Genomic DNA, 71,628 nt, shown 5'->3' on the forward strand with positions numbered 1-71,628 from the left:
AGTGCCTTGACTTTCCACCTTGATTTCCTTCAGGTAAAGCTGATCTGACTTAAACCCGTTGCAGGCTTGGCAAAGCTCTCTGCTTTACGGACCTGCTGCCACCAGCAGTGCCTTCTAACAGCCATGGAAAACAGAGGAGGTGCAGCCTCCTATGACCTCCTATGGTCAGCAAGGTCTGACTGCTTTGCTTAGTACACTGGGAGAACTGTTTGCAAGCTCCTTTCTTCTTAGGGACTGAATATATTCATGCTGGAAAAGTGAAGAAAGACACGTGTTTATACATTTATTATATACAATATTAAGGCACAAGTTTAAACAGCAAAGAACTGGAAATCTTTGGCTGACCAACAGTATCAATATTTGCTGTGGGTGACTCGTAACGCTGCTCGTTTACCCACCTATGTACAAACGACCCTCCAGCTGTACAACACTGTACACCAACTCCTCTACACGACCAACAACAAGAAAAGGATGACAGTATTTTACAAGGAGTTACCAACATTGCCTGGAAGCAACAACACCGTTTCCCAAGACGCCATTCAGTTCCAGGAGCCGGGAAACCCAGCAGGAAGGCAGCAGTTCTCCGTGCAAACTGTTCAAGGTTGGGCTGTGGGGCAGTATTGGCTGTGAGCACACCTTTGGATGGCACGCCTAGCTGCCTGTCTCTACAGAAGTCATTAAGCATTTCCATCCGAAGCAATAATACAGACAGTAATGACACGCTTTGGGACTCTCAAACAGCCAGCTATCCTTATTTCTTGGAGCAAAGTGATGGCGTGTTTACTGTCATTTTCCTGCTATCCCTTCCCTTTGCCATCCTCCTGGCCCAGTCCCAGCTGGGCAGCGCCGGCACATGTGGAGTTGGGAGGTGCCCACCTGCAGCCAGCCACTGCCATACGCAGGCCTGGCCTTTCCTTACGACATTTAAATTAACTTTAGAGGAAAAATAGAATTATTTCACAAGGCATATATTAAGCGGCACAGCATCTTCAAAGGGCTTTTACACATTGGGTTTTGCAAAGCTGCTAATACTCGAAACACACAGCTCTCCTGACAGCACAACCTACCTAGCACTGCTGCGTTTAACAAGTGCAAAAACCAGAAGGAAGGCAACACGGACACATCTGACCACATACACACACACACACACATAAGTGCATGGACTCAGCATAGCAATTTTGTTTTACAATGAAGGTATCTCTCAGCTGTGGGGCTCCAGAACCTGTAGCCTTTGGGGTTGCAAGGACTTCAGTTTGCAGCAAAAGCAGAGGGTGCAGTGCCTGATTGTTCTCCCAATGTTTCCCTCCTGCTGATGCCCACAGGAGGGAGGGGAGAGCCTCGAGCCAGTCCTGCACACACACAGCCACAGGAGCACCCATTGCTTTTCCACTCTACACAACTTGGCATAAAATCCCACCACCCTTTTCCCAAAGCTAAATTCTTCCTGATGCCATCAGGGTACACATGGAGCTTTGGGAAGAGAAAAGCCAATAGAAAAATATCCTGGAGAGGAAAACTTCTCTACCAGCTTTTGCAATACAGGAAGCAGAAGGTATGTTATGAGTAACACTGCTGTGAGCTGGATGTCTTACAGACAGGTGCCACCTCTTACAGAAACCAAGGGCTTAGCTAAAAATGTGAAGCACTTTGTCTGGGTGGAGCAGGCTGAAAAGGGCCCACAGCTCAGCACAAAACAGGTGATGCTCATGCACTGCTTTGCAGTTAAACCTTCCAGGCTCAGTCCTGAACTTCTTAATGCAGAATCCCACATCAACCTGAATGGCAGGGCTGTTTGCTCAGGGAATGTGAGACTGAAAATAAGGAACTGTTCTGTCCTGTCTGCAGACACTGCACAGTAAGAGGTATCTTCTGACCTCATGTGCAAACTTGGCTTAGTTCACTGAAATAACTGCAGAAGGCATCAGTGGTTTCTGTTTTCTTCCCATCTCTCCAATGTAAACAACCCCAAAGAGTTCCTTGGGCTACACCCTGTTATAGTTTTGTGCTCAGATTCTCACCTGCTGAAATCTATGTGTTGCATATGGCTCTGAGATGGGGCAGTAGAAGATGCACCGATGCACCTCACCTCTTCCATCTCTGCCCTGCACAGCCCTGTGGTGGAGCTGGCTGCATCCTCCCCTGACTTTCCTTCCTGAAACATTAACAATGGTACAAGAGGGGTTGGTTCAGCAGGGTAATCTCCCTCCTTCACATTCATCCTCTGTGGAAATTTCAATGAACAACTGCTCCTATCAAAAACCAGGAGTCTCAGCAGGCTCAGAGTTCGCAAGACACAAACATCTGCACTGTAATCCAGCTCCAAGAGTAATACGTGTCCAGCCAGGCAAAGGCACCTGATCTGCATGTCAGGAAAACCACACCACACCACTTCAAATGAATGCTTACAAGAACCTGCCATGTACATCCACATACCAAGAATTCACTAAAATCCAGCAGTGAATATTTTTGAGAAAGGAATCAATACTGAGGAAGATGCAAGTTTTCCCAATTATTGCCAGAAGCTCCACTGGCCTTAGAAGAGCCTGGATTTAGCTCTTGTCAGCAGCAAAACAGAAGAGCCCCGTGCACCCAGTCTGTAACCCAGCTACCTTCCTTCTCCACCTGAAAAAGCAGTTTCCTCTTTCCTCAATGACCACCTTCTTGGGCCACCTTCGGTTTTCAAAGTCCCCTTCCACTAAGAAAGTCCCAAACATTCATCTCATCTCTCCCCTTGGGTTCTCTTTATCTCTCGCCTGGTCCCAAGTCTCTGCATAGCAGACTCAAGCTTCAATTCAGGCACAAACTTTCTCCTTCCTTCTTCAAATTCTCAGAGTCAGTTTTTAAGGTTGGCACACCGATGATGTCCTCGGACATGGATGTATGCCCACGAAAGCCCAGACACCATCCTCTGCTCAGATGAGGACTTCCATCATGTCTGTGTCTGGAAATTCAGGCTTGTGGAGCAAGCTGCTCACCCTGCCTTTGCTGTCAGGCAGCTTTCCGTGGCTGGAGTTCTCTGCAGTGGAAACAAAGCAAAGTCAGTTTTCAGCTCAAATCCAGTAACAGATTGTTTGAAGGAAATACAAAACCTTTCTTTAGTTCTTTTGCAAGGGAGAGGTACAGCTGCGTGGCCTAAAGACTGAAAGCCAACTGGAGGGCTCGAGTCCGTAAGCCTGAATTCCCTGCGCAAAGAAGGCCGCAGTAACCCAAAGTTTCAAGCAGGCAGAGGTATGCAGCCTTACCAGTGACACATAGGAAGTTTCTAGGGGGAGATTTGCTTTTGAAAGTAGTAAAAAGTATAGGAAAGTTTTACTTTTTAACTATAGATTTCTTTTAAAAACCATGTGGTGCTTTCACCAACCATGGTTTAGCCATTGGTTTTTATCCTCAGCGGCACGAATGATGACATCTGTCACCCTGGTGTATCCTGGGGAACAAGCTAACAAGTCATGGGGAACTGGCACTTCACTGCATGGCCCTGCTGCCCCGAGCTGTGCTGCCAGCACTCACCCAGCTTCTCCCCGGCTGGCCGTGCCCCCGGAGGCCGTGGTACCGGGCTGTGTGTCGGGGTGGTGCCCAGCCGACCGCGGCCGGGGAAGGAGGCGGTGGCGGGCCAGAAGAGCTCAGTGCTTTTGTCCGTCTGGGTGCTGCTGTCCTTGCTGCCTGTCTTCGCATGGGAGGCTGTTGGTGCCGGCAGGGGTGCACACGACAAGGAGGGCAAAGGCGGAGGCAGTGCAGGGCCCGGCGGGTGCTCATGATGCTCCTTCCCCAGGAGCAGCCCTGAAAACACACCAAGCTCAGCCACATCCAGCTCATGGTACTGCCCTATACTCATCCCAGAGCTACATCCTCCCTTCTGCACAGCTGTCCCTGTGGTGCCCTGGGGCAGGCACACACACCTTTACACTCCCATTCCATGTGGCACCAAATTCATGATAAGACTAGAGGTAATGGCCTATAGTTGTGTCAGGGAGGTTCAGGTGGGGTATGAGGAAACATTCTCAGAGTGGTGAGGCAGTGGCACAGGGAGGTGGTGCAGTCACCATCTATGGAGGTGTTCAAGAACTGTGGAGATGTGGCACTGAGGGACGTGGTGAGAGGGCACGGGGGGGTTGGCTGGGGTTGGACATGGTGATCTTAGAGGTTTTTTCCAACCTTAACGATTCTATGAGTCTCTAGCCAAAGCTTAACCAAAACCACAGCTCACCTATGCTTCCCTTCCAGATCTTCTCCTCTTTCTTCTCCTCATTGATCTGGTTGCTGGTGAGTGAGGTCTGGCGTGAGTGCGTGCCCGCAGCGGCGGCAATGGAGGGCACGGAGCGAGCGGGTCGTAGGCTGGCGCTGTCGGCTTTGCCGGGATCCTTCCGTGAGCGCTGCTGAAGGACCTTGATCATGGCATCCTTCTCGATTATTTTTGCGTGGAGATTCTTTATTCTGCCAAAATACAAATGTTGTGTTTACAGGGATGGAAAACAAGTTTATATGGGCAGCAATCTGCAGCCGAAGGTAGCAGGACTGGTCCCCAGGTACATACCCTGCTGCTCTGTCATCTCTGCTTTTATGTGACCCGGATAGGGAAGCTTCCTGCAGGGCTTATAAGGGATAACTATGTAGCCTGAAACAAGGAGCGTTTCTGGCTATTAACCCCAAACGGTTTATTTTGCAAGATTAGATGAACTCACCTATTGCTGCGGCTTTACCAACACAGGGGGAGCAATGAGAGCAATATCCTGACTGTGCTGTGGATTGCTACCTCCACTGAAATAACACAAAAACACAAGCAGCGTTCCCCTACTGCTGCCAAATCCGGAATCCCTCGCTTGGCAGAATGCCACACGGAGGGGTTTGCTTCGGCACTATCTGAATGAAAAACCTGAGTTAACCTCATAATTCAGGTCTGTTGGCAGCTGGAGGAAAGATTTGTTGCTGAAGTGATGGAAGGAGTTCCCTTCGGTGCCTGCAGCAGCTGGGCTGGGCTCCTGGATCCCCACTAAGCCCTGCAGAAACCATCTGTCTGTGGTGTGCAGAGCTGGGACCCCAAGGACCATAGAAAAAGTTGTCAGAGAATTCCCTCCAGGAATTATTAACAACAAATCATACTGTATCTTTGCTGATGTTCAACATACGGTCAAATCAACTACGCTCTGTGAAGCAGTGAAAGCTGAAACTTACACATACAAGGGAGACAGACAGTAAGATGCCTTCAGTTTTCAGAGTCAGATGTCTAATTTGCAATGAAAACACAAGATCCTAATCTGTCCTTCATGAAGCCATTGGCAAAGCTCCACTGCTTCACTCGAAGCAGGGTTAGTTTGCATGTGCGAGTGGAAAAGAGAAACCAAATCCAGCAGAAACGATCATCTGCACTTTCCACAAGCAACACAAACATATACTGTTTTATAGCATTGTCTGCAGACTTGTCATGTTGTGGGGAAGACAAAGACGAAGGACAGATTTCAAGTGATTTTTCATTAAAAACCCACAGACATCCCAAGCACTCCCAAGGGATCTTTACTCGTCAGCAGACCGCTTTCATCCAAAGAACAGCCTGAATGACAAGTGCAGCCCCATTTATCTGCACAGCCACATCTCCACCGGTGTGCTGAAAATGGAGAAGTACCTTTGAATGTTACCTGTGTTCAGAAAAGTGTATATTATACCGTCTACTGGTGGTAAATAGATATACTTAGGGGTGTTTCGGGGGGATGGCTAAATTTTGCAGGCTTGTTGCTAAATGCCATATGAAGGCCACCCAACACGGACGTGCACAGCTGTGTGTACCCAGAAAGAGCAACAAGCAGGCAAATAAGGAGAGCAGATGCTCTACTTGCTGATTATGTAGGAGTGGGATTACAACTTCAGCTTTTACAGCGAGATGCTCTTGTTTCCAGAGGGGGATTTTCACTGAGATTAAGCAAGCATTTAGCTTCCTTGCGTGCCAACCTACTTTTAGTATTGGTTGGCTTTTCAAGAAGGTCAGTTTGGGTGCAAAGCTTTGGTGCAAGTAGAGTTATCTAACAGCAGTGAGGAACCAAAGGGCATCCTGATCCCCCTTCCCAACACCCCACCCAAGGGGAGGAGCCCGGTGTGGTGATCCCATTCCCAGCCCCACAGCATGGCAGCCCCTTACGTGTACTCCATGTCCTGGCAGCGCCGGTTGGCCTGCACGATCTCCTCCTCCTCCTGCCAGCCCCGTGCCTCCAGCGTGCTCTCACCGTAGCTGCCATTGTGTGAGTGGCTGGGGGCTGAGGTGTCCCTGGCAAAGTGATGGGACACAGTCAGTCGGGCCCTGTGGTCCATGAGGATGGGTTTTGCAAATGAGGTTGGTGCTTGCAAAAAAACAAACCCTAAATCTCATGTTTGAGGAGTAATGATTGACTGTTACATTGGATGGCTGTTGGTTGTCTTGCTGTGGTGTACTCTCAGATGTGGGTAAGTCACTAATGGTGTTAATAACTGGGACCAATGCTGAAATCACAGTTGAACCCTGTGAGGTTAACGGCCATCCTGGAGGATGGGGTGAGACATCAAAAGGACTGACTCATCCAGCAGGGAAACACTCCCAAAGTCACCAAGGCTGCACCATGAATGAGAAGCAAAACTGCACACTTAGGAAGGTGAAAAACAGCAGAGGAAATGCTGTCCAGACTGAAACACAAAAGGAATGTATCATCCTGAGATTAGCACACAGCCATATTCAACAAGGCAAATCTTATCTTAGGATGTATACAGGGGATTTGGCTCTAAAGAAACTGGGGTGAGACATTAATTATCTTGGCCCATCATTGCTGGAGACTTTGCTGCAACACATGGTGCACTTTGGGGCACCACACTTCGACACAGACAAACTGGAGACTACCCAAACAAAAGCAGTGGGAATGGGAAGGGGCTCCTACACGACGTGTGAGGGATGGCTGGAGGAAGCAGGTTTAGTTCAGGCCAGGAAGATACACCAGGGGATGTGTGTCTTCCAACATTTATAAGGCTGTTTTAACGCTGCCAGTGACCTGTTATTCATCACGCACACCTGAGAAGGACAAGAATAAATTGAGGCAATCTGCAGCCAAGAGGTTTAGTTTAGATGTTAGGAGAACCGCTTTAATTTGAAGCTTAATGGAGCAGTGAAACAGGGGACTTAGGCCACAACGCTTCCCTTGTTATAGGTTTTAATGAGGTTATAGAAACGGCAGCAGAACGTGGGCTGGGTGCAGCTGATACCAGCAGCTCCAGCTGTGTGCTGTGCATAACCTGTGAAGAACCTTATCTGTGCTATGTAACTTGGAATCCTGAGCTTGGCTTGAGCTTGGTGCCTGAGTCTGGTAAACTTCTAGACAGGCCAAACGGGTAAGTTCTGTCTTTAACCAAATGTTGTACTTAATAGGTGACACCTCACTGAGAGATGTTTAGCTCTGTTGGAGAAACAGCATGGAAAGGCAATGCAAAATCCAGCCTTGAAGAAATACCCATTCCTTATTCCTCCCCAACACTTGCTGCTACAAATGGAGCTGCCCGCTCACAGCAACACCATCTCACCTCTCTGTTGCAGCCGTGGCTGCAGCATTCATGGCAAAGTGCCTAATGGTGCTCTCCTCCAGGTACTTCTGCTCCCACTTGGTCATGTCAGCTTCCAGGGCCAGGATCCTCTCCTCCTTCTCCCGTACCAGCTCCATCAGTGCTGGTGCATTGTGCTCAGGGAGGCTGCTCGGCTGAAAGCTGCCCTGCCTCTGCCGGAGCAAACAGCCACAGGTTATAGAACCACAGGATATCCCGAGTTGGAAGGGACCCATAAGGATCATCAAGTCCAATTCCCAGCTGCGCACAGCACCATTCCAACAGGACAGGACCACCACCTGATAAGCCCAGGAGCTACCAGCCCTTATTCTCCATATAGACAGCTCAGCCTTGCATTAGCCCCAGCACTACAGGGTCTGTGTTGAGCCACCTGCACGGGGAAGGGAAATCTTGCTCCTCATTGGGTTGCAGGAGGCTGGGCAGGCTGCCAGATCCCTCGATGCACAGGGATTTTGTGGGATGCACCAAGCCAAGAGAAAAGGTAGGGGAAAAAAAAGCAATAATGCTTTGAAAGATGTTCTTCTTGCCTGCCTTTGCTGGCACATCCCAGTGTAACAGTCCCTGGAGATGCTCTGTGAGGGCAGCAGGTGATTTTCCACCCACATGGGCAAAAGATCTCCAGAGGCTGTGAGGTGGTTCCCACAGGAGGCAGACATGCAGCCATGGATGTGAAAGAGCACAGGCTCTTTGGATTTACACTGACCTATGCAGGTTTATCTTGCTCTGTTACAGGCACTTAATTACAGCACCCAAGCTGCAAGTAAAGCTGCCCTGAGATCCTTGGTGGACATGGGGCAGAAAAGAAGGCTCTGGGGAGACATCACTGAGGCCTTCCAGTACTTGAGAGGAGCTTATAAACGGGAGTGGGACTGACTTTTTACATGGTTTTATAGTGGTAGGACAAGGGGAGATGGCTTGAAACTAAAAGAGGGGAAATATAAGCTAGATGTTAGGAAAAAAAGTCTGTATTCAGAGGGTGATGAGCCAAAGAAGCAGAGGCACTTCATCCCTGGAGATGCTCAAGGCCAGGTTGGATGGGCCCTGGGCAGCCTGAGCTGGTGGGGGGCAACCAGCCCATGGCAGGGGGTTGGAATTAGATGAGCTTTAAGGCGTGTTCCAACCCAAACCATTCTATGATTCAATGATAAGATCCAGCTCAGAGGCTGAGTGGGATGAGCCCTTACTGGGAGGACAGACACAAAGCTCTGTCAGAAGCCAGTATAAATAAATGGTGAGTTTTTTTAATAAAAAAAGCAATTTGTTACAGTTCACGGTGCACAATATTATGCTAAGGGGGAAATCATGTTCACTTCTTCCTTCTAGACATTTATCCCCTGGTTACAGGAAAGAAGAGATAGCAAGGCAGGACTGCAGCTTTTGGCTTTGGTGCAGTAATGACATGTTTGGAAGATACTTTCTGGAATAGCGCAGTAGGGAGTAACCCTTAGGAGCAACTGCAAACCAGCCGGTGCACTCAGACCTTGTCAGACCCCCGGCAGGAAGGCAATGTTTTGGAAGCACAGTTCTGGCCTGTAAAATAGAGCCCTGGGGTGCTTCACTCCCAGTCAAAACATCTGCCAGCCCTGCATGCTCAGCCTGCAAGGCTCAGTCAGAAAGAGTCTTTTTTTGGTCTTGGTTCTAACATCAGCAACAATGATGAGATGCTGTTTGGACTCGTTTGGGTCAAGGAGCAGAACAGACTCTTGCTCGCTGCCTCCTTGTGTGCCACATCTCCTCTGCTGGCTGGTGAGAAGAGGAGTGAAAAGCTCTTTTCATCTGTGACGATAAGCAATTTCAGTAGATGTAACTGCTCAGAGAGACAGCTCTGAGTGAAAACATTGGGGCACCGTGTTTTGTTGCAGTGCTTTGTCTTATAAAACAAAAAGTATAAGAACTAATAGTAAAAAATATCCCAAAGTCTCCCCATCAATACTGATGAGAGATGTGAAGCAAAATAATCTTGCTCCTTCAAATCCCTTAAAGAGGACTGCTGTGGGCATGTGGGAGCTATGGCAACCTAAAACGCAGTTGCTAATTGCAGTTCCAAATAAAAAAACCCACGAAGAAAGCAACTTACAGAGGAATTTTTCTGGCAAAATCATAAGCACAGACAGAGCTCCCACAGCAAGGACTCGGGTGGGAGTCCATTCCAGTTACCTAATCTATCCATTTACCCTTCTAACACAGCTAACGAAGCGTTTTCTAGTTCCAGTTTTACCTTCACTTAAATGTATTTTTCTCAAATGATCTTTCCACCAGCATCAGCACGTTATATCACCAAGTGATTTGTTTTTTAAGCCAGAGACGAGGAGGCTAAGAAGCAATTGAGAAGAGCTACTGGAATACAATTGGAAGATTCTGCGAAAACCCAGAGGATGTCTCTATTATCTGTTTGCAAACCCCCCAAGAAAAGGTTGTTGTAACAGATGCGTTTCTTGACAGATATAGGAGCGAGCCCTTCAGGAGTTAGAGCAGCATCAGCCTTGCTTATGTTACTGTCTTTTTCCTCAGGCAGAGGTTTGATTCATGTTGTACATCTGCTTGCTCTGCACTAAAGCCAGTACCCACCTATTGGACACTTGGTGCTGGTTGTGAACTGGAAATCCTCCCTGCAACCTCCTCGTGCTTTTTTTTCCCCCTTTTCACAGATGATAACTGTGCCTGGGGACTTGGGAATGGGGGAGAAAGTAAGATCCCAGGGTACCCACTCAGAGGAGTAACTGTGCATAAGATACAAGCCACCTCCAGCAGCCCCACAGCAGAGCTCAGCAATCACCCATTGGAAACCAGGGGCTCAAATGGAAAGCCTAGCGGGCAATCCCAGCCCTAAAGCAAGGTGACTCTCAGGAGCACCGTGAGAAGGTTCTGTGCTGAGCCCCACACAGGCTATCCTATCCCTGCCTCACCTGCTGCATGCGCAGTGAGTCCAGCTCCCGCTCCAGGCGTGTGCGCAGCCGCCGCTCCATCTGCTCCCTCTTCTCACAGGCAGCCTGAAGTTGTGTCAGTGCCTGCTGTAGCTTCTCCACCTTCTCCACATAGGCTTGCTTCCTACGCAGCTGCAGGGACAACAGAAACATACGATCATTAAGGTTGGTAAAGACCTCTAGGATCACCATGTCCAGCCATCAACCCATCCCCACCGTGCCCACTCACCACATCCCTCAGTGCCACATCTCCATGTTTCTTGAACACCTCCAGGGATGACTCCACCACCTCCCTGGGAAGAGCATTCTTTCCTGATATCCAACCTGAACCCAGACTGGAGGAACCACAGATTGGTTTGGGGTGGAAGGGACCTTCAAAGATCACCTAGCCCAAGGCCCTGCCACGGGCAGTGATAGCTCTCAATAGATCAGGCTGCTCAAAGGCTCTTCCAACTATGAACATCTCCAGGGATGGGGCATCCATGGCTTCTCTGGGCAACCTGTTCCAGCCTCTAGAAGTGTTGGTTCTCCTGTTCTCCCACAGCTTTCTGTCATGAATTTTGTCCCCAGTACTGAAAGTTTTGCAGGATTGTAGCTTCAAACTTGATTTAAACCTCTCATTGACGCCGGTGAACTACTAGATATCTAAGAGACTGGCGGTACTCAGGGTTCACACACTTATGCATGAGTGCTCCTTTGTGTATGTGAGTGAGGCCAAGCACGTTTGCTGCCTTAGCAATCAATTTTGTTAGAGATATGCAACAAGACAGTTCCCACATTCATAAACTTATAGGAAAGTTCTTGAGCCAAATCTGTCTGCAGATTTGTAAGAAATATTTTATTCATGTGCACTTAAGAATCAAAGTACAATGTGTTGTCATTGAAGTTAATGGGCTTGCTAGTTGAGTACACATCTGTGAGGGAGGAAGGTTGTAATTAGAAACCCATGATTCTAAACTCCGCTGCCTTCCAGAGTCACAGACTCACAAAAAGTGGCTGGAAGTCACCTCAGCAGGCACCAGTCCATCCACCTGCTGCCACGTAGGATCAACTCAACCTAAATCAAAGGCTGGAGAGCTAGGCGGAGAGGAACCTGATGAACCTCAACAAGAGGAAGTGTACAGTCCTACACCCAGGGAGGAATAACCACATGTATCAGTAGAGGTTAGGAGCTGACCTGATAGAGAGAAGTTCTGCAGAGAAGGTCTTGGGTGCCCTGGTGGACCATAGGCTGACCATGAGCCAGCAGCATGCCTTTGTAGCCAAGAAGGCCAATGGGATCCTGGGCTTCATCAAAAGAAGCGCAGTCAGCAGGTTGAGGGAGGTGATCCACCCCCTCTACTCTGCCCTGGTGAGGCCACGGTGGGGGTACTGTGCCCAGTTCTGGGCTCCCCAGTTCAAGAAAGAGAACTGCTAAACAGAGCCCAGTAGAAGGCCACAAAATTGAAGAGGGGTCTGGAACATCTCTCTTATGAGGACAAGAGGCTGAGAACACTGAGTCTGTTCAGCCTGGAGAAGCCTGAGAGTGAATCTTATCAATGCTTATAAATAAAGGGCAGGAATCAAATGGATAGTCCTGGGCTCTTTTCAGCGAGGCCAGGCTCTTTTCTGTGGTGCTCAGTGATAGGACAAGGAACACTGGGCACAAACGGGAACACAGGAAGTTCCATACAACTATGGGGAAGAACTTCTTTACTGTGAGTGTGACAGAGCATTGGAACAGGCTGCCCAGAGACACTGGGGAGTCTCCTGCGGAGATACTCAAGACCCACCTGGATGCCTACCTGAGCATCCTGCTGTAGCAAACCTGCTTTAGCAGGGGGCTGGACTTGATGATCTCCAGAGGTCCCTTCCAACCCCTACAACTCTGTGATTCTACGAAAACCTGGTGGACAGACTTATAATCTGTTTGCAAACCTCCCAGGAACAGAGACACTATAACCTTCCCCTGCAAACTACTTCATGACCTATTTTCTTTTGCTGCTTGAAAACTTTTACCCTAATGCCTAATCCGGCTTCCTCTTTTGCAATTTAAGCAAATTACTTCTTGTTCTGCTTCCAAAGTGTGATCTACTAGAGCAAGAAGCATTTAATGAAACAATTCACGTATTCACAAGATCAGCAAACTTGTCTGAATGCTGCCCTTGTCCCAGTGGTTAGGCAAATAAAGATGAAGAAGAGCTAAGGCCAAAAGGGGCTGATCCAAACCTTGTCTCCGTGAAGCAAAAAAGTCTGAGTAGAAACCAGTGGGTCTTATAGAAAACCATCTGCTCTGGGGACTAAACTGGTTTGAGTTACAGAATAGCGACAGGGAAAAATCTACAGATTTGAGTTAAAGACTGTAAGAGATGGAGGATTCGCTGACTCGCTACGTAGGTTGTTTCCATGTTAATGTCTCTCTTTCCTTCTGGCCTGATTTGCTCTGCTTTAGCTCCCCAATACTGCATCTTATTATTTCGTCTTATATTAAAAAGCAATGTTTAATCTGGCTGACAGCAATCTCTTCTTAATCTTCATGCGTACAGACTCAAGCTCAGCCATCTCTTAACTTTAATTGTTCACAGCAAAGAACATCTTCTGGGCTTCAAATAAATTCTACGGCTCTTTCCTGACCCCTCTCCAATTATTCAGTCGTTTCTCTGACACAATTCCAGCAGCAGTGTCTAACTGACATGTGGTGATAATACCACCTACATACTTTTGAATTAAATCCTTCTACCAGCAAGCACTCAGGATAATGTAGATTTACACAGTAGGTTATGTTAATTCGACTTAGTAGCTGCTGTTTATTTCTCAAGCCTTGATTTGAAAAGCTTTTAAACTCAATTACATTTTGCTGCTACAAGAAATCTATGTGGATTTACGAAGCAGTGCATGAGGTAGAACTCAATAATAATCATCATTTTTATGGGAGTGATTTTTTGTTTCTTTCAGCATACCTGAAATTATAATAAGAATACCTGGTCTGAGATGAAGACTCAAAACTTGAAGATTATCTGGTTTGCACGTATGTCAAACTGAGCTCCAAGAAGCAGAGATCATTAAAAAGGTGCTCTCTTTTAGTGATGGAACAAGCCAAAAGCAAAGGGAAGTGGGATGAGGAGTTTAGGTACATGCTGACAGTCACAGTTAAACCATGTAGTGCCCAAGCTGCTTGACACCACACTGCACTGAAACCAAAGCAGCTGTGAGAAAGCTCATTTAACTCCTCCTAGAATGAAAACCACTCAAGCTCTCCTAGGTTAACGTGGGTTTGCTGAGGCTGAGGGCTCTGACTTAACTCTGGGGAATGTGGTTGCATCGCATTCATTCACTGTCAGCCTAACATGCCCTGGGGCACGTAGGTTACCACCTCTGTAACACCTAATATGCTCCAGGTATGAGGCTATCACCCTCTTTAACACCTAACATGACCTGGGCAGAAGGTTACCACCTCTGCAACATCTAACCCACCTCTTGAGGAACACCTAACATGTAGGACCTTACCAGATCTCTAGATGGGAACATTTGTCCTCTCTCAATTTAACTTGTAATTCCCATCCAGCAAAGGCATATTTTTCTTGGATGACTGGGCTAGGAACTGGCAACTGCAAAGCTTTTAGACACAGAGCCTTAAGACTGCAAATGTATTTACAGGTTAAGGATGGCTTCTTGCACCACCTGCCTGAAAGTCTGCGTTTATGCTTCTGCTGCTTTCAGCAGTGTGTGATCAGCAAGTTGGTATTACTGGCCAGTATCACAATGACAGTCTGTGGAGCAGCCAGAAGCTAAACATGTTTCTTCCCATTCTCTGTGTGACGCTGTGATTGCAGGAGCAGCTGTCACTACCTAAAGCATTACTTTATTCAGCCACTTTATAAGAAAATGTAAATAGAAAACCACCTTTAAGGCAAACTGTATCAAGTGAATAATGGACAAATTAAAGCTACACTATCTCCTGCAGCTATCCCAAGGGGACTGCCCTAAATACACTGCGAAGATGAGCAGTTTAACAAAAGAGCACTTAAACTTAATGGGATCCTCTTCCTGCTGCTGAGTGTATTTGCCAGAGGCAATGGAGTTTTAAAAATGTTTTCAAACGAGAAGTCAGAACGGTCTAGTGGTCAGGAACGGCACAGCGTCACCTTTCAGTGCTTGAAAACCACCAGGTTGTGAGTAATCATGAATTAGCTTCAATGAACTGCATCGAGTTACTTGCAAGTATCTGAAAGCAAACCTTGCCCACTCCTCACAAGACATTCAACAGGCTTCCGTGCATTCACTCCCAGGGCAGCCTCTGGGAGAGTGAAGCTGGGAAATGAGGCACCAAAGGGAACAGACCTGCCCAAGATTATGCCAGCAGTCTGTGCTAGGTAAGCATCCTTCCCCTTACTGATGGTGCCTGCTCAGACAGTCAAGGCTTTTTATTTTATTCCCCATGAAACATCTTCCTTCTTTGTTGGTCCCAGGGCCTGATATTTCAGGGTCAAAAAGTCCTATTACAACAGTCCTGTCTTATCTGCCAGAGCACCCAGGCTTTCAGCTAGCTATTATTTGCAACTTCTCATCGAAGGTCCATAAGGAACACAATAAATTGAGATTTATTGATCTCCAGTAACAGAGAACTGACACCACTCTTGGTTACAGCTAAAACTAAGCATTATTTCCATTTTGAACTTGCTTAGCTTCAGATCCAGCTACTAAATGTTGTTCTGTATTTGCCAGTTTGAAGGACCCTCTGTTCTTAGGATTTTCTGTTTGAATACTGATTTTCACTATTGGGCTTACACCTCCATTCTTAAGAAGGCCCTGGGGGTTTTGCATAGATGACACTTTGGGAGCCTTGTGGTACAACAGGTTTTTTCAGCTCTCAGATAAATACCGTAGCTCCAAATCCTGGAGGTTTTGCCTGTAGCCAGATCAGCTCATTCTTTGAAGACCACAATTCACATGCAAAGATGCCAAGCCCTAGACTGCTGTGCTGCGGTGCACCCCTGGAATTCTCTGAGGAGATTTGGGATGCACCAGCATCACATGTTTATATCACAGCTCAGTGAGTCAGCTTTTTGTCTGATATTTCTATTAAGTCCTACCAATACCTCAGCCATCGACTATCCCAGTTTAGTGATGCTCCTGGTTACGTGTTGAAAGCTCTGCCCTCAAAATATCTATGGTTGTGGTCTCCTTTAATTGCTTTCCTGGCTCAGTGTTGTACAGCAATGCATCTTCTCTGCTGGATGGACAGTGCATGGGAGCAGGAAGATGTGCCAGAATAGATCCAGGACTGGGATGGAGCAAGTCTTATCTGCAAGCTACCACTAGCATCAGAGCAGAGGAATTATGCCCACGCCTCACCTCCTCTTCCAGTTTGATGACCTTGGCTTGAGCATTGTTTAGGGCCTGGTCGAGGATTTCAATGTGCCTCCGCTGATCCTCATTGGCAGAGCGCATGGCTGCCAGCTCCATCTCCAGCTTCTCCTTCTCCTTCAAGTGTTCTTTGTCTGGAAGAAAGACAAGAATGTTCTGGAGAAGATTTAAAATGACATTAAAAAATAAAGCTAAGTTCAGTCAGCTCTGCTCACAATTTTCCTTCAGCAACAAAACTCACCATCAAATTTGTTGACAACCTACACGTTGAAAAGCTCAGCTCCATCTATAGGAAGAAGTTCTTTACTTAGTGGGCAGTGAGGCCCTGGCACTGCTTCCCATACAGCTTTGGTGCTCCATCCCTGGAGATGCTTAGGGTCAGGTTGGATGAGGCACTCAGCAGCCTGAGCTGGTGGGGGTAACCAGCCCACAGCAGGGGGTTGGAACTGGGTGATCTTTAAGGTCCAGTCCAACCTAAGCTATTCTATGATTCTGTGATCTATCTCTGCTCTGACAGCACTGAGAAACCACTGCAGGGAATACAAATGTTGCAGTCTGACTGCTGGATCTCCAGTGTCAGACTACAAACAGTTAACGAGGAGAGGGAACAGGGGATGGAAGTTTCATTCAGTGAAATCTGAGATTTCAAAATCTGGCCTTCGTTCGGAATGATGGCAAAAAATAGAGCATTTGGAAAGCCTCCAAGAAGGAATATTTCCTCCAAAAATTAATTTGGCACCAATTAAACCTTGTTTTGACTTTCGACTTTTTTAAACTCAGCATTACAAAATGCATTGGTTTTTAACCGAAGCAAAAAGCTGCTCCAAAACCATCAAACTGTGGAAGATCTGCCTCTAACATCCAGTCCCACCCCAGCAGAGACACTCAAGCCATGAAGACCCTCCAGCCACCTCCCCACCTAGTCACTGCGGAGGGACAGGACACCTCACCTGACACACAGGCCTCATCATTCGACACATTTACTTCGATCCAATTCACCAGAAGAAACATTACTATCTATTGTATGAGAGTGAGGAAGCCAGAAGACAAATGCTATTTCAGTCTTGTGGCACTCAAGCATCTCATGCTAGGATCACATTTGCTGTGTGCTGAGCTCTGTTATATGCAGACAGTGTGCACAGCACCAGGACCTGAGACATACACTTGCAACTCATATCCAAAGCACTCCAAGTTTTCTATTCCCTCCCATCAAATGAGAACAGGATCATGCTGTACCCAGAATGACTGCTGAACCCGCTGGAAAGCTGGCAAGAAAAATGTACCTAGTAGCACTTTCCTATACTGTATTAATTTTTCGTTAGAAAGGACTTTACCAAGGATACCTCAAATTCTCACATACATACAGGGCATCCTTGTAAGTAAAACAATTAGTTTTACTGTACTACACTGTGCATATCCCTTCCAATTTGGCATGCAATTTTTACCCAACAGACTCCAGCTAACAACTATTTCATTTTCTAATGGGTCACCACCACATCCCATTCACAGTGGCCTTCTATGATGGTGTAACTGCATCAGTGGACAAGGGAAGAGCCACTAATGTCATCTGTCTGGACTTCAGTAAGGCCTTGGATATGAAGCTCATACAGACCTCACGCTTTAACAGAAGTTTTTGACCACATTTACTTACATCAGTTGAATGAGTGCCCTCAAAGCTACCCATACCTAAGCACTATATTATACCTAAATACCAACTTATCTGCCTAATTTAGCAACCTATCAATGTGACTCAAGCTGTTTTTCTCCCTGCTGTGATCCTGCAAAGCAGTGACACTGACAGCCTTTAAGGACACTCCTTGTTCCTGTGGAATGACTGCTGCTGGCGGAAGAAATTGTATCAAATGACAGCAGTGAGAACAGAATTTGCCCTCAAGAGATTTGCTGAAAACAGGAATCCCTCGCATACCACATTCCTTGAGGTGTTTCCAACAATCTCTCGTACACAGGTTTCTATTTCTCGATGATCACTCTTTGCTTGCAGCTGTTAATTCCAAAGGCACTCCAGCGACCATGACTTTATAAAGCAAAATGCGTGAGGTTTATTAAGCCTCCTATCAGCCCTGCAACTCCCAGCATGGCAAGTGTGAGGAGGAGCTCCGTTGCCTGACATCCACAAGTATAGGCCTATCCGACAGCAGCAGTTGCCAGTCCCCCTAGATCTGGCTGATTCACCAGGATGTGGGGCACCAGAGCTGCCTCTTCTGCTCACCCACTTCCACCAAGGCTTGGCCAGCTCTGGTGGCCCTGTGACTTCACCTGCAGTGACCAGCAGAAGGACAGGCAAAATCTGAAATGAGGACAGGACCTTCTTGGCCATTCCAAAGACATTAGTGGTTATCATGATCATCCCAAAAATATGTAGAATGAATAAATAAACAGGTCCCATTCACTACGTTCAGCTGTACAGAAGGAGGTTTTTCATAGCTTTAGTAGATTCTTCACACATTAACCAGGACCATGTTGTCAGGTCCAGACTTTGACCAGGTTTGCCAGGTCCAGAGAAGCAACACAGCCAATGTTCATCTGTCCCTCTGCAGTTTGGTAGCGATAGCCTGCTCCAAGCCAAGCATTTCTTTCTGTTCTCACTGTAAAGTCCCAGTGAGAAAACTGAAAACAATCCCACACGAAACAAAAATAAAAAGAAGATAAGAATGGCCTCCCAAGGTTTATCAGGCAACGTATTTAATGGGAGGAATAACTGAAGGCTCACTCTCAAAAGAACATTTCTGAAAAGCAGTAGCACAAATGGGTCACCATCTCATTTGAGCCCATCCAGCATCCAGGATGGGGAGGATGAAGCCTCCGTACATTCACCCCGAACACCTCTGCAAAGAGCAGACCCCTGTGGAGGACACTGAGCCCTGGCTGTTGTGTGCACACCATGAATGCAGCTGCGTTCATACAATGTGAGCTCCTGTGCTGCAGAAAATGACAGACAGCGCAGGTCCCCCACACGCTTCTCAAGGCTGCATTAACCCCTGCATGCTGGACAAACGCCAGAGGAGCTCACTACAAGATACTCCTCCTGCAGTTTTGCTCATAAATGTCACGTTCCTGGCAGCTCTTGCAACTTTTGGCCATGTAGAGATTGAGGAAAGGCTGAGAAGCTGTAGGAGTTGATGCTCTGGGGAGTTGAAGCCCCTGGATTAGTTTCCTCATATGGTGATTAACACGGATTTTTTCTTCTGGAATTAATAATCAGGATGAATTTTCATGTACTTAACAAGTGATTCAGTATGTGGTTACTTGTGGTAAGTAAACCGACCTAAGAGATACATAACAGTTTAAGCTCTGTCCTCCATTATCAGAGAAAGTCACTGCATCACCATCAGTGTACGGTGGCTTTCCTTACCCTTTCCTACCCTTGCTCTGAGGGCAGAAGGGCAGCAGCTTTCCCATCTCCCAGGTGTGCCCCTCAGGGCTGTGAAACAACAGAGCAAGGGCCTCCTTTTCTTTCACTCCCGGAACTTGCACTGATTATGCACCACCGAAGGGCTCTCAGTCTGCCTAAAACACCACTCTGAAAAACATCTACTGAGCGTTTTCTTTGGCTAGGTTCATTTGAAGGGAATATTTCTTCGTCTGGGATTTTTGGGCTGGAGATATGTGCACGGCACATCCACAGCACACTGCCGCAAAGGAAGCACAAGGCTTTACTACAACACTAAGAAAACTGCACATCCCCACTAATGGGCCCAGAGCCATGCAGAGTAAACTCAGATGGATGCAGACTCCAATCTGCCTCAGACACCTGAGAAAATAGTCCCTTGGAGGAACCCCTGCTCTGACAGAGTGGCTCTACATCCAGCAATCCCTGAAATATACACAATATTCTCAGACTCCACCAAAACAAATTCTTCCTGTGATACGCACGTCCTAAGCTTTCTCTTTGTCCTGTGCCTTTGAAACCATCCTCAGTCTCTCCCTATTTGCAGCATCTGTCTCCTTCTGCCTATAGCTCTTCTGATGCCTGTATGGTCCCAGATACCTTCATCAGTCACCGCTTCATTTCTTTCCTTACATGAACCCTTTTAACCGAAAAAACAAACATAATTACCATGAAACTAACAGGTTATGAGTTCTCTACTGTGCCCCAAACAACAGTAGCATTTTTCATTCCACACAAATGCTGAGCACTTAATTCTTTGAGGCATGCAGCCTGGCTTATGACAAAGAATAGGAGCTGTTGTCACCTTCTGTCCCCATCTCAGAGTGCATGACTGTGCTGCAGTGCTGCACTGCTAACAGAGAATGCTACAAAGAACTGAGAAATGGGGCCTGCAAGGCATCTTTCAGAATGTTTTTCCCCTTAGCAGAGTTCTCCCGCAATATTAATTCTGTGGTTAAAAAAACAAAACAAGCACAAGTCTGGCTTAAAAACGGCAACATTTAGGAAGGTGCTAATGTTGGAGTCTTTCTATGCAGCTTTCGGTTTGGGGATGTTAAGGGTCATGTTTTCAAGTTGTTTTCCATAAACCTTCTGAGCCCTCAGAGGAATGTTTGAGGCTGATACCCTGCTATCGAGCTCATCGCTGTGTGCCATAGCAGCCCAGAGAACATGACTGAAGAGGAACCTGCTTTACATGTGCCCTCTTTTCTATTCTTGGAAGCACTCTGCATCACACTGGTAACATTTAAGTCTCTGGCCTAGACAGGAGAACTCCAAGCATCCAGCCTGTCTTACGTGATGGGATCCAAAAAGCTATATTTGCTCATAAGCTTTGGATTGATGGCAGCAATACGCCGAGTGCAAAGTTTTATTGCTCGATATTTAACATAAGAAGCACAGAGAGTGTTTATGTGCTGGAAAACAGCTCAATTCAGTGCTTTCTGGGGATTTAACTCCCTTTGCTGTTTCCATCACACATAAATACTGTCAGGCTATCTCTATATGAACACAGCAGATCTCAGTCTGCAATTTGCTCTGTGCAACATACCCTGTTTGAACTCCAAAGAAGACAAGACTGACATAGCAGTGCTATTTTCTTAACAGATCAACCACTTAGATGCACTGCAGTATCTACACACTCGGGCAGCATCTGCTAACATAGCAAAGCTAACACAGTCATAAGGTAACTAGATTCTCTTCTGTTGGTGCACACACGCACCAAACTATCAGCAGTGTTGCTGTGCTAGTGTCATTGGCAAAGGTGGGAGCTAGGAGGAGGCTCACCTGCACTTGGGCAAGCAGCAAGGCACGCTGAGTACTGTTAATAACTCACAGTCAGAGAAGATGTCCGGCTCTTAGCTAACAATCTGCAGTTGCTGCTCATCTTCCAAGAAAGCTCTTGGTGCAATAAATGTAACAGAAGGATGAGCTGTACACAGGGTTTTGCTTTAATAGGATTTAAGCCCACAAGGTACTGCACAGCTTGGTTAAGCCAAGTCCTTCTGAATGCATACTAGAGGTGCTCAGGATACATAAGTGATGTGTGACAGACAGCATCCAACTGCTCATGTTTTGGTTTGCTTGGTCACATAGAGCCATCAGCACACGGTGTGCCATGCAGCAGCACTGCGCTCAGTCATTAAGGAAGCCTAAAATCTGATGAGAAGGGGCAGCAGAAACCATGAAATCTTTGTTTCAGCAGTCCATTGAGAAAATGAAGGCCCAGCTCTGCTTTTCCACCTGCTAATCAACCCACGGCACTGAGAAGTCAAAAGAGGTTGCTCTGGGCTTTTCCCAGCCAAGAGAAGAATTTGGCATCTCTAAAAATTATGTACTTTGAAAGATGATTCCTGCAAGCAACACTCAGCAATTTCAGATTAATATTTATCAAAAATAAGCTATGTTGTGATACCATTAACTCCCACTGCATGATTCCAGAGCTCAGATAGGAAAAAAGCCAACACTCTAAGCAACCTATTCTGCAGCTTAAATAAGAGTATGTGATTAATTACCTGAGTAGAACCAAGCCATTAGGACAACAACAATGAATAGCAAAGCATTCACCTTCACTTCAGTACATACATGAGTGTGTACACATATGCAGCTTGAAAACTGATTAACACAGAACTCACTCTGAGTGACATAAAGGCCCTCTGTTGACTTATCCTCATGCCCATCGAAGTCTCTGCTGGCGAGCTGCCTGTTGGCTGTCTCCAGTCGTTCTGCAAAAAACAGGAAATAATTTGAGTATAAATATATGTATATAAAATTGTAGGCCAACCAAGAAAATAAGATGCGTGCCAGCAGCACAGTATAAATAGACTCTCTGAAGGAGAGTGTTTAAATGGAGACTGACACATACATAAAAGATGAGACCTTTGACCTCTTCCATGAAGCTGTGTTGTTCAGACTTACAGAAGCTGGGGGTGGAGAGGGGGAAGGCTCCACCATCTTCAGTTAATATGTCCAAGCAGTTCCTTTCTCTCGCTATCCAAAACGTGCAATATACTTGCCATCTGACTTCACCCAGCTTTGCAGGGAGATGGTACCTTTCTGTGGTGGAATGCGGTGCTGCCAGATGCTCTGGGGGAAAGCAGTCACCTTGGTGACACCAATCCTTGGGATCCTGCTCCTTTCCCATGACAGGGATTCTGCAGCCAGGGATTGACTTCCCATTGGAAGGGCAGCTAGAAGAAGGATGTGACTTCCCTGTCCCACTGCCAGCTGCCTTTCAGCACACATCTCCACAAAACAGATCAGCCAGACTCCTTGTAGGAGTCTGACAGAAAGCATCACATTGCATGAAGAGGTATCCATGTAACCATGTAATCCATGTAACCCATCAGGTAGATGGACAGGTAACAGTTACTCCTCCATTTTCATTCTTGAAAGGATATGCTCTCAATTTCATTTGTTTTCAGTACTAAAGAGAGATACCCTTTGACATCCACTGCTTGTTTGCAAAGATGCTGAACTCTGAGATTTATGTGTTGCACAGTGTTGGTCTACACTGGAACTCGTTGTTCAGCTCAATAAGGTTGGATGAGACTTTGGCACTGACAATTGCAAGTACTAAATGCAAAGGTATCATTCAAAGCTGTCTTTCATATTTTGCCAGAAGGTTTGTCTACAACCAGCGGAGTGACAGCGGTTCTGTCTTATGCCAATAAGCAGGGCCTGATTTCCCAAGGTTATCTAAAACATGTGAAAATACTCCTCTAAAGCCCGCTACTCTGCAGCTTGTGGAAAGTGAAGCACAATGTCAGCTGTGGAGAAAAAGCAAACACACAAATGTAACATACCACGGAGATCCCTGTTGAAATCATGAAGTCTCCTAATTTCTCCTTCCAGTTTGTTTCTCATCGCTTTGTCCAGAGACTCCCTTTTAGTGGTGGTCTTGACCAGGCCCTCATAAGCTTCTGAAATCCTCTGAATCTCTATTTCAAACTGAAAGGAGAGAGAGCTCCCATGAAAGCCCAGCAGGAAAGCATCCCGTTCCAGCATTCACAGAATCATAGAATGGCTTGGGTTGGAAAGGACCTTAAAGAAAGACCATCCAGTTCCAACTGTGGGCAGGGTTGCCACCCATTAGCGCAGGTTGCCCAGGGCCCCATCCGACCTGGTTCTGGCACTGTCCTAGAGCATTTTGATGGGGCACAAGTGTGAGACTTGTGCCAAATGTCACACCAACCACTGGCTCTGAAATGAGAAATCCGACGCACCGCCAGAAATGTTGTAGGTTTGACTACGACCTTATTTCAGCTTTGAACTACTGTAGTTCAATCCTTTATTTCCTCGACTGAAGACTGCTCTGCAAAAGAAGAAACTCTCTACAATAGACCAAAACAATTGTTCTGGATTTTCAATCTTTTAAACACAATCTCCTCGACTTCTGGGAAATTTGCATCGTAAAACCTAAACCCAAAAGACTGACAGGAGAACAGCTCCAGGAAGGCTTTTGTTCCGGTCAAACGGATTCAGCTCTTTTAATCAGCTAAAATAACGTAAGGTATTATAGCTTGGCTGAACTCACTACTGAAGGCATGATTAACACGAAGGTGGGAATATGCTCCCGCATGCCTTGCTCTTGTGTTTGTGGAGAAAAGCCTGATAATGTGCATGGGCTGGAAAACCAAGAGATATATATAGCCTCCCACATACCTTTCTAAATCTGGTGCTTTTTTAGCCTCTTCAGCCATGGGTGGGACGGATTGGTGCTTTGTGAAGCCAGAGTGCAAGACCATCTCCACTTGATGTGGAGGGAGATCCCTCTCCGGGGCTCATTAAGCTTTAGCTTTAATTTGCCAGCTGCAGCACTAGCAGAATATAAACTCCAGCACCAGGAACACAGTCACCCCTCAGGAACCTAACGGCAGGCTGCAGCAGCCTGAACCCACGCCTCTAAGCACTTCTGATTCATACACAGAGCAAAGCCTGTAGAGCTTGCACCTAAGGGAGGTTGGGGATGCCCCATCCCCTTCTTTGATGTCAGCTCTCCTAGGCATAAAAACTGAAACAGATGAGAAGATACAAAGCCAAAGACACCAGCACTGACACCACTCTGTGACCCCAGCACCTTTGGATTAGCCACTGACCTTGCACACACCATATCACCTATCTCACACAGGTGGCGATTTACCAGCTTGCAGGTATTTCACACACACACACAAACTGCTTTCCTGAATGTGTGATAGCATCAGAACCATAGGCACATTAATTTCAGCTAACAATTCTCCATGAGGAGGCTGAAGTGGTTTCATCCCACACTGTGACACTCTTTCTTAAGTGAATTACAAACCATTTTTCTTACTTTCCATTTTTGTTTTTCAAAGCCTGTTACATTTCAGATGATCAAACCCAGAAGAGCAGGTCCCTCCTTTTGCCACTCTGCTGGGACAAGACCAGACAACAAGCGTGTTTCCACCATGGGGACAGCACACTCATAGGAATGCTGTGTAAAACCTACCTGTAAAGCACATGCAAAGACTCCTTTCATCCTTTCCTGCTCTCAGAACGATCGGCAGTGAACTTATTCCCCATCAACGAGAAACCAGTATTAAAAATATCATGCACTAGAAAATCTTAATTTGAAACTCAGCCTGAATCTGACTGTGGTTCAAAAACAGACAAGGAGTTCTCTTTTTCATGGAACCAGAAACTGATTTGGTTTGGAAGGGACCTTAAAGACCTTAAAGTTCCACCCTTCCTGCCATGGACAGGGACAAATCCTACTAGGCCAGGTTGCCCAATGTCCCATCCAACCTGCCCCTTTTGAGGGATGGGGTATCCACAGCTTCTCTGGGCAACCTGTTCCAGTGCCTCACCACCCTCTAAATAAAGCATTTCTTCAGAAGTCTCACTGACTCCCTTTAGCTTAAAGCCAAACTAGCCCTCACCTTATCACTACACCTCTTGATAAAGAGCCCCCTTTAGTACCTTTTCTGTGTCATTATGTGTATTTTTCCTCACACACATAACAACACAAGCTTATCCAAGCACGAACATGCATGAGAAAATCTGTTTTGTGTGAATTTTGCAGAATCAGAGCATATCAACTAGTTACTCAAATAACAGCAAAGTTGCAGCTACTTGATCCTGTTATGGCTTTTCTTTTGGATCAGTGCGACCTCTGCTAGCTTTACTCCTGTAAGTAGTTAGAGGCAATCTACATTCAAGCTACCTTGCACCATTCTCTGTGACCATTTACACAAAACAAGCTTCTCTAACTCTCCCTTGGGAGGAAGGTTTGGCTCAGCACAATCAATTTTCAAGGCATGCCCCTGCATTCATAACAACATGATCTCAGAAGGACACCGTGCTCAGCTGGGAGCCCCAACTCCTTCTGCGCCTCCCTTCTCACACTCAGCTACTACCTGAAGCAGAAGATGCCTGCTCCAGAGTGCTCCTACCACAGCAGAGCAGATTTTCCAACAGAGCAGGGATTTCCGCAGCCCAACAGCCCTGCTTCACGCTGCTGGCTAATGAGGGGGCTCTGCTCTGCTCAATCTCTGCTGAGATACCCATCTTTCCCAAAGGATGTGACCATGCAAGCCTCCTCCATCCCAGAAGCAAAGACTTGCTGCAGGAAAATTAAGAACCTCCGTCAGCAATGAACAAAATTACAGGACAGAAGAACAGTTTTAAGTTATGCTGACGTTTCTCAGCAGCCCTGGGACCTCCTTTCCTTTCTTCTGCTAAGGCAGCATCTAGAACTGACCTACCCAAACAACCTCCAGACACAGTGTGGGAAAGCACCAGCCCAGCAATTAATGTTCGGCAAGGTTTGTCCCCCAAAAAGCAGCAGAAAAAGAAATGCTCTGCTTTACTGAAAAAGCTAAAAATAATGCGTGCCCTTCCCCTCCAGCTCTTTTTGATAAGAAAACCAGACACCACGTCAAACAGCACAGGGATTAATCGCTGCCTTGTGCCTCTCTGCAGAACGTCTGTTCAGACATGACTTAGAATCTGACAGCCCTCCAGGTTGATCTGCTCATACGAACGCTCGGGGAGCTCTGCGTCAAGCTGATTTTCTCTCTCTGATTTCTTCTCCTAATTCTGTTAAGAGAACAGGGAGTGTAGGGAGGGTCGCCCTACCTAGAATAACTTTGGTCCACACAGACCAAAAAGGAATACTTCTCGTAACCTTTCCACTTTCAGCAACAGAGAAGAGCTTCCACACCTAACACACAGAATTTAACTGCCTTGGTTTTTCAGATGTGGTGTTCAGCTGTGGGAACACAGGAGGAGCTGCCCTGGCCATGTGCTCAAACAGAGAAAAAAAACCAACACAGAAAGCATAATGTGTGTGAAGGTTTGGGTTCAGGAAATTTTCCTGAAGAAAGAATGCACTTGAGCATGTGTTTTCCTTTAAGAGACTGCTTACATTCCCCCGAAGTCAATGGGATTCGAGTCCACACTCTGTTGACCAAAGTGAGACTTCAGCCTCATGCTTGAATACCTTTCTGTTGGTGTCTGATGCAATCAACTCGCAGAGCATCCAAAATAAAGAGTGAGCCGTTTCTAGGACTGTGAAAGGAAAGCTGAATATTTTTAGGGCATCATACATGGCTTCCACCGAACAACGCAGCTTTTGTGAAATTAATAACTGGAATATTTACTTTTGCCCACAAAGGCCGCAGGGAAGCCTTTACAACCAAACTCACAAGTAACGCTGCTGCAAAAATGTTGTTTTGACTAAGTTTAGGAAATTCTGTGCATACAGCACAGAGGAGGCTGCAAAGTTAGCAGCAGCTATGAAACAACATTCCTCTTTTCAAACCTTTCTAGACTTTCTAGTCAAAGATTCTCCCAAAGCTGAGTCTTGAGATGTGGTCTCTCAGTGCTGGCTCTCCTATAGAAATGTATCTCTGATATAACACAGCACAGAAAAATGGAAGTCCTAAATTCAGAGAGAGAAAACTAGAAGCCTGATGTTGTTTGTGTGTAAGTGGTGGGAAGTCATAAATGAGAGAGTTGCACAGGATCCTAAATTAGAATGGGAATTAGAATAGTTCAGTTGGAAGAGACCTACAAAGCTCATCTAGCCCAACTGCCTGACCACTCCAGGGCTAACCAGAAGCGTATTGAGAGCATTACCCAAATGCCTTTTGAACACCAACAATTATGGGGCATCAACCACCTCACTAGGAAGCAAGTCCCAGTGTTTGACCTCCCTCACGAGTGACCAGCCCCATTCACTCACACCCTTTGAGCTCTGCCCTCCAGCCAGTTCCCTTCTCAGCGTAGGGTGTACCTGTTCATCTCACAGTTGGACAATCTGAGCAGAAGGATATTCTGCTATGAGGGACAATATCAAAGGTCCAGAAAGATTACCACTGCCTTCTCTTAATTCACCAAGCTTATCTTACCATAGAAGGAGATCGAATTATTAAATAAGGACTTTGCCAACATGAACCCATGTTGACAATAGCATTGTTCTGTGCCTTTCAGTAGCATCCAGGATAACCTCCTCCATGGCTCTTCCAGGTATTGAGGTTGCACTAACAGGTCTGTAGTTTCCTGGGTCTTCTTTCATGCCTTTCTTCTAGACAGATGGCTAGCTTCCAATCAGCAGGCACCTTCCTGGACTCTCAGGACCTTTGGTACATAGTTGAGAGGGATCCAGTTATAACATATGCTTACTCTCTCTGTACTCTGGGATGAATGCCATACAACTCCAAGGATTTACAAACCATCAGCTGATACAACTGGTCCCTGAAAATTTCCATGACCATACATGAAAAGTCGCTGCTCCCCTCAGTCATGACCCTCTAACTCAGAGGACTGGGCAACTCAAGATCTACTGAGGTGAAAAAAAAGGCATGAAATGCCTCTGCTTTTTCCTCATTCTCATTTGTTAGGTGCCCATAAAGTACAAGTCCAATGTTTTTCTTAGTTTTTCCTGTGCAATTGACACACTTTTGTTGTCCGATGCCATACTGGCCAATATCAATCCAAACTGAACTTTGGTTTTTCTTGTTTTCTCCTTGCAGATGCGAACTACAGCTCTATAGTCTCCCCATGAAGCCAGATCCTGCTTCCAGAGATCATATTTTTTCTTTTTCTTAATAATTTCCAGGAGGAGTTCCCTGTTCAGCCGGGCCATTCACCTGACCCACTTGCTTGACTTGTAGCACGGTGATGACTGCCTGCACCTGGGCTTTTAAGAGGTGATTCTCCAAAACTGATCTGCTCTTATGGACCCCTATACTCTCCAGAGCAGATGCATATGAGTTCGCCAAGAAGTTTAACGTCTTAAAATCCAGAGTGACAACCCCGGGGACCGTTATTTTTCATTACACCAAAGAGTTTGTACTCAACTAACTAATTCATGATCATTGTGGCCAAGAGAACTAACCTACTATCACACCTCCCAAAGGGCTTTCCCTATTCCCAAGCAACAGATCTCAGAGGGCAGTCTTCCTAGTTGGTTTACTAGATACTTGTGACAGGAAGTTACCTTCAGTGTGCTTTAGAAATTTCCCAGACATCCCTGTCAAAGCAGCATGGTCTTTCCAGTTTACGTAAATAATTCATCTGGTCTGGGCCTTTGGGACCCAAAGCCAGCAGGCTTGGGAGAACTTCTGGATCAACTTTGGTGAGATCCCACTTTTAAGCAACATCTGCTTTGTCTAATTTTCACTTGTCTTTCCTTGTCAATCCAGGCAGCGCATGAGACATCACATTTCTTCACTGAAAATGCCCACTGTGCATACAAAAAACAGGGTATGGGAGCTATTCACAAATGGGCTTTTGAGCAAATATTTACCAGATTCATCCAGATAAAGTGACAGTTGTTTTTGAACCAAAACATTCAAACATACCTAAGACTAGCTTTTAGAAATCCAGAGCTATCACTGAAGACCTCTCTGATAATCACACTATCCAAGCCATGTCTTTTTGGTTGTCCAACCACACCAATCTTGCAACCACATCAACCCTATCACTGCCTGTTAAGCTTTCATAGAGAGCGGAGTGCCATGCTAGCTCATTGTATGAAACACTCAGGATAGCTGTGGCCATGCTCTTCAAATGCTTCTTGTATACATCTCTGCTGCCTGTGCAACTTGGCTGCCCCAGAACACCCTGCCTGCACAAGGCACGCTCCAGCAAAGCTGACACTAAAAAAACAGTTTGGGTTGCAAGGGACCTTACAGGTCAACCAGTGCCAACATTCCTGCCAAGGGCAGGGTTGTCACTCACTAGATCAGGGCCCCATTCAACCTGGCCTTCAAAACTTCCAGGGATGGGGTATTCATTGCTTCTCCAGGCAATCAGAGAAGGATGGAAGGGGAAAGTCTCCAGACAAAGGATGCCTGATGAGCTGCCTTGCTGCACCCTACAAGCAGAAAAGCCTGTGGTCACCAGGGCATGGCATTATGCTTACAGGACACTACCACATTTACCACACTTTCCACATCTCTCACTGGTAAGTTCCCATTGAAACGACAGGACTGTGAACAGCCTCTTGAGGAACCCAAATGCAAGAGCACCGAGATGATTATTCCCCATGCCCACACCTCCACATACCTTTTGCAGCTTGTCTGCCTTCTCATAGTACCCCTCCAGTTCCTGCCGCAACACGTGGTTCTCCTCGGAGAGCATCTCCACCATCTGCTGTGCCCGCTCCACAATGGCGAAGGCGTCGGGTGTCAGCTGCTGGCCCGGTGGCACAGGTGGCTGGGCAGTGGAGGGGGCTGGCAGCGGAGACAAGGAGCCTGGAAGCAGAGGTCCAGCAGTAGAGGAGGCCTGTGAGGACATGGGGCTGTGCTGCTGGGCTGTCGGTGGTGGGAAGGGCGGCTGGCATTGTCGGCTGCAGGAAAGCACAGGCAGGGATGCGTTAGAGCTGCAGCACATCATCAAGACGCACGCAGGGGCTTCCATGTAATTACTGCAGGGTTTATTAATAGGGTTATAACTGTACGGTCGTGATTTAGTCATTCCTAAATACCAACAATTGCAGCAGGCACCGGGTGAATTGTCTCCTCGCCTGTTCTTGACATTGATGTATACATCTGGTGCAAAGGGATAAAGGGAGCATTGAGTCAAAGGCAGCATTTTTACTTAGGTGCACAGCTAATATTTCAGCCCTCCACCAGCCTCTCCCTGCCCCCATCTCACCACAAACCCCACCACGGAGCAGCTTAAGCTGACGGTTGTGACTGGAACACAAGGGATGCATTACTCACCCTTCAGAAACCGCTCCCTGCCTGGAGCAAGCCAAGGGGCTGAGCAGCCAAATTTGGAGGTGAAAGGAAGTGATGTGAGCGAACCAGTGTCCCTGCACAGTTTTAGTGAGCGTCAAAAGGAAGGGCTGCTGCAGAGCTGCTGGAAGCACAGCCCTGATCAATCACCCCGTGCAATGAAAGCCAGGCGAGACCTCATTGTGTCACTCCACGACAAATGGCATCCATCACCCACCAGCCTTATACCAGGGACAAGAGCTGGTCACAGCCCTTGCAAACTGCTTATGGGCTGTGCTTCCTGGTGGTAGATTGCTCTTTAATCCTCCACAGCCAGTTGGCAGTGGCTGGAGGATAACCCAGGAGAATGTTTTGGCAGGGAGGGTAATCCTGAGGTTGGTGCTCAGGTAGGACCAGAGTCATGGAATGGATTGTGTTGGAAGGGACCCCAAAGATCATCTAGTTGGGCAGTGTTGCCACTAAATTAGACATCTGACCAGGCCACCCAGGGCCTAATCCAACCTGATTCTGAGCAACTCCAACAATATGGCAATACCTTTAAGGAGGGGGCAAGTCATTCCTTAACTTCCATCCTGCCTTTCACTCCTGCAAGATCAACAAGCAATGCAAACCTTCTTTACAGGCAGAGAGGAGCTCAAAGCTTCTCCCATCCCTCTAGTCCCACCCAGCCAGGCCAGTTCTGACCTTGGGGATCTGGCCAAGGTAGGCAGCTGCATGCAGAGCTCCTCAGCCAAGACACTAAAGTCAGAACACAGACTCCAAAATCAACATCACTTCTTGTAAAGTGGCTCGGTCTAAGCCCCATTTTCTCTTCTCTACCTCAAGACTTACAAGGCATATTTTAGCTTAACGTGAAGTCCAGCAATCAAGGACTCTGTAAGAGGTGTATTTTGGCTTAACCACAAGCTGTTGGCCTTGCATAGCCCTCACTGCCTTTTTCTCTGTACCCTAAGGAGATCTAAGAAATGGATGCATTTACCCCCACAGATCTATGAAGGGTGTTTTGCAGGCAGAGTTTTGTGCTATATAAATACATAATAAGCATGATGACTGCTGTGTACGTGGCATCTCAAAGTGGGGTTTTCAAAAACTCCCAGCGTTGACCTAATTCTACTTCCATAATAATGATAATAACCCATCACTACCTGCAACCGCAGCAAGACATGATGAAAAGTGAACGTGCCTTTAAAAGCTAACAGATTGGGAAAATGAGCTCCCTCCAGCCTCAGGATGGCTTTCACCTGCCCTGAGCAGCCATGCCCTGAGGCTGGCTGCCCCTGTGCTGAGATGCACACCATTGAGCCATGCCTGCAGGAGTGCCAGGAGGGTTTGCTGTCTTAGCACAAAGAGGGGCATGGCAGAGGCAGGGTGTCACTCCAGCACAGTGTGCCAGGAGGCCTCGCTGCCCTGCATTTGTCATCAGCCACAGTGCCAGAAAGGAAAGGAGTGTGCGCACCCCTCCCATGGTGACTTCCTGGCTGGTGGGCCTGCAGGCCGCAGCCTTCAGACAGTGCTCAGCAAAGCCTGGGCTGCAAAAGGAGCCCCAGCTCCCCCTGAAATGTCCTCAGGACGATGGGTCTGAGGCAGCTCCAGAGCTATGCACCAGGTTAAGATGCTGGTCCCTGCTCACCTGTTTTTGCAGTTTAACTTTGTAGACAATCACAAAACCATGGAATGATTGGGGTTGGAAGGGACCGCTGGAAGTCTTCGGTCCAGTTCCCCTATAGCTTCTAGGTATCTTCACGGAGAAGACCTATCAGCCTCTCTGGGCAAAGTACGTTAGTCTTCCATCACCCATACAGAAGAGAAACATGTCCTGGTGGTTAGAGGGAACCTCCTGTGTTCCTGTTTGTGTTCACTGTGTCCTGTCCTGGCACTGGGCACCACTAACAAGAGTCTAGCCTCATCCTTTTGGCACCCATCCTCTCAGGTAGCGATGGACACTGATGTCATCCCTGAGCCTCCCCTTCTCCAGGCTGAACAGACCAGATGTCATCCCTTCCTCATAGTAAAGGTACTCCACTCCCTCATCACAGTGGTGCCCTATACTGGGCTCTCTCCAGCATGCCTATGCCTCTCCTGTTCTGCGGGATGCAGAACTGGACACAGGACTCCAGGTGTGGCCTCACCAATGCTGAGCAGAGGAGAAGCATCACCTCCCTTACCCTGCTAGCAATGCTCTTCCTAAGGTAGTGCAGGATGCTGCCAACCTTCTTAGCATCGAGAGCACACTGCTGACTCATGTTCAACTCCAAGATCCTTTCCTGCCAGGCTGCTTTCAGCTGGTTGTCTCCCATCATGTTCTGGTGAAATAATAACAAAATTGCAGTGGCTGGAAGGGACCTCTAGAAACCATCGGGTCCAAACCTCTGTTAAAGCAGGTTCCTTACAGCAGGTTACAAAAGAAAATAACTAGAAAGCTCTTGAATATCTCCAGAGAAGGAGACTCCACAAGCATGTGGAGTGGCACTGAGGGATGTGGTTACTAAGCATGGTGGGGATGGGTTGACAGTTTGACTAGGTGATCTTACGGGTCTTTCCAACCCTAATGGTTCTGTGATTCAGGCACTAGACCAAATGCTGAGACCATTTTAATACACGGAAATCTCTTAAAAACTGCTTAACACACAGGAGGTGCTGAGACCACCAGGACGATTGGGTGCAACATGGAAGCTGTAAAGACTGTGTTAGTGTAGCTGCTTGACTCTGCTCCCTCTGGATTCATGGGGAAATCTGAAGCACTCATCTCCTCTTCACAAAGACGTCCTGTAAAAAGTCTGTGAGGTTAAAGCCCCAACAGCACTGTTTCTCAGAGTCCATAGGCATGCTGAAATCAGGCATGCACACTGTGAGCAGCCTGATGCATCCCACAGAGATTGAGAGAGCAAGGACAGCACAAATACAAACATCTTCAGCGGCTGAGTCCTCTCCACTTCCACTGCTTCTGCCTGCAGCTGGGTCTGGACCTCGCAGCAGCTGCTCCAGGGGTCACAGTGAGCTAAGGGTTTGTTTTATCTCCCTGAGACCAACCAACACCACGGGGCACAGCTCTCACAGCATCTTCACAGTGCCCTTTTCCTTCTGAAGTCTAAAGCCCCACAAGGGATCTTGCATTCATTACAAGACTGGAATATTGTTCGCTTGAAAAACCACAAAATAAACAATACCATAAGCAGTGGAACAAGGGATGTCACTTGAGATGCAAAAGGTGCTCCACAAGCACGTGCAAATGCAGCTGACAGCCAGTCTGCACTGAAATGTGTTACCACAATTAATGCAGCTAAGTGGGAGCTAGCTCTGTCTTTACCAAAACAAAAGACAGCTGGTTTAATACACGTAATAGCCCTGCTGTCTGGGCAGTTATAGTGCCACAAAGGACACATTTGCTACACATACAGATTGTTTCACTTCTGTACAGGAATAGCTTTGAGCAACGTAACTCACTTTTCAATTGATCTCTGAATCTAATCCAGGTGAGACATAGTGATTTTTCTTTTCTTTTTCATAATCAAGTAGTGCAATCTCCTGTTGTAGATACCCCCTCTCAACACCCAACATTATAGTTGTGGGAAATCCGATCTCCCATCAGTTTAACCTTTTCACACATGCTTCGGTCTGTTTGACTTTATTCCAGAGAGTGAGGAGAGGTGCTCAGGACCTCCATTCGCTTGAAGGGTGAATCACACACTGAACTGTTAAAGGTTAGCAAACAGCAGTAGCTGCCAGACTCCAGCATCCTTACAGCCCGGCCTGCAGGAGAGATTCTCCAAAGCATTTTCCAACTTGGGAAATAGAACCAGCACATACATGGCACCTTTCGAAGAATGGCTGTTCAACACAATGGGCATTAACCAGTTCCAGCTTCCCTTTTACTTATTTAATCTGTCCTAATTTAATTATGACTTAGTCAGTGGTAAAGTGCCTCAGCTGTATATGCCGTAAAATCAACAGAGCAAGTCAAATTAATAAATCAGTATTTGTAGGAATAGAAGCTTTGTTCACATTCAGCCTCTTTAAAACTCCAAAGAAACAAAGCAATCAGGATTATCCTGAACTCCTTTGGACTTAGTAAAGAATGACATTCTCAAAATGTTTTTGCTGTACTTTAAACGTTGATCTTGCCCTGCATTAGAGCAGGCTAAAACCTTCCAGCCAAGCACAATCCCATCAAAAACTGTCTTTCTTAAAAGCATGAAACTGGGGGGATATCACAAGGTTTGGATAGTGCTGCAACACAGCAGCAACATTGATATTGGAAACATATAATTTTGTTGGCATTATTCTAGAAACAGGGCTTCTATCAACTCCTGCAATGCAATACCAAATATGAAAAAGAAGAAAGTCAGCTTCTAGCACAGAGAGACACAAGCAGACAGACAGCAGGCTTCCTCAAGGGCTGCCATGCTAGCTAGGATCACTATGCTGCACTGTCTCACATGATATATAGCTTGCAGTATATGTAACAGCTTGCAATACAGTTTCTTCAGCAAAACTCATCACTACAGACCTCGCTGCCATAACAAATCTCACAGAACTCAGCAAGGCCATCCACAGCCTGATGTTCAGGCACAGCCTTAATAAACCTGTTGGAACCCCTTGGGAAGAGAGAGATCAACACAAGACTGCTGATGGCAATTTGTAACTGTATGAAGAAATCGAAACCAACTAACAATAAAGTCTACTTACTGACTCCCAAGCAATCACAAATACACGAGAGCTACTGTTCAATAAAGCAAAGCAGCATTCAGAAGTAATGAAACTAAAATCCCTGGAAATGCTATGGGAGGGAAAGTCTGCCTTCACACTGGTGTAGGTACAACTCCGATCACCTCTGTGCAGGGACAGAAAGCAGCCAGCTGAGTAAGGATGTGGGCTGCAACATACCACGATGCCCTGGAAGCATTCAAGGCCAGGCTGGATGGGGCTTTAAGCAACCTGGTCTAGAGGAAGGGGTCCCTGCCTATAGCAAGGGGGCTGGAACTACTTAAAGGTCCCTTCCAACCAAACCATTCTGATTCTAAGACTTACATTTATATTTAAAATGCTCTCTTCCAATCTCTGAAGCTTATCTTTCTCTGAATGCTTTGCCTTCCCCTTGCCTCCAGGGCAGACTGGCTTGTTCAGCTTTCACAGGACTTAACCTCACATCCACATCTGCTGTGGATGCTGCATCTAAATGCAGTGATACATCTACATGTGGGAAAAAGGCAGGACATCAGAGAAGTCAGTAAACCCAGTCTGCTGCTCATGGTGCAAGGAAACAGTTAGACAACCACTACTAAATGCTGATGCAGCCAGAAACAGGAGAAGACTTCCAGTAGCCAAAACACAGCCTTTATAATATCCTATTTTATGGGAAAAGCAACAATCCAAGCACGCCGGTTTATTTCAAAACCAGTTTGCACACTTGGACTCATCTCTTGAATTCACTGCTCTGTTAGGTGCGTTCCTCAGGCCCATTTTTCTGCACCTTCACAGGCAATGCAACTGGGATAACAGCAGAGGAGAAAGAGAAATGACACTGGCTTCACTGAAGCTGTTGGAACAGTTTCATTTCTCCTTTATTTTACTGAAAGACAGACTAGACCAGGAGATGATAGAAATCTCTTCTGCAGGGACTCTGTCAGCCTCCAGGACATGACGCAAGCCTTCAGCCTTCCCTATGGCTGCCAGCACCCACGCCAGCTGGCAGTGCTGCATCAAACCATGCTTACACTGATGCTGACCTCACTGAGACTCATCAGCTGAAGTCAGCGTGGGCGCCCAATGCTGGTGCTAGTCCCAGTGACATCCTTCAGCTCCACCAACCGTCACTTTCCTGGGCACCTCAGGGAATGAAAGGACCACACTGTATCTCCTCAGTGCGTGCAGACATGCGGTTGAACGAGTAACTATAAACAGGTTGTCTGAAAGCAGCAGTGATGCGTGGGGCAGGTTAAATGCACACACATCTGGAGGAGCCGCAGACTGTCCCAGCAGTTAAGTATAGGCTTCTATATCCAGGCCAGGTGGAATGTTATTGAGCATATAAAACAGGGTCATAGCTTTAAAATAGCCTAAGTCCATTTGTCAGTTTCATGCTGTCTTTTAAAATACATGGATGAAATCAGAATTAAAAGATGACCGCGTTAAAGACTTCTGCACATCACCGTGAATGAAGACCCTTCAGCAAGGAGCGCTGTTTCAGTTTAAGGCCTCATTCACATAAATTGCACGAGGAAAACACACAGGATTGGACTGGTGTCATGGGGAACAACAAAAAGGATTCACCACTCACACTGAGTGATGTGGATCACTGCTTAAGCAGAGCGTGAAGAAGCAAGATGTACTTAAGTAAGTCCAAATACAAGCTCATGGACTGAGGAATAAATACAGCAGGCTACAGCCAAAAGGTGGGGAACGCTATGCTGGGCTGCCACTTACCCTCACATGTCTGAGTGGGTAACAAGCTGGATGGTGAGCTCCTCACAGCCTGACCTCTGACATGGCAAGTGTTTATGAGATACATACACAAGGAACATTGAGCCGTACTGCAGAAGTGATATTATGTCTTATTTGCCTTGTGTCTGGTCCAGCTTTCCATGAGGAAAGGTTGTGGGTTGGGTTGTTGGATTTCTGTTTTGTTTTGTTTGTTTGTTTGAAAGCAGTAAAATAATTAAAGGGGTTCCAGGCTCCATTTGTTTAATGCATTAAAGAAAAGATAGCACAGCGCTCCTCACTGTATCTGACAAAGATATTGCAAAATCCAGACTGGTAACTAGAAAATACAGGCTGGAACTAAAACACAGATCTGTGCCAGAGGGGGCAATTAGCGAGTGGAACAAGTCTGCAAAGGCTGCGATGGATTCTCCAGCTGGAGAATGTTACAACCGTCAGGACCAAATGTTTTGAAAACTGAAATTAATTTGTGGTTTTGTGTCATCAAATTCGACTATTTCAAAGCCCTTTTACCTGACAAGCTGTGAACTCCCTGAGCGTGCACCTCAGGAAAGTTAGCATGGATATTCTTCAGGAGCAGATGTGCTAGAAGCTAGCATCTAGGAAAGGAAAAGTTTTTTTTCAACACTATTTCACTTGGCCAACTGAAAGCATTCAGAAGTTGTGAGTCAGGGCGCAAGGCATCAGAACCAACTGAAGAAATACTCATCTTTTAAAATAAGAATAAATATTGGTTCCTCTTTTATTTGCCTTATGGGCTTTTGGCCTTTTAAGCTCCAGGCTTTAAGCTCTGCTCTACAATCACAGTGTCCACAAAGGACAGGTCACCAATTGTAATTTATGTAAATACCATGACTCCCACAGAAGCCTATGAAGAAGCCTTCAGAATAACCCTAAGTACCTTGACTTAGAATAGAATAGTTGAATTCATAGAATCCTAAAATGGCCTGGGTTGAAAATGACCTCAAAGATCAACCAGTTTCAACCCCCTGCTATGTGTAGAGTCATCAACCACCAGACCAAGCTGCCCAGAGCCACATCCAGCCTGGCCTTGAACGCCTCCAGGGATGGGGCATCCACAGCCTCCTTGGGCAACCTGTTCCAGTGCGTCACCACCCTCTGTGTGAAAAACTTCCTCCTAATCTCTAACCTAAACCTCCCCTGTCTCAGTTTAAAACCATTCCTCCTTGTCCTCTCGCTACCAACCCATGTAAGCAGCCATTCCCCCTCCTTTTTATACACTCCCTTCAAGTACTGGAAAGCCACAATGAGGTCTCCCCTGTGCCTTCTCTTCAAACTAAACAAGCCCAGTTCCCCCAACCTTTCTTCACAGGAGAGGTGCTCCAGCTCTCTGATCATTTTAGCGGCCCTGCTGGAAGGGAACTTCCAAGATCATCTACTCCAACCCCACTACTCTTATCTGCAGTATCAAATCCTACATCCTGTATCAGTCCTACTGCTATTTACAGACAAGTTACGAGATTTCACCACTGTGACTATAAAGGCAGCATTCCCTTTGACAGCCAGCCACAGGAGAACAAACAAATAAGGCAGCAGCTGTGGTTATCCCATCTCCTTCAGCAGTTACCTGCCAATGTGTGGGTTCCTAGCCACACTTCCCTCCTCATATGAGGACTTGTGTGGTGAGAGGGGGAATCAGTGGCCCTACAGGTCTTTTCCAATCCTGATATCTGTGGGTTTTTCCTCCAGATCAACGCAGCTTTATGCTTCTCTCTTTTCTGGAATGCAAAGCTGCATTCAATCCAGGGATTTCTTGGTATCACTCTCACTGACAGTACCCTGGGAAAAGTTATGACACCAGCACCAAAGGATTTCTTATTTGACACCAGTACCATTCCCAGTTAGCCACAGAAGTTAGCACAGCGCCCAGGTCTGCTTGGATATACGGATTCGGCAGAATGGGCTCAGCAGAACTGGTTATTGAATCAGCATCTCCCAAGAGCGATAACAAAACCCCAAACCAACTGCTTTTATGAGTCCAGCGCTGGAGAGGTTTGTTAGCATAATGAACAGCTGCTGTAGCCCTGCTAGGGCTTCCAGAGAGCACAGCCTCAACTTGACCCTGTAGCTCTCAAGTTCCTATAGCTGTCCCTCAGCATAAACAGATTTTCTCTTAGCTCTTTAAAATATCATTTTGCTCTGAAAAATTACACAGGCTCCGTGCAGGGAGCACTGGTAAGCAAAACGTGATTGCTGGGGTAAGACCAGCAGCGCTGCCCACTCAGAGGGACAGCACAGGTCCTTTCCACTTCACAACCATTTTGCAACATTAACCAAAGCAAATTCACACCTAAAAGCTTAACTTTTCCAAATAGGGTAAGGCAGAGCATTTACCCCCTGATTTCTCCGTAGCAAAACAAGTGTACCAAGTCAGAGCCAGCAAGATCTTTGGAGATTGTGTATCAATGAAGATCTAATTAAGCAGCCCCTAAAATGAAAACCACAGTTGCAACAATACAGCTTCTGAACCCAGTGAGGCTGGCAAAATACCGCCTAGGAGGCCGAAGGATGAAATGGAGAATCATTTGTGTTTAGGAAGAGCAAGAAAAACAGCTCTGGATGGATAGACGACGAAGGAAGCTGTGACATGGCACAGGCCTTCAGAGCTGGGCAGCGTGGTGCTGGCAGGAGCCGTGTGGCTCTCAGCAATCAGCTCACAGGAAATAAACACTGTGGATTATTTGTAATGTGCTTGGAATAAAACCATCCTCACGCAGAGGCCCAGCACAAGGGGCCGAGCTCCATGAAAGTCTCATGTAAGCTTTGTTTGGAGGATTTAAGTAGGGCCTAAGTGATGTATACACTTTATCTAGCCCTCTTCGTAAAGGGATCAATTTTGCCCCAGCATCAAACAAAGATGTGAAATAAAGAGATACCTCTATCTCACAATTAATCTTCATGCAGGTTTTTCCACTTATTCTTTTTTTCTTAATTTGGGGTTCTGAAGATCTCAAGGATACAAGGCTTAGGTTATAAGCTTTCACACTCTTAGAGAGCACTCCTTATGCAGTTACAGGTGAAACCTCATCCCCAAACTTCTGCTCTTCCATATGGATTACTACAGTTACAACCCAGCTGCTGCCCTGACACAGCCCTGCATTTCAACACCTCAATACAGAAACACAGCAAGAGCTGGACACAAGCTTGACTGGATAGCCAGGAATTTTCCCAGCTTTTCATATCAAGATCTAAAAGGGTGGTGAAAGAGGAAGCCTTTAAAGCAACCAGGTCCCCACGGCCACGAGCTGCCAGGCCCACACCCTGGGCATTACCTGGTCACCCCGTACTCTGGGGGCGGCTGGTAACGAACAACGGCCACCTCGGTCCTGGAGGGCTGCGGGGCCACATAGGAGGCCTTGAGGACGTCCTGCGGCCCTGCTGGGTGCTGCTCACCATAGAAGAGCCCATGATCGGGCGCCTTGCTGCTGGGGGACACCGTTGCTGCCGCCTTGGCCTTGTAGGGGTACTCGGGCGGCGGGCCCCGCGGGTCCATGCCCTTGCTGGGTGCCGGGGCAGCCTTCAGCCCCTTGCTGCCTGCTGGGGCAGGCGGGTGCTGCTTGGCCCCATTCCTCTCCAGTGAGAGCTGCATGATCCTCTCGCTCAGCGAGCGCACGTGGCCCTGCTTCAGCTCCTTCAGCGCATCGTCCTTATGCGCCTGCCCGCTGCCGGCCCGAGTCACCGTCGGCCTCCCCTCCGTCCTGGACTTCTGGCCAGAGGTACCAGCGACATAAAATCCCGGCCCCGCCGGTGGCTGCCCCCGGAAATACTGCGACTGGGCTTTGGCCTCCTCGTAGGTGGGAAGCTCCTCGCTGCTGTGTGGGGGCTGTGCGGCCCGGGGCTGCTTCTCCATCGCAGCACCGTCCCCCTGGTGCTCCTGCCCCTGCGGTTCCTGCCGCGCCGACGGCTGGACCATTTGTGGGTCCTCGGGCGCGAGGTTTTCTGTGGAAGAGAGAGTGCTGGCAGTGCTGTTGGAGGGGCCGGCGCTGCCCGTCGCCTGGTGCTGGATGGCCAGCAGGTTCATGTTCTCGCTGGGGTTGCCATACCTCAGCTGCTCCTGGATCAGGCGCTGCAGGACCGTGCCGGCTGCCACCTCCTCCGAGCCTCGCATCTCCACCTCTGAGCTCCGGAGGAAGGCTGGAGGGTGCAAGGTGCAGAGGGCTTCCTCGGCTAGGTGGAAGAGAAGGCAGCGGTTAGGAGTATACCTTCTTTTGGGCCGCCTGATAATAGCACCGTGTTCTTCATAAGGGGGCCTCACTCCCTCTGCTCCTCTTACCCCCTGTGGCTGTACCATTCTTTTACGCCATTCTCATTTCCTTATGGCAGCTCACCCCTAATTCTGATTAAGAGAAGCGACCCCATCACTTCCCCAGCCCTCCCCTCAACATTCTCCACAGGCCCCCCCTACCCACGGCTCCAACCTCTCACCCCAGTCAATGGTGGGACAGGGAAACGTGATCTCCTCTAAAACAGGAATTGGGTAAATCCCTCCCTGGAGACGCCTGGCGCAGATTACAGAGTCAGCCTCCATAGCAATACCAAATGAGACAGCGCATTTTTGACAGCTGAAGTTAGAGAGCTGCATCCCCTCACAAGTGCACTGCATGCCACAATAAGATACAGCGCAGGATGCGTCACAGAAAAAGCCTAAAATCCTTCTGAAAATAAAAGAGTTCTGGGAACATAATTAAAGAGGAAATCTGTGCTCTGGCATTCTCTCTTAAAACTGCATTTTCCCCTTCTGGCCAGTAACACCATTTCTGTGCAAGTCGTTACCAACTTCTGTAATTTTGCTGGGTAAATAAAAGGAAGATGTTAAAGGTCGCAGTGTAGTACCAGAACTTTAAGCATCACAGATCAGACAGACAACCATCACACAGACTGAAGTAATGCAGAGACAAGGTATAGCTTCACCCAGCCTCACAAGCTGCATTTGCATGCGATAAGGTGTTACAGATGCTGTAACTGGAGTGAAGCCATTCAGCTCAGGGGTTAGGTCAAACACCAAAACAGCCTCCAGCTCCCTTCTTCATCTCAGTCCAGTTTGTTCTGCACAGCAACATGGGCATTAGTTATAAAAGTGATGCACGCAGTGAAGCTTGCTTGGAGCAAGACACCTAATGGTATAATCCCTCCTAGCTGGATCCTCATTCGTGCATCCATCCCAAAGAGGTGTAAAGTACTTGCGCCTACACCAAAGGAGTGCTCCTGGTGGGGGCAAAAGTGAACATCAGCCCTCAGCTCTGCAGAGTCCTCCCATTTTCCTAGGCTAGGAGGAGGTGCTGTTCTGAGTTCAGTTTTTGAGGTCATTTTTGGCAACTTCCCTTCTCTATCCTGCTGTTTCCAATTCTCAAAGGAGTTCCTCAGCAGTACTTGTGTTTGTTTTCTTGGCATTCAAAAGTAGTTAAAAAGCAAAACTTTCTCCTGAGGTCTGCTATTTCCCCATATTTCACCAGTTACTGCACATGCTGTGGGATAAATTTTATACAGTCTGGATGCCAGAGGGGAAGAAATGCCCTTGACTTGTTCTGTGACAACTGACCATTACCACTAACACTGTTTCTGCCATAAAAGCTTAACAATGATTGTGAAGCTTGAGGGAGAGGGAATGTTCTCAGGCTGTTTTATTCCACACCTGACCTGCAGAACACATCTCTCTCCTGTGCTTTCTCTGGACAACAGCAGTAAGTTGACTCGGGTGGCAACCAGAACTCAGGGGGTCTGCCAGCTCCCTGGGCCTGTGTATGAGCCAACAAGATCAATGGCTTAGATTGGAAGGGACCTTAAAGGTCATCCAGTTCCAATGATACAAACCCATTTAGCTGTCGGCACAATAGCCAAACATCCATCCACATATGTCCCTGAAGCTACGGTGAACTCATACTGCTGTGTTTGCATTATCACAGTGCACAGGAGTCTTGCTATAATAGTCATTTTGCAGACTTGAAATAAAAACTTCTCTTACATACAAGAAAGCTCAACGCAGAAGTTATTAGACTATAAGCAAGGAAAGTGGATGAAGCCAACATCACGTCCTCAGAACATCACAAAGATTTTCACTCCTGCACTAGTAATTCCCCTGTATTCAGGGGATGTACTTTGGTGGACTGTTTCTGAGGTTCAAAAGGACCAAGCACTGTGCCATGCATAGGGTATCAGCAGTCCTGTTCTGCTGGCAAGAAGCTATGCACCTCAGTCCAGCCGTTCAGCGAAGAGCAAGCACATCCAAAAGGACAAGCAGAAACAGGTGACAAATGACAAGGGGTTGTAACGCTCGGGTCAAAGGAACCTGCCTTTTGCCCATGCTGGGGATGAGAAGCTGACCTTCATCTCAGTAAATATTATTTATAAATGGCATCTGGATAGTTCACGCTTAGGGAAATCCCAGACGTAACCGTGAGGGGTTCATACGGAAGAGCGGCAACTCACCAGCTTTTTCTTTAGCAATGACTGCTTCAGCTGTCAGCGGAGAAACGTCATGCCTGCCAGCAAACAACTGGTGGTCCTGATAAAGAAAGCCAGTGTCCTCCAGTATCTGGCCTGGGCTGGTAGGCTTGTAGCATGCAGCTGAGGAGCCTGCAAGGAAGAAAAGTAGGATGTCAGTAAATAAGTTATTTGAATGATAAAATGTAAAGCCCTGAGTGTCTGAGAGGCCCTGCTGGGGTCAGGCTGAGGAACAAGGAGGAGGCAATGAACCATCAGTGCCATCCCATGCCCCAGCCCAGCCCAGGAACACAGCCAGGCCAACCCAGCCTGGTTTACAAGAACGAGCAGATTTAAAGGTTGCCAACAGAGGGAGTCTCCTTCTTGGAGATCTCCCAATGCCACCTGGGCATGGCCCTGGGCACCCTGCCCTGGGTGTCCCTGCTGGAACAGAGGTTGGAGCAGATGAACACTGAGGACCCTTCCAACCACTCTGTGAACCGCAACAAGGTCACAAATCAAGTCATAGCCTCAGGGCACAAAGCCGACAGAGATGGCATAAAGCCGGAAGAAAGAATGGGTAAAGAAGAGAAAAGAAGGTGAGAGCACAGACACGTGTCCAGTGGGGCTACAGTCTGTGAAAGGCGCTACTGAAAAATGTGATCACAAATAACAGCTCAGTAAGACAGAAAATTACTAAGGCTTAAAATACAGCCACCGCTCTCAAGGGAGTTCATAAATCCCTTTGTCCAGATGTTCTTCACATGGATGTAGCCGAGAGCCCCAGGAACATGTCCAGCAGGAGCAAAGTGGCCCAGGTCACAGTGGCACCAGCTGAGTCCCCACGCAACCCAGCAGGGCATCTGTCCATCCTAGCAGGATGGGAAGCCCACAGGCATGGGGACGAGCTTGCACAAGCAGAGAAGCACGTGTTTATAGCACATTATTGCTGATTCTACCCCCTATATGGAGCAGGGCAGCAGGATCTAGCCCATCCTGATTACAGGCACAGAGATGCAGAAACTATTTTCTTCTGTGCCCAAAGGAGAGGAAACAGGCGCTTGTGCAAAATGTTAATGAATTCATCGCTCCACCATTCATGTTATGCACAGATCTGTATGGCAGTTATCTATATTTAGAGAGCAAGGAGGAGAAGATTGCTCACTTGAGTAGATATAAGCTAAACATGTTTGTCAAAATTAGCACAGAAGGCTGTTCTAGCATTTGTTCTGATGAAGACGCAAGGAAAACCTCAGAACCCCACTTTGCAACATGAACGCTGTATTAACATCCCAGACACCCTTCAATGCTCCTGCACACACGTACAGCCCTGCCCTTGGACCAAGAATTCCACCTGAAACAAAGAGTTGTGAGCCTGGGCTTGCTTTACAAATAAAAGCTGGACTGGGATGAAACACATAGGGAAGAAAAACAGTGTCAGGCATCACAGACGGCCTAAACAGCCACCAGCTAAGCGTCACCACTCGGCAGCAAAAGCTAAGAGAAAAACTGCTACTAAAATTTCGCTTTCATTCATCTGCCTGCTGTATTTTGAGTCATTAGACACCCCCGGGTTGCGTCTTCAAGTGCTGTATCTACAGCAAAGGGCATGTGAGGAGATGTGTATGGGAGATTGGTAATCACAGCCTGAACCTCTGATTAATCAGCTGAGGCAAGTATGGGGTCAGCTGTGGGAGCACAGGTGAGAGTGATGTAGCTGTGCTCCCGGGAGGGGTGGAGCTTGACTCCATCCCCTCTGAGACCTCATTTAAGGGCTGACTCCCACTGGAGCAGTATCTCTTGGAGATCGCTCACCAGGGAGGACTGCCCCAGCTGCTTCAGTCAAGGCACCACCATTGGTGAGTTTTTCCTTTACTTATTCACTTATATACCTTCTGTACATTTTGTTTCCATCTGTACATTAAAAACCAATACAAGATGCAAAGCGGCTTTGCTGCAAATCACAGCTAAAGACAAGGAGTGAGATGAGATGGGCTGCACCCATGGAACGCCACCTACATCTGGGCATGTCCTGAGCACCAGAGCAGCTCAGCTAAGCCAGAAGGGTTCCAATGAAAGGCAACCTGCCTGGAGTGATGGTTAGATAACCTTGCTTAGCACAGGCTCCTTCAGAGGAGGCCTTGGCACAGCTGCCCAGAGAGCTGTGCTACCCCATTCCTGGAGGTGCTCAAGGCCAGGTTGGATGGCCCCTGGGCAGGCAGAGCTGGTGGGGGACAACCAGCCCATGGTAGAGGTTGGGGCTGAGTGGGCTTCAAGGTCCCCTTCAACCCAAGCCTTCCTAGGATTTCTCCCTCAATACCCATTCTCCTGGATCTCATTGGTTGCACAACACCCATTCATCTGTTTCCTTTGTTGAAGATAAGCACATAACTATGCCATATCATCCTCATACAGCTACGCAATTCAAGATTCGCAACCACTTCAATGAATCATACACTAAGATTAATGTAGCAAGGACTCGCAGATGCTTAAATATTTCCCTGTTTCTGATGTGGTTTTGGTCTGGTTTTGAAAGGGATCAAACCCAAAACCTCATAGGAAGCATACTGCTGTGACATTACAGGAAAGCCACGTCTTCAGAGCAATACCAGCACTTCCAGGAAGCTGATTTCCTCCTCAAAAGCTATTTGGAGTAGGCAGTGTTCTTCCAGCCAACCTACTATGATTTACATCTTAACTAAAACAGCCCCAAAATGCCCATTTTGCATGGCCTGCTGCTATTTTGAAGCAGCGCTGGGAGTTGTTTTCCATGCGGCTCCTCCACCGTCATTCACCGCTCCCAAAATCCTCCACCCTGCCAGATAGAAGCAGTGGGTGTCCTAAAGAAAATCCCCTCCACCGCAGCTCAAAAAGAGACTGGAGCATTTCAAGCACCTTCCAAAGCAGCCATCTGAAATTAAGAGGGAAGTAAGGAGGCTTTACACTTTCCCATAAACTCCTCCAGGGTCTGTAAGGAGGATCCAAAAATGACAGAACAAAAATGACATCGTTTCAAAGCCCACATCTGTCCTTCTGTCTCGCAGCCAAGCCAGCAAGAAATATAAATACCTCATTCCACCTTTGGAATATTTCCTCTGCCCTGTTGCTGCGTAAATCATAGTTTGAATTGGAAGGGATCCTCAAAGGCCACCTAGTCGAACCCCCTGCAGTCAACAGGGGCACCTACAGCTCAATCAGGTGCTCAGAGCCCCATCCAGCCCATCCTTGGGTGTTTCCACAGATGGAGCACTCATCACTTATCTCAGGTCAGTGAGAAAAGTATTGATGAAGGAAATCAACACGAGGACAGTCAAACCACCACTGGTGCCATCCCAAGACTGGGCTATGATTTCCCAATGGGCTACAACCATGTCCCAGACATGAGCTGCCCCACTCAGTCCTGTGCTGGGCAGGATGGGGGAAACTCTCACAGGAGGGTGAGGCTGGGTGTTAGGGAAAGGCTCTGCCCCAGAGGGTGGTGGGCATGGAAGAGGCTGCCCAGAGCAGTAGGCACAGCCCCCAGCCACTGGAGCTGTTAGGGGGGAGCATTCAGACAGCGCTCTCAGACATTGGGTTTGGATTTGGGTGATCCTGCGCAGAGCTGGGAGTTGGATTTAATGGTCTTTTAGGGTCTCTTCCAACTTGGGATATTATGTGATTCCATGATACAAAGGTTAATGAGAAAAGGCAACACGGGCAGCAAACCCCCAAATTTAAATGCATATAAAGCCGAATGCTTTCCATTTAACTTCAACCCAACGCACTGATTTTCATATACATTTCCCCTCAGTGAAAACAAAGCAGCCGAACTCAGACTTAGGAACAAAGCAAAGCAACCACCCTTGGAAGGCAGCTCGCAGAGCTGGCAGCAGATCACATGGATGCTGTGAGCGCAGGGCCCAGGGCTGCCTGCCCAGCGGATGCCCGCAGATCAGGTGCATGGGCGTGCGGGGGGCACAGATGGCAGCAGCACTTTCATCTTGCTGGGTTATAATTTCTATGATATTTTAATAATTCATGGGTTGGGTTGTTGTTGTTTGTTTTTTCCCTCCCATCTTCCCAGGTCGGCACGCTGAGAAGTGGGCTGCAGGTGTGAATAGCAACAGGGCATCATCCAACCTGCACCAGGCGGAGCAAGGAGACACGCTTTTATGCGGCTTCATTATGGCTGACAGAAAAATACATGGCTCTACTTATTATAAGGTGCAAACTTACCTCTGAGGCTACAGCACTGAGTCTACAACGCACAGCCAGCCTGGCTTTATAATAAGGATTCAGGGGATCGAATCAATAATTGAAATTGCTGCTTTGATCAAAGCGCCATGATTACAACTTGTGTCGGCGTCGCGGCTCTGAGATAAAAGGTGAGGTGCTGCTCAGAGCCGAAGCAGCACAGGAAGGAGCCCTCCAACAAGGAGTGAAGCACAAAGGCTGGCACAGAGCTTGGGAATCAGCATCAACCAGCCATGACATGGACAAAGCATCAACCAAGCAGGAGCTGAAGCTACAACTAACTGTGCTGTACTTACTGCCCTTAAAAGCGATCTCATTACAGAAGTGCCCCGGCACGATCGCTTTCATCAGATATTTAAGCCTTTCCATTAATTAAACAGAAGTGAAACAGGACCCAGGATTGCAAAGACACCAGGATCATTAAGGCCGGTTCCAACAGCCACATCATAAAACTCCTTGCATTGCACGAGCCGTGCCTTAAAATGGGCACTTTGTGCCCCATTTGGGGGCAGTTTAGAGCTCCTGTTCCTCCAACGCACAGATGTACCCCCGTTCCCACTCACAGTCCCCAGTGCTGCTCTTTCTCCATGCAGTTTCCTGCCAGCGCTGTCCTTTAGGTTAAATAGCTTTCTCCCTGAGTCATTCCCACAAACTTGCAAGCGTACAAAGGAGCCTGGGATACGGACAGAACAAAAATAGTACAAAGACCGTACAGAAGTTCTTTAACTGAAAACGCAGCCATTTGAACTCTATCTTATGTATCTTCATATTTCTCGAGCTTTTCCTTTTTTACACAGCCAGCACTTTACTCCATCCGCACAGAGAACTGCTGCGATAACCCAACCCCGCGCACAGCCACTGCCTTGTCCTTATCTCAACTGCCTCATCTAAGGGGAAAAGACATTAAGCCTTCTTCCCACCAGAATATATATTAAAATTACGTGTGTTCCATTATTAAATCATTACCCGCAATTTATATTCAGCCGCTTTTCAAGTGCAGGAATGCAATAAAGGTGCTCCGCACAAAGGCGCTAACGAGGTAACTGCCTTCAGCTCCTGCTCCTGAGCAGCATCCATCTCCTGCACAGCATCCATCTCCTGCACACCCCGCTGCTCCTGCTTTCAAGTGCAGCAGGATGACAGTGCACAGACCTCCCCCCATTCCGCCCATAAAACTCAACCTGAACCCCACCTGCTGAGAAAGTCACTTCAACACCAAAGGAAAAGAAAGAAGGAAACAAAACCTCTTCCTACTCGCACAAAGTTTCAACAGAAAGTTGAGTGAGGATGTGAGCTCGCAGCCCTCTGATGGCTTCCAATATAGGGAGGTAGCACAGGCACATCCTCCCATTCTCCTGCCTCAGCCCTGAGCAGCATGGCACCAGACCCAGCTCACAGTGCCGGGTGCTGGGCACAGCACCACATGTTTTGCTCCAGCTGTTGCTGAGGGAGGGCTCAGCACTGAGCCATGACAAGCAGCACAGGGACTGTCCCCAGAGCCCCCAGGCACTGCCATCATACAGGGATATAAATGAGAATCAGTGAGGTGACCCCAAATGCTGCCATTCCTGGGGGCCTTGGGGCGTGCTTGAAGCTCTCCTGCAATATTTCCCATGGGATGGCAAGGCTGAGGGGCACATTTTGCCTCCGTGCACCATCCCAGCGCACAGTGACTTTGCCTCCTTGCCAAAGAAATGCTGGTTAACATCCTTTCTCTATGGACGTGCCTTGAGAGCTGTGGTGCCCCATCCCTGGAGGTGCCCAAGGCCAGGCTGGATGGGCCCTGGGCAGCCTGAGCTGATGGGGGCAACCAGCCCATGGCAGGGGTTGGGGCTGGGTGGGCTTCAAGGACCCTTCCAACTCAAGCCAACCTATGATTCTATATAGCAACCCTACTCCCATCTCTCTGGCTGGATGGAGATAGGATGCTTTTAACCATGAAATCATTTCTATCTGAGAGATCTGCTTGGAAGAACTCAGGCCCTGAGAACTGAACCCCATTGGAGCTGTTCCGGCCACTATCAATGACCACATATTCACACACACATGCAGGTGTCCATGTAAACCTCTACGTGGGAAGGGCAAAGCCAGGAGCTGCACGCAGGAAAACGAGCACGCTGCCCAGCTCCAGAGCCGCTCCTCTCGCACGGATCTCCCCCGCCGTATGACTGGGAACAGCAGCTCAGCCCCGTGCTGCCCCCGGCCCCGCAGCTGCTCCCGCTCCAGGAAAAAGGAAAAATAAACGCACTTCTTTCCATCGCAAGAGGAAAACAGGCGAGTGGCGACCTTCCTGGAGCACAACGCGAATCGCAAAGCCCGGCAGGAGGGCTGGGAAGGGGGAGAAGTTCACTTCGCGTATCATTTCTTTATTCCTCCCGTCTCAACGCGTTTCGCTTTTTTACACGGGACTCGACCTCCTCTCTCCGTGCAAAAGCAATACCGGCCATCCGGCGGCCCCGCAGCCCCTGCCCGGCCACAGTCCCGAGTCAGACCCCTGGGGACCGCCCTGGGCCGCTCCCGGTTCCCCCGCTGGGCTCCGCTCAGCACCGCCCGGGGAACAGCCCCGGAGGGATCCCCCCTCCTTCTCCTCCTCCTCCCGCCGCGTTCCTGCGGGACGGCACCGCTACCGTCACTCGTGGTGCCGCCGTCCCGCACCGCTGCTGATGAAGCGGAGAGAAAGTCGCCCGAACGCCCCGGGGAGAAGCACGGAGATGGAGCTCCGACGGGGCTCCCAAGCAGCACCGCTTGCACCCCAGCTTCCCCGGCCGTCCGCCCCACCGACATCCCTCCCTTTCCCCTCGGTACGACCACGCGGACCCCGACACCCCCCGGCTCTCACCTCCGGCTCCGCGCCCCGCCGCTCCCGGCAGCACCGCGGCCATCCGCGCCGCTCCCGCCGCCCCCGGGCGCGCTCCGCTGGGGCGGGGCGGGGGCGGCACCAGCTGAGGGGCGGGGCCACGCGAGGGGGCGGGGTTAATGAGAGCGAGTGGGCGTGGTCTAGACCCAAGGGGGCGTGGTCTAGATATGGGGGCGGGGCCTGGTGCTCGCGGGACCTGGATCCCATCCTAAAGGGCAACCGGGGGATGGAAGCAGCACTTCTAGAATCACAGAGTCGTTTGGGCTGGAAGAGACCCCAAAAGGCCATCTAGTCCCAAATCAAAGCTTTTAAATGCTTTAATTCTCTGCAAAATCAAGGGAAACTTGGACTGCAGATGGTCAGGTACCTTGGTTCACCAAAGCAACATGCCTTCAGCATTTCAGCTTGCACAGCATCCTCTCCTATCCGCTCTGGAGAGGAACTGAGGTTTCATTTACACACACAGGTGAACCATAGAACCATTAAGGTTGGACAAAAAGCCCACAGGGATCAGCTGGTGTGCCTGGTTGTAAGCAGAGCTGAATGGATGTACCAACAAACAGGCTTACTGATGCCTTGTCTCTCAGTTACAAGGCAAGGACGTCATGAGCCACACTGTAACATTCCCAGTGAAAACAGCCTGTTTTTTTCTGCCTAGCTAAAGGTGTCGTTGCACTTTTTCCCCTTATCCCTCATCTACTGGGATGGGTTTCCAAGTGATTCTCGCAGCCTTTCATTCCTGTTTGATTCCACTTTAGTCTATAAACTACACAGCCATGAAGGGCAGCAGGCTGGAAAGGGAGTTCTGTCATCCCTCTGCAGCTGGGTACATCCGAATGCTACTAGGGAAGGCTTCAGCCACCTGCATTGTGCCCAGCCAGCAGCACCATGCGGTACCGCTCTGCCTTCCCCAGGGAGGCTGGCACTGCAGCAACCCCAAAGGGATGCTGTTATCTCATCCAACAGGCACTTCATAGGCACTGCTGTGTTTGAAGGAATCTCTGCACATCTGCATTTCCAGCTTTGCCCAAGAGCTTTCATTTCCCCCCAGATCTGACCTGCTCGGTCACTGGCTGCTCAGCAGAGCACTGGCTGCTGGACTCGTTCCAGTGCAAGATAAGGTCAGGGCAGCAAAGAAAAAGAAACAGCTGGATGGCCACTGAGCGGAGGGAACAAACAGCGCAGGGAACGGGGCTTTTGTTTTCTTCCCTTTCTATTTGTCCAACAGGATTCATTTGGTGCGTGTTAGTTCCCCCAGCACACACTGTATCACCGACGCAGCGTTTCCTGCAGCCTGGGGTTGCCCTGCTTTTTCAATCTGACTTTTTTTTTCCCCTGCCATTCATCCAGAACGGCTGCAGAACCATCTCTGATGGGGAATGAAAGGGGTGGAAATGTGGTGGGGGATGAGGGAATGGAAGAAGGGCAGGGAAGAGGGGAGGGAGGAAGCAATGGGGAGAGGCAGAGGAGCCATCTGCACATGTTCCTCCATGAGGAGAGTTTCTCCCTCCCTGACCTCACTTTCTCCAAGGCCAGAAGCTCCTCCTCAGGACTTGCCAAGGAGACAACGAAGTGCTCCTCTGTTGGGCCATGCAGAACGTGAAACAGTTCTGGTTTCATCGTTTACAGAACAAAAGGAACACAGCAGTCACAGGCTGACTCATATCTGCTGAAATCCAGCAGCCAAGTAGTGGGAGAGAAGAGAGATGAGGAATGGAAAGAAGACGATGTGGGGGCTGCTGGTGGCTTTTTCCCAGTTAATTGCTGCAGACACAACTACCACTTTGCATCATCACAAAACTTAAGAGCCCCCAGTGTCCCCTCTCTGACATGGCCACTATGCTGACAACTGCAGAGAACATACAAGGAAGAGAACAAACCCAAATGATGTTTTCTCTAGTCCGTGAGCCCATTTTCCAGCAGTTACTGCACTGCAGGAACTTCCTGAGATGCATCATTGGGTCTGAGGGCCCTTCGTAGACCATTTTTTCCATGTTGTTTTCTAATCACTGTTTGAGCCCATTCATACTTTTGGCACCCTGGATATCCTGTGGCAATGGGTTGCACAATGTAATTGTGTGATGTTTGAAGGCATACTTCCTTTGGGTTGTTTCAGGCCTTTCCTTATTTATTTCCATGTCATTCATAATTCCAGCACTTCTACTGTATCCTCCTTCAAGTGTTTCTTCTCCACTCCATGAAGGCACAGGCTGCCCAGGGAGGTGGTAGAGTCACCATCCCTGGAGGTGTTTGAATTGTGGAGATGTGGCCCTGAGAGCTGTGGTTAGTGGGCACGGTGGGGATGGGTTGGGGTTGGACTAAGTGAACTTAGTGGTCTTTTCCAACCATAATGATTCAGTGATTCCAAGTTGTAGTTTACCCAGTGTCTGCTTTCATGGAAGCCGTGCTGTCCTTTGGTCACCACTGGCTCCCATGTTGTCTGCTTAGGACTGAAGACTCATAGAATGAATTGAGCTGGAAGGGACTTTCAAAGGCCATCATGTTCCAAGTCTCTCTACACCCACCTATGAGCTCAGGCTGCCCAACGCCCACCCAACCTGGCCTTGGGCACATCCAGGGATGGGGAACCACAGCTCTCAGGGCAGCTGTGCCAGGGCCTCACCATGGGGAATCATTTCTATCCTTATACCTTGTCTAAATCTCCTCTCTATCAGTTTAAAGCTGTTACCCCTTGTCTGATCACTACATGACATTGTTAATTCCATTCTTGGAAACGCTGAAACTATCAAAACCTTTGCAAATGTGCAGAAAAGGAGGATATGGGCAACAGCCAGTGCAGATTCAGCAAGAACAGAGCTGGTCAGACTAAACCAATCCTCTGTGATGAGGCGATAACTCTTGTAGATGAAGGGTGAACTGCAGATGTCCTATATGTTGGCATACGTGTAAGGCTTTTGATACTGTGTCATATGATATTACAAGCAAGAGAAGGAGAAGAAAGTGAGTACGTAACTGCATGGCTGCTCAAAACCCTTCTCAGAGCTGAGTTACTAATGCCACGAGGTTGCACAAAAACCTCCCCTATATCTGGTGCTGCTCAGCATTTCCAGGAATGACTCAGAGCCCAAGCAGTGCTTTTTATGTTTGCAGTGGACACCAAGCTGGGAAGAACTGCCAGTATGATGGACACAGCACTGGAGCTCAAGGCAAGCTTGCCAAGGAAGAAAAAAGAATGGGAGTTGGTGATCTGTGGTTAGGAGTGCATTCAGAAGTGCCAACTGAAGCAGCAGCTCCTTGTCACCTGCAGATCCTATGCACAAGCCAGGATTGTGTTCTTGGGAGAAGGGCAGACCTTGCTGAGAGGGGATGGCACTGCAGCCCTCTGCCCTCTGATGGCAGCTGGAGGGCTTGTCCAATTTGGGGTAGATACAAAGCATAGAGAAACATGAAAGAGCAGGGAAAAAGCACGGCAAGGCTGGAAAAGCCATCCTGTGAGACAAGGGACCGGGGTTATTTAATCTAACGAACAGCTGTGTTAAAGTCAGAACCTTCAAGTACAAAAGACACAGTGGAACATGAAGAGAAAGCGAACAAACCTTTTACTCCTGCATTTGGCAGCACAGTGCGTAACTGGCTGAAATTACAGATTTAATTAGATACCAGGAAAACCTTTCCAGGCCTTGGAGCAGTGTGGAGCTGGAGCCGATCCTGTGGGAAAGCCTCTGGGACTCCTGAACACGGGCTGGTTCACCAGGCAAGGTGGTGGGTTTGTCTGTGAGATTTGCCCTCAGGCAGCAGGGAGTATCTGACCCTCGGAGGTCTTTAGGCTAATGAAGCTGTGTTATGATACTACTGTTTTGTCTTAGGGTGTTACTGTTAGTAAAGCACTGGCACAGGCTGCCCAGAGAGGTGGTGGATACCCCATCCCTGGAGACACTCAAGGTCAGGCTGGATGGGCCTCTGAGCACCTGGTCTAGCTGTGGATATCTCTGTTGACTGCAGGGGGTTGGACAAAATGATCTTTAAAAGTCCCATCCAACTCAATTCTATGATTCTAATAGCCCATGTGGCTTGTTTGACCAGAGAAGAGCACTGAGTTGGTGTTCTCATGGCTTACAGAATCCCTTCAGCATGGGGTACATCTGAGCTGCAGCCAAGATGGTCCTCATCCCTCTGACATGTGTTGGTTCTCACCACCTCTCGCCTGGCACTGGCATCGTGCAGCTGTGCATGACTAAGGTCAGGAGCAGATCCAGCTGCAAGTCCACCCACCGAGAAGGAGACAAGGAGAGAGTTCAGTTTTCCATTACTCATTTTGCTATCTCACATGCTTTGTCTACCTCGGATGGAGCCTTGTGCTGCATTTGGAAAGCAGAGTGGAAATGTAAGGTGATGCGAGCACTGGTTTTGCTAATCTTTTCCAGGCTGAGAGATGTCTGTGCAGAGGGAAGCGGTGTCCAAGGAGTTTCTGGGAGTGGGGCTGTGTGGAGGCCATGGCAGATGTCACCAGCACAGCCAACCACCCATACTGGATGGCTCAGACTATTCCCCCATTAGCACAAGGTAGATGCCAGGACCCAGGTTGTCCCACGTCCCATCCCTCATCCCTACCTCATCCAGGGTCCTGCTCCTTGCCTAGGTGTCACCAAGGAGCCAGGAATAAACCTTGTTTTGCACATCTAGAACATCTGCTACTCGACTAAAACTAACCAAATTTCGTTGTCTTTGTCACTATGTTTGCCAAAACCTGGAAGAAATGGGCACATGTCCCTAAGAAAGGCACTAGCCAAGGGGAAATGATGAGCTGCAGAAAACCAAGAAGAAAAAGAGCTGGTGGAAGCTGTGCCACAGAAAATGTGTTTTAAAGTAACTGCATTTGTTTTAAATCAGCTGGGCAGAGAATGAGGCAGCCAAGGGGAGTCTGCTGGCTTTACTCCCATTCCCTGTTAGACACCCACGTGGCCATAGAGACTGCATTAGAGCAGTCTCTATCCTGACACCAAGTGGAGAAGGCTCACAAGAACTTCTTTAAAATGCAATTGTATGTATGAAGCTGCCCATGAGAACAGCTGTCGACCCAGTCACCCGCTCAGGAGCCAGCAAAGCATCGTGCAGTTCATGGGCATTCTGGTATTTGTAGGACTTTTTCAAGACTCTGGCTCTTAGCAGCAGTGGTTTCTGGCAGATGCACATGACAACAATCACCATTCTGGACTCCTGGACTTTTACCCTCCTACCTCCAGTGCCTCATGCAGCAAGCAGCCCAGAACATTCACACTGAGCATCCTTACTGGGGCCAAGATGGATTTCAAGAGCAGTGGGGAAACCATCACCTGTGAACTGAAGAGAAGGCAATCTTTCCCTGCCAGTAGTGATGGGCACCATGCTGGGCAGTCCCATGGCAGTCACAGATCTGAGCCGAGCATCTCCACAGCTGCCCTAACCTGAGGTTTTTCATGTGCTACATCCATAGCCTTCCCGTATGGTCTCAGGAGGGACCAGTACCTTGATGTCCCCCTGTCCACCTCACAGTTCATCTCCTCGCCCCACCTCTAATACATTCAGAGATACTCACTGATGTTAGGATTGCTTTCCACACCTCTACTTCTGGCTCCGAGGGTTAAAAAAAAACCTTTTGCAAGGTGTCAGAGAGTCACAGAATGCCAACCAGGGCTTGGGTTTCCAGCCCAGATATCAGAGGTGTCCCAAAGCACTGCATTGGGCAAGTGGCAGCTCCTATACCAGGAAAAAATTCTGCACACATTTCACACAGAAAGATGCTGAGCACCTCTAACATTGAGCAGTCCTTCCCTCTGATGGATGGCGTTCAAAAGCAACATGGAAAAACGAGCTGGTAATGATGCATTTCAGCAGTGAAAAGCATTTGGCATCTGCCCTGAGTTTCAACTGAGTCATCTACTAATTGCTCTACTGAGCACAGAAGAAAAAAGAATGATGAAGAAGTATTGCATGCGGACTTACCCAGCTGATCCCGAGCAAACAGGGCTGGTGAACCTTCGGAAAGCTCATTGTCTGAGGGGAGAAGAAGAAATGCTCAGAAAAGGCAGCTCAAGAGGTAGGCGCAGGTGCCAGGTGAAGAAACTTGCTTTAGGCTTCACCCTGTGTGTGCCTTCCCTCTGTCATGGCAGGTTGCTGGGACCCAACAGGATCCAGCCCTAAGCAACCAGGTCGGTCAGACCCTCCATCACCCTATGGCCATGTGACGCTGCAGGCAGAGGCCAAAAGCTGCTTGGGTTGCACACCTCGATACAGGCAGGGCTGGGAGATGGCTCTTCTGGAGCTGGTGGGCATTTCATTTTCCAGCATTGCATTCAATACCCAAATGCTGCTAAATTCCAGAAACTCAGTGCAATTTTCAAACATAATCCCATTTGCAGTGGAGTGCTCTGTGGGCAGATTGCACCCGGGGCTGCTGCACTCACAATGCACGAATTCCCTTGTCTAACTCAGCTGTGATGTAAAAGGATGTGGTGCTGGGGCTGGCCCGGAGGACCCCAAGCCTCTGTCAATTGAGTGTGGAGGAACACAAATGGCTTCTTCTGCCCAATGTTTGAATGGGGATTGGAAAGCAAATTGCAGCTGCTGTCTGGAAATAAGGCAGAGAAGAACTGATGCAGGAGGTCAGTCTGTTGGCTATTATTTCCCATTGCCCCAAGCATGTTTGGGGAAATTTCTAGACTCTGGTGTCATTCTAAGGTGGTGTGAAACCTTGGGTTGGCCAGCAGCCCTTGTTCCTGCTGTCAGTGTTAGGCTGGTGTGTCCCTGAGGGCCCATCCTGAACAGACCCACACAAATGTGACTGAAGAGAGAAGGGGATATTTTACCTGCTCTCCTCCTGGCTCCTCCCTGACCACAGTCATGGACAGTTATGGTGGTGACACCTCCCACGAGTGGTGTATCAACTCCCCAAAGTGTGAATCCTGATTTTCTTCTTTTTCTTTTTATTTTAATTTTTTTGACAAAAGACCATTTCAAAGAATGAAGACAAACAGCGGGTTGAACCCCTGGATCAATCTGCCAGCCCCTGCAGTTTGGATCAGACCTTTCCCACCTTTACAATGAGCATTCTCATGCCTAAAAGTTACAGCCTCATGTAGTCCCTAAGGCCACCACAAGCACAGGGAATGGCAGCAGGACTTGGGAAGGCTCCTAGCATCATCACTGGGCAGATTAAAGTCAGCAGTCATGTCCTACCTCCTTTCACGCCGACAAAGGGATGGATCCCGCCATGAGACAACCAGTTGGCTTCATCCAGCTCCCAGTTTTCACCAAGGTCCATCTCTGATCAGCAGCATCAAAGCTCTGCTTGCGATGCCTCCTGCAGCTCCCTGAGGAATCACCAAAAAAAACCCACACTGAATGTCTGTCCTATTTCATGCCACTTCCTGCTTTCCTCAGCAGAGGCAAATGTCAATATCTCGGGAAGAAAGGAAAAGAAACAAATCTCACAAATCAAGAGGGAATATTGGAGCAAGGAGTAGCTGCTTCTGCCAAGCTGTAACTTATCACATTGACAGGTCTGTTGACTGGGTCAAAAGGCTACCAGTCCCTGGGCCTTCTCCAATTCCTGCTAACACTGAGGAATTCCTAATCTCTTCCAACATTTCTAGGGACAGAGATTTATTTTTGAGACAGCTGATGCACTGTGAGAGCATCAGTCACGGCTGGGAGTCACAGCACAGGGTGATGGTGGCTCACATTTTCCCTCCCTGGCCTATTGAACCTATGCACCCCTAAAGGGGAAGGTAGATGGGGGGCATTTCATTCATCCACCTTTTCCTAAAGTGAGGTTATACAGATGTGGGAGGGAACCACACAGAGCCACACAGAATTGCAGGGGTTGGAAGAGATCATTGACTCCAATCTCCTTGCAAAAGCAGGTAAACATGGGAACCCAATGGAACCCTTCTGTGATTCTATGATTCTGTGAACTGTGTTGGGATGCAACAGTTAGAGCTTTTTGTTCATCTTTGGGAAGGTGAAGAAGAGAAGACCACAAAGACTTCCCTTAACTTTATGCAAGGTAAACCTAGACCCCAAATAAGGATTGATGGGGTATCAACAGCTTCTCTGGACATCCTGTTCCAGTGCATCATCACCCTTAGAGTAAAGAATTTCCTCCTAGTATCTGAGCTAAATCTCCCCTCTTTTAGTTTAAGCCGTTTCCCCTTGTTCAGTCCCCACACTCCCTGACTAGGAATCCCTCCCTAGCTCTCTTGTTGGCTTCTTTTAGGTATTTGAAGGCTACAGTGAGGCCTCTCCAGGCTAAACAGGCCCAGTTCCCTCACCCATTCTTTGTAAAAGAGATGCTCCCATCTTCTCATCACTTTCACGATCCTCCTCTGGACTCACTCCTACAGCTCCACATCCTTTCTGTACTGAGAGCCCCAGAGCTGGACACAGATGGGGCCTCATGAGGACAGAGCAGAGAGGTGACAACCACCACCCTCACCCTGCTGGTCACCCCTCGGTACAGCCCAGGACATGGTTTAATACAGCTGATAAAGAAAGAGATGGATGGGCTCTCTCCCCATGGCCAAGATCTCCCTCATCAATATCTCCTGTGCATGGGTAACTCCCAGCCACATCACATCACAGAGCTACAGGTCAAGGCTGTAGCCCCAGGTAGACTTGTTGCCCCAGTGAGGCAGGTGGGTCCCACTGGAGTGAATCATGGCCGTGTTGGTGCTGCCCTGGCCAGACAAACGTGTGAGAGGTCATTTCTCCAGGCCTCTTGCTTAACTAACACCCTCATTAAGCGGAATGAAATCCTTGTGTGTATGTGTTCGCCAAACAGCACCTAGAACAGGTCATTGCCGCATGCGGTGCGATTGGTTTTTTTGATGTTGCAGTTTCACCTGAAGCACAATTACAAGGTACAGAAACTCTCAGCGAGTTCGCGTTGAATACACAATTAGTTTTAGCTGAAAGAGATGAGCAAAGCATCCTGAGAGAAGCAGCAAGGCTCCATTTTGACTTTTTCAGAACGAAACATCTTCTGTTGTTCTTCCAAACGATGTTTTCCACCTGAGAGTGACCCAGTTGGCTTTTTCTTTTTTCTTTTCCTTGTTTTGTTTTTTAAGATATGAAAAGCACTGAATAATCCCAACCCGAATGCCTCATGCAATGCCTGTGAATAGGAATAGAAGCATCCAAGAGAAGAAAGGAAGCATTCTCCTTTAGGGGGTGACCCAAAACAAAGAATAGTTTCTAGTTTTCAGTTCAGACACTGAAATGAAAAACCTAATATTTGCACAGCTCTGCTACTGAAAGGCGTCCCGTAAACGCGTACTGCTGGCAATGCATTCCTTCCACCTGCCAAGGAAGAGGTTGGTCTGCGAGTTCAATAAAAGCATGAGAGGGAAAGAGCAGAAGGGCAACCTACCAACACAGTGGAGAAGATTAAATGGCTTTTCCATATTCACTCATTTCTCTAGCAGAAGGTAGAAGCCACCTTACAGCCTCAGCCCTTTGCCTGCTGTCCCTCTCTGCTCAGTCATAAAGGCATGAAACCATGTGGGCATGAGCCCTGACTAAAGCAATACTTTACAGCTTCTCTGATCTGTAAGAAGCAGCTGGGAGTGGGCAAGCCTTATTCAGGCTCCTCAATGGGAATATATCCAGTATAAAACAATCTGCCGCACAGCATCTCTGGGCACTCAGCAACTGCACTGGGAATTCCTTCTTTAGTACCATGAACTATAGAATGTGCATTACCAGAGCTGGAGGAAAATAGAAGTTAATGACTTGAGACTAACCCAGACAGATGAGAGATTACAGAACCAAACTCTCTGCTCCAGCACACAGGGCTGGGTGATGAGGGGATGAGAACAAGCTGGCAACTCTCACCCAAGTACTGCCTTCAAAAGCTGCTCCATCCTCGTGGCTCACCAAAATGGTAATTGCTGACCCAACATGAGATGTTGCATGAAGGATCTCCCATTTCTCTGAGTTACTGTATCTCTTTGCTTACAGTCCAGTTCCAGAGCTGCTGAAAAGGCTCTATCTGTAACCATCTACTCGATGGGAAGGACACAACAGTGGCATTTTACAGAAGCCACAGTCTGCAAGTGGCTTGCATGGTCAAGCTGAACCTTTCTGGTCCTCCTTTCTGGCAAAAGGAATGAAGGAGGGCACAGTTCCATGAAATGCTTGTGCCATCTGTGTGTGGTTAGGGTTGGTGATCATCATGCACATGTTGTAGGTCTGAGCCCACAGAAGGCTGCATACAAGGACTTGTAGTTTAGTGATATGCTTGTTTATATTAACAACCTTTTGTTTTAGTTTCAGAAGACCTCACATGAGAAACATTCAGAGCAGGATTCCACCTGGGGTAGTGGTGCAGTGTGGGACAGCAGTGCAGCACCAGGCCATGCTGGTACTGCCACATGGGGCCATTTTGCAGGATGACAGAGTGACTGAAATGTTGGAAGAGACTTCTGGGTCCATCTGGTGCAAGATCTGCTCAAACAGGGACACCAAGGGTAGTGTGCCCAGGGCCATATCTAGGCAGGCTTTGAAGATCTCCAAGGAGACCTTGCAGCCTCTGGGCAGCCTGTGCCACTGCTCCGTCACCTGCACAGCACAGGATTGCTTCTGGCAGACAGAGGGAACCTCTTGTGCCCCAGTTTGGGAATAAAATAGCTTGGGAAAGAGCAGCACAACAGCTGAGGTGGGATCAGTAGGGAAGATTAGCTGTAAGGTGAGCAGAGTTTACTATCAGGCACCATTTTAGAACAGGAGAGGACATGAGGGGGTCTGGAACCGGATGATCTTTAGTGGATGATCTTCCAAGCCATTGGCTTGGATTTTATGAGAGAAATCTCTGTTTCTGTTCACGTTGCAAACCCCGTATCAGAGACTGGGCATTTCCTAGTCTGTTTTCCAGCAAGAGAGAATATCAGCCCTAGCCTGGCAATTTGAGAGACTTGGGATGGACACTGGTCATCCCACTGTTCTGCTTCATTGCCTCTCCCCTGAAGACTCCTTTAATTAGCTCAAAAGGTGACTAACAAGCTGTTTGTTAATGCCATCATTCAAAAAGCTCTATCTGCAGCCGGACTTTGAGTTTCTTTAAAAGAAGTGTGTTTCAGCCAACTGGCACAGAGCATAATCACAAGTTAATTACATGATCTCATGGTAGTTATCTTGAACTAATACATCATTAATCTCATCTCCCAACAGCTACAGGAGAAGCTCAGAGCCAAGAAGCTCTTGTAGGCTCCTCAGTCCCCAGGACAGAAAACTTTTTCATAAAGACTGAGAGTTTACACACAGCAGATTTGTCAGGACAGGATCCTTCACAGGTTGTGTCGCTCTCCTCGCCCCAACAAAAACATCCCATCCTGGAGCTGTGATACACACCATCTTCTCCAAAGGAAGCCTTTGCCAATAGAGCTGCCGCCTTGTCTCTGACTCAGTCTGGTATCAGGGGAGTGATTTTTTGGGCAGACGGCCTTGAGTTCCCCACAGTGGTGGGGGCAGGATAGAGAAGCTCCTCTACATTCCTTTGGGCATGCCATAAGGATGAAAAACAATATAACTACGTGGCTATTTGCATGGCATGACTTCACTGCTGTAGCCCAGTCCTAGCTAGGGACACATATCTACATAGATACCCAGGAACTAGAACAATAGCCTGAACAGCTTTAAGAATATCCTTAATGTCAGCCATGCCTAAGGGGCACCCAGGAACAGCCCTCAGGCACACGCTGGGATGCCCAGAGCTGCTTGTGGCACTCACTGCCCCTTGCCTGAGGTTCTGGGTCGGTTCAGGTTTAGGTGGTTTAAGATCTGTAAAGTCCTCCAAGCTTCTGCAGCGAATAAAATTTCTCTTCTCTGTTTTCTTCCAAATACAGCAAATTAAACTGTAACACAGCCATTCAGATGTTAAAGCACTTAAAGCAAAGATTGCATTCTTTTGTATCCTCTAAAGATCTGCCTGCGCTAAACTGAGACTACCAAACACACCGCACCTTATTTTTGCCAGTTATCTTCACAGGCGATTATCTGCCAGGTTATTTTACCCATAATAATCACTTGTCTAGTTAAGAGATTATAATGTCTCCATGCCGTTCACGTACCTCTTGGGAAGCACTGGACCCCCTTTATGTTTGGGGTTTATTTCGCATTCCAAGTAGAAAAGCTTCCAGATCCAGCCTCATTTTGTACGCCATCTCTCCAAAAGCAGTTAAATAAAAATGGCAGATCTTACCTCACAAAATGCCTGTGACTTCTCCAGCAACAGAGAGTCTCCGAGCCTCTGTGCTGCGAGACCAAAGCTTTCTTTCTCAGGGAGATGTTTGTCCCTCCCTGGGTAAGGGCTCCACAAAAACTATGCAGCCATTGCCTGGACTTGCTTTGGGTTGTGTAGGTAAGTCACGGGAATTCAGCTGCTCTTGTGTGTTCAAAGAGCTTCAAAATACTCTAACCCACCTACCGGCGTTATGGTTCCCGCAGGTATGTGAGGTATGCGCTTGTCTTCCTGAGGCATATAATTATCTTTGGGAAAGTAAAGCCACGGAAGTGAAATGGAGGGGAGAAACAAGGACTGGCCACTGCAATTCCTCGAAGGTCAGCAGTGACCCACTAAGATCACCTCCAACGGGTGACAGCAGCGTGATGGAGACTTCGCTAATGCCTTTGTGCCAAGCATGAATCTAATGGAGAAGCTGGGCTGTCTGCTTCCATTCCTGACTTTCCCTATGCTGGCAGTGCCAGGGAGAAGCAGCGGCACCTCTCGAGCTCAATGCTCAGTGGATTGCACAGGTTACAATACAGACTCTGGCCAGGGGGAAGGGAAGCAAGACGATTCCTGGATGAATGATGGTGAATGGAGGCTGAGTCACCAGTGATATGAACTGCAGAAATGGCATGATGCGTCTGTGTCTGGGCTAGTCACATCTTGATAAGGGTGGTGGGGGGACTTCCTGCATTTTCTGTTGAGTCAAAAGCACCTGGGGGAAGGTGGCACCAGCAAAGGGGATTTGTGCTACGATCAGCTGCCACCTCAGACAGTCTCAGAAAGGGAATAGATTCCATGAGAAAATGGAATATCACTGAGGTGAGCTTAGCAGGAAAGTCCCTCATGCCAGGCATAAGAGAATGGGGAGTAAACAACTCCTTGATTACGCTGCCACCATGCAAGGAAGAATATGGCCTTACTACAGAGCACAAAGCTCCAGCAGATGTTCACACATGACACCATTTTATCTGATTTTTTCCACTTTTTCCAGTTGTTTTATAATGAAGGCTTCTCAGAAGTGAAGCTCCAGACCATTCAAACTTACACAGGCAAACAGACAGCTCACTTGAGCACAGCAAGGCCTCGCAGGTGAGGCAACTGGAAAAAGATCTCAGTTTTAGCTTCACCTTCCAGAAGACCAGCTCCAACCACCATCTTCTTTGGCGGCTTACGGTGCTCAGGAGGTGATTTCGAAGTTATGAGCTCAGCCATGAGGAGTTTCCAGCCATCAGGTCAAACAGAAAACCTCAGACCTGAGAAGGCAGCAGTTCCCTCTCCCAGGGCCAACAGGTGCTCCAAGCAGCCGTGTATAGTGAACGACATGGACAAATGTTCTCTGAGCCTTTGTGAGTCAGGATGATTCCTGATGCTGGGGTGTTCCAAGGCTGCCCTCAAGTCCAGGTTCACCCAGTCAGTGCCAAAACTCCCCAACCATTACCAGGGTGCTGGTTACCCAGGATGTGCCCCAAGGATGGAGATGACTCAAGGATAGAGGTGTCCCAAGGATGGAGATGACCCAAAGATGCCATCATGTTTTGACTGTACTGGGTGACACTGGGAAAAACCTTAACACTCGCGGAGAAATGAGCCATCAGACATTCAGTACTCACAGTAGAGGTTTTGTATTAAGTTTGTTTAAAAGAGAGAAAAAAAAACAAGCAGAAAGAAATCCAACATAGCAAACATGTAATTACAGAGACACAGTGAGTCATTAGTTCCCCAGCAGGTTTACAGAAGGATGCACCAATCTGCCTTTTGGGCAAATGAAGCAAGCCCTTGCTGTCCAAATCCAGCAGTTCCCAGTGGGCAGGGGTGAGGAGCTGGCCCTGCATGACATCACACCATGGAGCAGCGGCTGCCCATATAGGAGCATCCCTGCTCTCTTCCCACCCTGTGCTTGAGATGGGTGTCACCAGCCTGCCCGTCCCTCCTCCAGCTGCTTCACCTGAGCCTGGGGGACTTGGTCAATTGGATATGCATTAACCTCACCTTGTGGTCTTGATCTCATGTCTGCAGCTGCTCCTGGTCGTTCACCACACGGATGTACTCTCTCTGTATTAATGAGGGAGATCTTGCTCTCAAGGCTTCTGTCTCTTAATCCTAATTTACTCCCTAGTGAAGAACAAGAGCAGAGTGAAGAAGCTTCTTTGATCCAAAAACTAAAGTGAATCATCCAAATGCACTGCAGTGCGGCTCAGGCAGGATTTCTGCTGGCAGATGGGAAATACTAGAGCTCCTTGCTGAAACGATGCTATTTTTCAGAAGACTGGTTTAGAAATGAAATATTAACAGCACCGTCCTCAAAGGAAGCTGCTTTTGGGGACGACACTGCGCTAAACAAAATCAGATCTCTGCAGGGAAATACAAAAGGGGAACCCAAGCAGCATCTCACTGAACTGTTTCACTGGGATCAGAAAAAAGACAGAAAAAGGTTTTTAAAGCAGTGGTGGTGCTGGCAACTGTGGGGGGAGCTGTGGCAAAATCAGACCCCAAAATCACTGGTCCGTGTGAAGGATGCTTGTCCTTCCCCCCACCACCCAACTACACACAAGGGTTGTGTGATCCTGTGCCTGTTCTGGCTCCCAGCCCATACTCCTTCAGTTGAGCTTCACCCAACACCATTGCTCTGTGCCCCAATTCCTTCTGGCTCCTCCTGCACAGCCCTGACCTCCCCAGTGCCACGTTTCACCATCCTTGGACAAGCTGGTGCTTGCTGCTGCTGTACGTCTCCCCACAGCTTCCCAGAGCCCCAGCTTTGGCTGCACAGCACACCCTGATGAGCTGCCAAGGTTTAGATGGATGGGGCCATGCCTGGGAGGTGCCAGTGCTGCAGGCTCGCTCTCGCCCTGTGCATGTTGCAAGCTCCACCTGGAGCAAATATCTGATAGATTTACAAGCAGCTGCTGGTTGATGGTCCCACAATGGTCACATGTGGGTTTAAGGGTTTGTCTTGATCTATGGCCCTTTTCCTCAGCACAGTCTTCCAGACTCTCTGCCCCAAGTCTATAGCATTGCCTGGGGTTGTGACCAAAGTGCAGGACATGACCCTTGGTCTTGTTGAACTTCATCCCATTGACCTCAGCCCAGTAATCCAGCCTGTCCAGATCCCTCTGCAGGGCCTTCTTACCCTCAGGCAGGTTGACACTTTTGTTGAGCAACCCTCCTTTCAGCCACAGCTTCATTCAGCCTGACCCCATCACACTGGTGCACACATCCCAATACAAAAGGATTTGAATGGTTCCACTGCAAGGACCAGAGCAAACCCTTATGCCACGTTTGGGGTTTTGGTGTAGTCTAGCTCAGGGAAAAGAGCCACACGGCTGCACAGGCTTTGTTCAGGGGAAGGCTGTCAAATTCACAGCATCATACACTCATGTGGTGTATGACTCCCTGGTCTGAAGAGAGCAAACAGTGCCCAGTTTGGCCCTCACTGGCAAGAGGAGGACAGAGCTGGAAGCCCCACCACTCCCGCCATCAAGAAAGAGGCTGGCCATAAGTCTCAGATGCGGCACAGTGGGATGAGCCCCTGTCACCAGGCCCATCAGCCTCCCTGTTTTCAGTTCACAAGAAAAACTGGAAACCGTGGTTTTCCCTCCACACAATAAATAAACCATATATAATAAAACCAAATGCTGAAATTTCTAAAACCTCATAAAAGAGAAATGCTATTTTCCAGCCAGCTCTTCTTGCTGCTTAAGAAAACAAAACTATCTTCACGAGAAACATATCGGCATGGCAATCACATTTGTTCCAGCTAAAACGAGAGCCTTGCCAGCTCCATTTCTCCTTTCACATCACTGCTTGACCGCTCTTCAGACTTGCACTTTGCAGCATTCAGGGGCTGTTGATTTGTGCATGTTATTTAAGCTCTCAGCAAGGAACCGAAGTGACAATTATCCACCCCATGGTGAATCACAGGAGACTCTGACAAGCACAGTGGTGCTGTGTAAAAGTGTTGTGAGCGATCAGTGAGGGCTGGCCATAAAGAAAATATGCTCAGGTCTATCGTAGAAGAGCAGTGTCTAACAGGATGTGTCCAGGGGTATTTTGGGAACTGGCAAACTGGGTTGTTTAATTGTTCCATGCAGTGATCATAACATCATAGAATCATAGAATAGTTTGAGTTGGAAGGCACCCTTAATCCGCTACCTCATGAACAGAAACACCTACAGCTGGATCAGGTGCTCAGAGCTCCATCCACCTTGAATGTCTCCAGGGACGGGGCGTCCACCACCTCTCTGGGCAACACAGCTGGTTATTACTTATGCATATTGCAGGTAAATCATCAGTAATACCACACCAGAGGGTAGAGGCTTCTTGAGTGCAAATGGCTCCAGCTGTAGGGCAAAGAGATGGAGCAGCACCCTGGGGTGAGTGTTCCCCAGGTCAGAGATACTCTTTCATTTCTCAAGCGATGATGGACCAGACTCCCAGCTACAACAAAGTGAGGATGTGGGGAATAGCTTTATCTTTTTCACTCTTTGCTATGAAGAAATAACTAATAGCCAGAAAGAACCTGCTTCAGCTCTAACATGGTTCCAATAATGTCAGTAATCTGAATTACTTCTCTATGGCTTTACCAGACTGTTCACTATAACAGTCAATCCAACCCACTTTGGTCGCTGGGATCCTCCAGTCAGAGGCATCTTAGACATGGATTCTTTTCAGAGATTTCTTTGTTTGTTTGTGTTGTTTTGGGGTCTTTTTTGCTACCACTCATAAATGAAGAACAAACTTTAAGTTCCATTCGACATATTCAGCTTTGTCTGACTCTCCCACAAAGGAAGCAACTGCTCTCAAGCCTTTTTCTTTATTGCTGTGACCCACACACTGGAATAATGCCCGAGCAGATTGGAAACACCTTCTGGGGCAGGGGGCAATCTCATGACTCTTCCCAACAAGATGACACAACAGGGGCTGCTCTCCCTTTTCCCTCTGTCCAGTAACCGCTCACTCCAAACTCCCCGTCACCACAAGTGGAAGACATCTATTCTCCTTTGGGGACTGTGAACCATAGTGAGTATACATCTTGGGCTATCCTAAAAGCCAGAGTTAGGCTTTATTGTATTCTTTTCATGAGCAGCACAACATTACCCGTGTACCTTGCAGGAGAACCGAAGGGGGCAGGTTCTACCTCTTTTCCCCTCTCATCAAACTACCATCCCATTGTAACCATTTGCAGCTTGGGCTGCACGTTGGAGTTTCCACTGTTTTCTTCTAGACATGTAAACCTCCATAGTCTTCCCAAGGGCTCAGGACATGTGGAGCCCCAGGGCTGCTCCTTGTCCATGAAAGAGCCATATCCAGCCATCACTTGCCCACATCACGTCCTGCAGCACCCACTGCCCGCAGCAGGTAGGAATGTTTTGATAAAGCATTTATTTTCCCCTCTGGAAAATATTAATTCACCTTTTTTTGTGTTTCTTTGGGTTTTTTTATCCAACCTCTTTTTGGGAATGTACCATTTTCATCAAAACTTCTGCCAGGAAAAGTTTCTCAGGCTGGAATTTTCAGTCAACGTGTAGAGAAACCACCTGGGACCAGCCAGCAGCCGGCGGTTGGGTTGTGCTGCTGGGACCTCAGATGGCCTGCTTCAAATAAACATCTCCAAGCCAAGCCTCCCACATCATTAACACCGTGGTTAAGATCCCAGGCTCCAACTCTCGTTCCAACTAAATTAGTAAATCAAAAAATATAAAGAGGAGGCTCGGTCCTACTGCAAAGTAGGGGGGGGAAAAAAGCATAAAAATGAAGAAATACTTCTTCCCAGCCACAGCTCGGGCTGTTTGCTTCCCAAGCAATGGTCTCCATGTGGTTTCCCATGATCTCTGTGTGTCCCAAGCTGAGATCCAATCACCCACAGCATGGCTGCTGCATGAGAGACATAAGGGGGGGATAAGCTATAGCAGGCACACAATGTCATGAGCCCAGAGCACTGTGCAGGGCTGCAGATCACCCTGTGCTAAGTTGGATCAAGCCTTGTGCCCGTCCTGCCCTGCCTTAACACATCCCCACACCTCCAGCACCAAAATGCCACACGTGGCTGTGACTGAGATTCCCTCGCAGCACAAAGCAACTTCATTCCTACTAGTGGGGAAAAAAAAAAAACAACCAACAAACAACACTTAAACATCTCCGTGCCAAAAATCTCATCCCTCTCAGCTTGTCTTGGTCAGCACTTCTGAAATGATGGGAAGGCCCTTTACACCAGGGCTGGTCCTCAGTGGAGCATCCGTCCAGCTGCGAGCTCTCCAAAAAGGGTGGAGAGAATGAAGAAGAAGATTTACAGCAGGCAACTGGTTGAGAAGAGACATCCCATTATCGTTAATAAATTCCAAAACCAGACACTTTTTCCTGGGGAAACCTTTCATGAGCTCACAGGGCAGCTCATGGAAGATCTTGGTGGCAGCTTGCCTTCTATGTCCCAGCCATCCCATGCACTGGTTAAGGCTGCAGCACTCACTCTTGAGGGCTGAGAAGCAATAAGGGTACAGGCTGGAGGCTGCCACCATTTCAAATACTCTTTATCCTCCTTATTGGCATCTACAGTGCAAACAATCACCTCCAGCTCCAGCCAGGGTTTTCTTTTGAACGGACCTTTTATCTTCTTCCCTTTGTAGTCTTTATGACAACCTCTCCTCCCAAAAATGCAATACTTAAATCCAAACTGAAGTGGGTTTTATTCCCCCCTCCCATTTGTCAGCCCAGCAGCCAAAGCAAACGCAGCCATCCTTACTCCAGCTCTGCAGGAGCAATAAATAACAGCGCTGCTTCCAGCCTACCTCGGGAGGTCCCTCCTTGTCCCTCTGGCTGCATCCAGCTCTCCTGCTGTGGTTTTGCCCCCACCATGGTGCTGCTTGCCCTGCACAAGGCTGGCTCAGGGATTAGTATTTGTGTTGTGGAAATGGGCATCTAATGGCAGTGCTTGGGGTGGGATTCAACCTTCAGGGAGTTATTCCTGGCTCTCGTAAGGCTGTGTGGGAGCAGAGGGAGCTAACACAAGCCTTTGACAACAACAGTTAAACTTAGGATTAACACAGCCCTAAAATGGTCCTAAACCTTCAGGAGGAGCAGCTCCCAGCCCATTCCTTCCACAGCTCCCCACCTCCCCATCCCAGCGGCTGCTGCAGCTCTGGGTGGCAAGAACAGGGACAGGGGCACGTTCCTCTGGGCAGCCCTGAGGTAAAAGTGCCTCAAAATGACCTCAGAAGAGGCTACAGCTCCCCAAGAGATGAGGAGGTACCCAGAGGGAACTCCAAAAGCCAAGAAGGGCCTTTTATTCTGAGTCCCGGGTCGTGTGTGGTTTGTAGAGGCGAGTGGAAGCTGTGGTTATGGAAATGCAGTTTGGGTTGTTTTGGCACTCTGAAAAGGCTTCTCGGGTTTACACTCCCTTTCATGAATACCTTACTTTTTCCTCCTTGATTTCTTGCTCATCTCACAAAACCCCTCCAGCTCCCAGGTCATCGTCCTCTGCTGCTGTCACAGGGAACCACGTCAGGAGCCAGAGCTGAGCTGACGGATGTGTCTCTCACAGAAGTGTCAGCCTCTATCCCTGCTTTTCCCTCTAGAAGGATGCTCTGAAAGCTCACTCTTTGGATGGTTGCTGGCTTTCTTACAGTCTAAACACATTCATGGGCAGTTTACATCCATTTCTTTCTTAAGCCTATGCTCCCTTTAATTTAAAAAGCTTGCTCATATCCCCTTTTTCTAGCTTATCCCCCTTTTCCAACCCTTATGAACAACACCGAGTTGTGTTATATATTTCAGCTGCTATTCAGTGGCTTCCTAAGGCTTTGACATGTAACAATTCATCTGTTTAATCTTGTTTTAATGCATCGGACTATTAAAATTACTGGGACTACTCAAAAAAGAATGAAACATAACTTTGCCGGGAAGTTGGCTGCGAAATCAGCTGCATCTCTGTGTACTCTGCATCTGAAAACGTATGTTCTGTTCTAGAAAAGCCTTTTTGAAAAGATTACTACATCCATTTTCTACCAATAGAACCAAATCTCCTTTAATTTGCCTTCTTTCATTACAAAATGAGAGCTCTATGACAAATTAAATTAACACCATTACTTTGGTTGAAGAGGCGTTAGGAGCTTATCTAGAGCAGTAGAGCTGCCTCAATGGCTTTGCAGTGAGAGCAACACAAAACCCACACCCAAAGCCAGCAAGGTGCCCCCGGGGGCTCTCAGCTCTGTTCAGACAACAGCCAGTGTCTGTCTGCCTGTGTTAACCAGGATAGGCTTCTGGATAAGGCCTGACTGCGGATATAGGAGAGGGTTATGCAACTTCAGCAATAGCAGTTCGTTCATGTTCAGTCTGAAGCTCCCTATCACTCCTGATTGCTGTGAGCGTGCAGCGTTAATGGAGCTATTCCACAACTAACACCTCCCACCACCTGGGCACACCTGCCTCACGCTACTGAACTTTCAATACACAAATAACTATTGCAGGTAAAACTGCTTTTCTTTCATTATTTTTTTTACCAACATGAATTCGTAACTCTGAGCACACAAGCACAGACTCACCCTGGAATAACTGCAAATAGGAGTAACCCATGGCCCAGCACCGTGTGCTCCTGTCCCACCAAGCTGGGGCACAAAGGGAGCCTCAAAAGCTTCTTCCATGTTGTCCCATTGACTTCTCACTCTGTGTGGACATCCTGGTGTAGTGCTTGGTGACCCTTCACATAGCAGGGGGGTTAAAACCAGGTGATCATTGTGGTCCTTTTCAACCCAGGCCATTCTATGATTTTATGATTCCATGACTCTTGGATATGTTTATCTACATACACCCAGCTCCCAGATAGACACTCACGTATTGACCTGAGGCTAAATCCCACTGCACTCAACCACCAAATCAGTCCCAGGTTCTCCATGCACTACCAAACCCCCGTATTTCTAACTCAGAAAATATTTTCTGTATTCCCAAAATACTTAAATAAATGAATAAATGAAAAGCTCTTACTGTAA

General features: G+C 48.0%; 1 protein-coding gene across 2 annotated transcripts; it reads right to left on the reverse strand.

Moving 5' to 3' along the window:
* Positions 1-259: 259 nt before the first annotated feature.
* On the reverse strand, positions 260-50,514 carry AMOTL1 (angiomotin like 1). Of its 2 annotated transcripts, XM_072326790.1 has the most exons (13): positions 50,407-50,514; positions 43,341-43,487; positions 40,187-41,081; positions 29,782-30,064; positions 23,055-23,199; positions 21,885-21,974; positions 15,831-15,976; positions 10,479-10,628; positions 7,534-7,724; positions 6,131-6,256; positions 4,208-4,434; positions 3,511-3,780; positions 260-3,016 (listed from the first exon to the last, which is right to left on the reverse strand). In XM_072326790.1, exons 1-13 carry the CDS (start codon positions 50,447-50,449, stop codon positions 2,913-2,915), a joined length of 2,817 nt encoding a protein of 938 aa, XP_072182891.1. In that variant the 5' UTR covers positions 50,450-50,514; the 3' UTR covers positions 260-2,912. The 2 variants fall into 2 exon arrangements, with proteins under 2 accessions (XP_072182891.1, XP_072182892.1); XM_072326791.1 differs by lacking the exons at positions 43,341-43,487; positions 50,407-50,514 and having other exon boundaries at positions 40,187-40,853; positions 40,958-41,077.
* Positions 50,515-71,628: the final 21,114 nt, after the last annotated feature.

This window comes from Excalfactoria chinensis, chromosome 1 (assembly GCF_039878825.1).
Source record: "Excalfactoria chinensis isolate bCotChi1 chromosome 1, bCotChi1.hap2, whole genome shotgun sequence".
Lineage (NCBI taxonomy): Eukaryota > Metazoa > Chordata > Aves > Galliformes > Phasianidae > Excalfactoria > Excalfactoria chinensis.

Excerpts from the sequence above, each read along its gene's own strand:
- AMOTL1 (XM_072326790.1), bottom strand. The coding sequence starts at position 50,449 with ATGGCCGCGGTGCTGCCGGGAGCGGCGGGGCGCGGAGCCGGAG. Across the intron at positions 6,257-7,533 it reads GCCACGGCTGCAACAGAGAG|GGACACCTCAGCCCCCAGCC; the intron begins GTGAGATGGTGT and ends TCACTTTGCCAG. Across the intron at positions 4,435-6,130 it reads TGCCAGGACATGGAGTACAC|AATAAAGAATCTCCACGCAA; the intron begins GTAAGGGGCTGC and ends GTATTTTGGCAG.